This window comes from Triticum urartu, chromosome 2A (genome assembly GCF_056163025.1).
Source record: "Triticum urartu cultivar PI428250 chromosome 2A, HENAU_Tu73, whole genome shotgun sequence".
Lineage (NCBI taxonomy): Eukaryota > Viridiplantae > Streptophyta > Magnoliopsida > Poales > Poaceae > Triticum > Triticum urartu.
Window position 1 is genome coordinate 417230675 of NC_141874.1, and position 72089 is coordinate 417302763.

At 46.2% G+C, this 72089-nt stretch overlaps 2 protein-coding genes across 2 annotated transcripts; one reads left to right on the top strand and one right to left on the bottom strand.

The window, feature by feature from the left end:
• The first annotated feature begins 16221 nt into the window (after positions 1–16221).
• On the top strand, positions 16222–18732 carry LOC125541600 (laccase-14-like). Its single transcript, XM_048704964.2, has 2 exons — positions 16222–16405; positions 16561–18732. The coding sequence occupies exons 1-2, from the start codon at positions 16250–16252 to the stop codon at positions 18154–18156; spliced, it is 1752 nt and encodes a 583-aa protein (XP_048560921.2). The 5' UTR covers positions 16222–16249; the 3' UTR covers positions 18157–18732.
• Positions 18733–22832: 4100 nt separating this feature from the next.
• LOC125537594 (myosin-M heavy protein) lies at positions 22833–25976 on the bottom strand. Its single transcript, XM_048700916.2, has 6 exons — positions 25293–25976; positions 24455–24664; positions 23751–24372; positions 23549–23652; positions 23390–23449; positions 22833–23304 (listed from the first exon to the last, which is right to left on the bottom strand). Exons 1-6 carry the CDS (start codon positions 25762–25764, stop codon positions 23282–23284), a joined length of 1491 nt encoding a protein of 496 aa, XP_048556873.1. The 5' UTR covers positions 25765–25976; the 3' UTR covers positions 22833–23281.
• Positions 25977–72089: the final 46113 nt, after the last annotated feature.

Sequence of the window (72089 nt, forward strand, 5' to 3'; positions counted from 1 at the left end):
TATAACTGTGAACTTTACCAGACTGGTGCTGAGGAAACGACTCTTCACCTTTTTCCAAGATTGCTTTTTTGCTTTGAGCTGTTGGAACCCCATTATTGTGCACAAAAACAGAGGGGTCTCATTCATGATGAGACATGTTGGAAATATGCCCTAGAGGTAATAATAAATTGGTTATTTCCTTGTTCATGATAATCGTTTATTATCCATGCTATAATTGTATTGATAGGAAACTCAGATACATGTGTGGATACATAGACAACACCATGTCCCTAGTAAGCCTCTAGTTGACTAGCTCGTTGATCAATTGATGGTTACGGTTTCCTGACCATGGACATTAGATGTCGTTGATAACGGGATCACATCATTAGGAGAATCATGTGATGGACAAGACCCAATCCTAAGCCTAGCACAAAGATCGTGTAGTTCGTATGCTAAAGCTTTTCTAATGTCAAGTATCATTTCCTTAGACCATGAGATTGTGCAACTCTCGGATACCGTAGGAATGCTTTGGGTGTGCCAAACGTCAGAACGTAACTGGGTGGCTATAAAGGTACACTACGGGTATCTCTGAAAGTGTCTGTTGGGTTGGCACGAACCGAGACTGGGATTTGTCACTCCGTGTGACGAAGAGGTATCTCTGGGCCCACTCGGTAGGACATCATCATATGCGCAATGTGACCAAGGAGTTGATCACGAGATGATGTATTACGGAACGAGTAAAGAGACTTGCCGGTAACGAGATTGAACAAGGTATCGGATACCGACGATCGAACCTTGGGCAAGTACAATACCGCTAGACAAAGGGAATAGAATACAGGATCGATTGAATCCTCGACATCGTGGTTCATCCGATGAGATCATCGTGGAACATGTGGGATCCAACATGGGTATCCAGATCCCGTTGTTGGTTATTGGCCGGAGAGGTGTCTCGGTCATGTCTGCATGGTTCCCGAACCCGTAGGGTCTACACACTTAAGGTTCGATGACGCTAGGGTTATAGGGAATAGATATACGTGGTTACCGAATGTTGTTCGGAGTCCCGGATGAGATCCCGGACATCATGAGGAGTTCCGGAATGGTCCAGAGGTAAATATTTATATATGGGAAGTCCTATTTTGGTCACCGAAAAAGTTTCGGGTGCTATCGGTAACGTACCGGGACCACCGGGAGGGTCCTGGGGGTCCACCAGGTGGGGCTACCTGCCCCAGAGGGCTGCGTGGGCCAAGTGTGAGAGGGGACCATCCCCAGGTGGGCTGGTGCGCCCCCCCCCCCCACCAGGGCCCAAGGCGAAAAGAGAAGGAAAAAGGGGGAAACCCTAGGCTCAGATGGGCCTAAGGCCCACCTAGTGGTGCGCCCCCCCCCTCTCCCCCCCCTTGGCCGCCCCCCTAGATGGGATCTAGGGCTGGCCGCCACCCCTAGGGGTGGAAACCTAGGTGGGGGCGCAGCCCCTCCCTTTCCCCTATATATAGTGGGGTTTTGGGCTGCCATACATACGAGAACATCTACTTCTTGGCGTAGCCCTACCCCTCTCCCTCCTCGTCTCTTGCGGTGCTTGGCGAAGCCCTGCTGGAGTACCACGCTCCTCCACCACCACCACGTCGTCGTGCTGCTGCTGGACGGAGTCTTCCCCAACCTCTCCCTCTCTCCTTGCTGGATCAAGGCATGGGAGACGTCACCGGGCTGCATGTGTGTTGAACGCAGAGGTGTCGTCCGTTCGGCACTAGGATCATCGGTGATTTGGATCACGGCGAGTACGACTCCATCAACCACGTTCACTTGAACGCTTCTGCTTAGCGATCTACAAGGGTATGTAGATGCACTCTCCTTCCCTCCTTGCTAGATTACTCCATAGAATGATCTTGGTGTTGCGTAGAAAATTTTGAATTTCTGCTACGTTCCCCAACAGTGGCATCATGCACTAGGTCTATGCGTAGTTTCTATGCACGAGTAGAACACAAGTTGTTGTGGGCGTTGATTTTGTTCAATATGCTTACCGTTACTTGTCCAATCTTGTTTCGACGGTATTGTGGGATGAAGCGGCCCGGACCGACCTTACACGTACACTTACGTGAGACAGGTTCCACCGACTGACATGCACTTGTTGCATAAGGTGGCTAGCGGGTTCCAGTCTCTCCCACTTTAGTCGGATCGGATTCGATGAAAAAGGTCCTTATGAAGGGTAAATAGCAATTGACATATCACGTTGTGGTTTTTGCGTAGGTAAGAAACGTTCTTGCTAGAAACCCATAGCAGCCACATAAAACATGCAAACAACAATTAGAGGATGTCTAACTTGTTTTTGCAGGGTATGTTATGTGATGTGATATGGCCAAAAGAATGTGATGAATGATATGTGATGTATGAGATTGATCATGTTCTTGTAATAGGAATCACGACTTGCATGTCGATGAGTATGACAACCGGCAGGAGCCATAGGAGTTGTCTTAATTTATTGTATGACCTGCGTGTCAATGAACAACGCCATGTAATTACTTTACTTTAGTGCTAAACCGTTAGCCGTAGTAGTAGAAGTAATAGTTGGCGAGACAACTTCATGGAGACATGATGATGGAGATCATGATGATGGAGATCATGGTGTCATGCCGGTGACGATGATGATCATGGAGCCCCGAAGATGGAGATCAAAAGGAGCAAAATGATATTGGCCATATCATGTCACTTTTTGATTGCATGTGATGTTTATCATGTTTTTGCATATTATTTGCTTAGAACGACGGTAGTAAATAAGATGATCCCTCATTAAAATTTCAAGAAAGTGTTCCCCCTAACTGTGCACCGTTGCGAAAGTTCATCGTTTCGAAGCACCACATGATGATCGGGTGTGATAGATTCTAACGTTCACATACAACGGGTGTAAGACAGATTTACACATGCGAAACACTTAGGTTGACTTGACGAGCCTAGCATGTACAAACATGGCCTTGGAACACGAAGGACCGAAAGGTCGAACATGAGTCGTATAGAAGATGCGATCAACATGAGATGTTCACTGATGATGACTAGTCTGTCTCACGTGATGATCGGACACGACCTAGTTGATTCGGATCATGTATCACTTAGATGACTAGAGGGATGTCTATCTGAGTGGGAGTTCATGAAATAATCAGATGAACTCAATTATCATGAACATAGTCAAAAGGACTTTGCAAATTATGTCATAGCTTACGCTTTAGTTCTACTGTTTTAGATGTGTTCCTAGAGAAAATTTAGTTGAAAGTTAATAGTAGCAATTATGCGGACTGGGTCTGTATACTGAGGATTGTCCTCATTGCTGCGCAGAAGGATTATGTCCTTAATGCACTGCTCAGTGAGCTGAACCTCGAACGTCAGTTGTAGATGTTGCGAACATCTGACATACACGTTTTGATGACTACATGATAGTTCAGTGCGCAATGGTTTAGAATTGAGGCACCAAAGACGTTTTTTGAAACATCACATATGAGATGTTCCAAGGACTGAAATTGGGATTTCAGGCTAGTGCCCACGTCAAGAGGTATGAGACCTTTGACAAGTTTCTTAAGCCTGCAAACTAAGGAGAAAAGCTCAACCGTTGAGCATGTGCTCAGATTGTATGAGTACAACAATCGCTTGAATCGAGTGGGAGTTAATCTTCCAGATGAGATAGTGATGGTTCTCCAAAGTCACTGTCACCAAGATACTGGAGCTTCGTGATGAACTATAACATATCAGGGATAGATATGATCCTTGAGCTATTCGCGACACCGCGAAAGTAGAAATCAAAAGGGAGCATCAATTGTTGATGGTTAGTAAAACCACTAGTTTCGAGAAGGGCAAGGGCAAGAAAGGGATACTTCATGAAACAACAAATCAGTTGCTGCTCTAGTGAAGAAACCCAAAGTTGAACCCAAGCCCGAGACTAAGTGCTTCTGTAATAAGGGGAACGGTCACTGAAGCAGAACCACCCTAGATACTTGGTAGATGAGAAGGCTGACAAGGTTGACAGAAGTATGTATTGGACATATATTAAATGTGTACTTTACTAGTACTCCTAGTAGCACCAGGGTATTAGATACCGGTTCGGTTGCTAAGTGTTAGTAACTCGAAATAAAAGGCTACAGAATAAACGGAGACTAGCCAAAGGTGAGACGACGATAGGTGTTGGAAGAGTTTCCAAGGTTGATGTGATCAAACATCGCACGCTCTGTCTACCATCGGGGTTGGTGTTAAACCTAAATAATTGTTATTTGGTGTTTGCGTTGAGCATGGACATGATTAGATTATGTTCATCGCAATACGGTTATTCATTTAAGGAGAATAATGGTTACTCTGTTTATTTGAATAATACCTTCAATGGTCTTACACCTAAAATGAATGGTTTATTGAATCCCGATCGTAGTGATACACATGTTCATGCCAAAAGATATAAGATAGTAATGATAGTACCACATACTTGTGGCACTGCAATTTTAGTCACAATGGTATAAAACGCATGAAGAAGCTCCATGTTGATGGATCTTTGGACTCGCTTGATTTTGAATCACTTGAGACATGCAAATCATACTACATGAGCAAGATGACTGAAAGGCCTCATTTTCAGTAAGATGGAACAAGAAAGCAACTTGTTGGAAGTAATACATCTTGATGTGTGTAGTCCAATGAGTGCTAAGGCATGTAGTGGATATCGTTATATTCTTACTTCACAGATGATTTGAGCAGATGCTGAGTATATTTACTTGATGAATCACGAGTCTGAATTATTGAAAGGTTCAAGTAATTTCAGGGTGAAGTTGAAGATCGTCGTGACAAGAGGATAAAATATCTATGATATGATCATAGAGATGAATATCTGAATTACGAGTTTGGCACAGAATTAAGACATTGTGGAAATTGTTTCACAACTAATACAGCCTGGAACACCATAGTGTGATGGTGTGTCCGAACATCATAACTGCACCCTATTGGATATGATGCATACCATGATGTCTCTTATCGAATTACCACGATAGTTTATGGGTTAGGCATTAGAGACAACCACATTCACTTTAAATAGGGCACCACGTAATTCCGATGAGATGACACTGTATGAACTATGATTTAGAGAAACCTAAGCTGTCATTTCTTAAAAGTTTGGGGCTGCGACGCTTATGTGAAAAAGTTTCAGGCTGATAAGCTCGAACCCAAAGCGGATAAATGCATCTTCATAGGACACCCAAAACAGTTGGGTATACCTCCTGTCTCAGATCCGAAAGCAATAGGGATTGTTTCTCGAATTGGGTCCTTTCTCGAGGAAAAGTTTCTCTCAAAAGAATTGAGTGGGAGGAAGATAGAACTTGATAAGGTTGTTGAACCTTTACTTCAACCAGAGAGTAGCGCGGCACAGGAAAAATGTTTCTATGGCACCTGCCTCAGTTGAAGAGAAAGCTAATGATGATGATCATGGAACTTCAGATCAAGTTACTATCGAACCTCATGGGTTGACAAGGGTGTGTACAAACTTCTAAGTGGTAACCCTGTCTTAAAGGTCACGTTGTTGGACAATGATGAACCTATGAGCTATGGAGAAGCGATGGTGGGCCCGGATTCCGAAAATTGGCTCGAGGCCATAAAATTCGAGAGAGGATCCATGTATGAAAACAAAGTGTAGACTTTGGAAGAACTACTTGATGGTCGTAAGGCTGTTAGGTACATGTGGATTTTAAGAAGAAGACGGACGTGGACGGTAATGTCATCGTCTATGAAGCTCGACTTGTGGCGAAGAGTTTTTCACAAGTTCAAGCAGTTGACTATGATGAGATTTTCTCACCCGTAGCGATGCTTAAGTCCGTCGGAATCATGTTAGCATAAGCTGCAATCTGGCAGATGGATGTCAAAACAAGTTTCCTTACCAGTTTTCGTAAGGAAAGGTTGTATGTGATACAATCAGAAAGGTTTTGTCGATCCTAAGGATGCTAAAAGGTATGCTAGCTCCAGCAATCCTTCCATGGACTAGAGCAAGCATCTTGGAGTCGGAATATATACTTTGATGGAGTAATCAAAGTTTATGGGTTTATACAAAGTTTGTTAGAAACTTGTATTTACAATAAAGTGAGTGGGAGCACTACAACATTTCTGATAAGTATATGTGGATGACATATTGTTGATCCGAAATGATGTAGAATTTCTGGAAAGCATATAGGGTTATTTGAAAGGTGTTTTTCAATGGAAAACCTGGATTAAGCTACTTGAACATTGAGCATCAAGATCTATAAGGATAGATAAAAACCGCTTAATGGTACTTTCAAATGAGCACATACCTTGACATGATCTTGAAGGTGTTCAAGATGGATCAGCCAAAGAAGGAGTTCTTGCCTGAGTTGTAAGGTATGAAGTTAAGACTTAAAGCTCGACCACGGCAGAAGAAAGAGGAAGGACGAAGGTCGTCCCCTATGCTTTTGTCATAGGCTCTATACGGTATGCCATGCTGAGTACCGCACCTGATGTGTGCCTTGCCACATGTCTGGCAAGAGGGTACAAAGGTGATCTAGGAGTAGATCACCAGATAGCGGTCAAAATTATCCTTAGAGGAATAAGGATATGTTTCTCGGTTATGGAGGTGATAAAGAGTTCGACGTAAAGAGTTACGTCGATGCAAGCTTAACACCTATCCGGATAGCTCTGAGTAGAGATACCGGATACGTATAATGGAGCAACAATTTAGAATAGCTCCAAGTAGAACCGTTATTTGAAATGGCTCCAAATATAGCGTAGAGATTTGCAAAGTACATACGGATCTGAATGTGACAGACCCGTAGACTACAACGTCTCTCACAAGTAACATGATCAAACCCAGAACTCATTGAGTGTTAATCACATAGTGATGTGAACTAGATTATTGAACTCTAGTAAACTCTTTGGATGTTGGTCACATGGCGATGTGACCTGTGAATGTTAATCACATGCCGATGTGAACTAGATTATTGACTCTAGTGCAAGTGGGAGACTGTTGGAAATATGCCCTAGAGGCAATAATAAATTGGTTATTTCCTTGTTCATGATAATCATTTATTATCCATGCTATAATTGTATTGATAGGAAACTCAGATACATGTGTGGATACATAGACAACACCATGTCCCTAGTAAGCCTCTAGTTGACTAGCTCGTTGATCAATTGATGGTTACGGTTTCCTGACCATGGACATTGGATGTCGTTGATAACGGGATCACATCATTAGGAGAATCATGTGATGGACAAGACCCAATCCTAAGCCTAGCACAAAGATCGTGTAGTTCGTATGCTAAAGCTTTTCTAATGTCAAGTATCATTTCCTTAGACCATGAGATTGTGCAACTCCCGGATACCGTAGGAATGCTTTGGGTGTGCCAAATGTCACAACGTAACTGGGTGGCTATAAAGGTACACTACGGGTATCTCCGAAAGTGTCTGTTGGGTTGGCACGAACCAAGACTGGGATTTGTCACTCCGTGTGATGGAGAGGTATCTCTGGGCCCACTCGGTAGGACATCATCATATGCGCAATGTGACCAGGGAGTTGATCATGAGATGATGTGTTACCGAACGAGTAAAGAGACTTGCCGGTAATGAGATTGAACAAGGTATCGGATACCGACGATCGAATCTCGGGCAAGTACAATACCGCTAGACAAAGGGAATTGAATACGGGATTGATTGAATCCTCGACATCGTGGTTCATCCGATGAGATCATCATGGAACATGTGGGAGCCAACATGGGTATCCAGATCCCGCTGTTGGTTATTGGCCGGAGAGGTGTCTCGGTCATGTCTGCATGGTTCCCGAACCCGTAGGGTCTACACACTTAAGGTTCGATGACGCTAGGGTTATAGGGAATAGATATACGTGGTTACCGAATGTTGTTCGGAGTCCCGGATGAGATCCTGGACATCAGGAGGAGTTCCGGAATGGTCCGGAGGTAAAGATTTATATATGGGAAGTCCTGTTTTGGTCACCGGAAAAGTTTCGGGTGCTATCGGTAACGTACCGGGACCACCGGGAGGGTCCCAGGGGTCCGCCAGGTGGGGCTACCTGCCCCAGAGGGCTGCGTGGTCCAAGTGTGAGAGGGGACCATCCCCAGGTGGGCTGGTGCGCCCCCCCACCAGGGCCCAAGGCAAAGAGAGAAGGAAAAAGGGGGAAACCCTAGGCTCAGATGGGCCTAAGGCCCACCTAGTGGTGCGCCCCCCCCCCCCTCTCTCCCCCCTTGGCCGCCCCCCTAGATGGGATCTAGGGCTGGCCGCCACCCCTAGGGGTGGAAACCTAGGTGGGGGCGCAGCCCCTCCCTTTCCCCTATATATAGTGGGGTTTTGGGCTGCCATACATACGAGAACATCTCCTTTTTGGCGCAGCCCTACCCCTCTCCCTCCTCATCTCTTGCAGTGCTTGGCGAAGCCCTGCTGGAGTACCACGCTCCTCTACCACCACCACGCCGTCGTGCTGCTGCTGGACGGAGTCTTCCCCAACCTCTCCCTCTCTCCTTGCTGGATCAAGGCATGGGAGACGTCACCGGGCTGCATGTGTGTTGAACGCGGAGGTGCCGTCCGTTCGGCACTAGGATCATCGGTGATTTGGATCACGGCGAGTATGACTCCATCAACCCCGTTCACTTGAACGCTTCCGCTTAGCGATCTACAAGGGTATGTAGATGCACTCTCCTTCCCTCGTTGCTAGATTACTCCATAGATTGATCTTGGTGTTGCGTAGAAATTTTTTAATTTCTGCTACGTTCCCCAACAAGACAATGGTTCTAACACAAGTTCTACCGCCCACAATTGCTCTTGAGATTTCCATCACAGGCTGCTAGCACATTTGGATGCAAAGAAATGGCGAAATTTTCAAGGCTCAGCCACCCTCTGTTAACTCTTGGAGAAGATTTCTCAAGACTGGTCTATTGTTACTTAGGCACGGGATCAAGAATAAATTTGAAGGCAATCTTTGCAGCTGGATTGATCAGTTCTTGAACTAGCTTATCATGTTTACAGTGGGATTCACTAGGTGGAAAGTGCAAAGTCGCCTGGAAGACGGTGACCACACCGGAGGCCAAAGGCGGACTTGGCATCCATGACATGTCGGCGTTCGCTCGGGCTTTGCGCCTCCGTTGGCTATGGCTGACCTGGGCAGTCCCAACCAGGCCTTGGGTTGGCACCGACACCCCGTGCGACGCTGCGGACCGCTCCCTCTTTGAGGCATCAACGGTGGTGACCATTGGGGACGGGAAGACGGCCTCTTTCTGGTCTTGCCCGTGGCTGGGCGGCCGCCCGCTCGAGCAAGTTTTCCCTACGGTCTTTGCATGCTCGAGATGCAAGAGCAGGACGGTCAGCGAGGCGCTGGAGGAAGACAGATGGGTTCTTGATCTTAGGCATGGGGATTTCGACGGACTACTACCACAGATAGTGCAGCTGGTGAGAGCTATAAGGCAGGAAGATATCACAATTCAGGCAGGAAGGGTGGACAGCATTCGATGGATGTTATGCAGCTCCGGCCAGTACACTGCAAAGACGGCCTACAATGCCCAGTTCGACAGCGCCAGGCCATGCGAGTTCCGAGCAATGATCTGGAAGGTATGGGCACCGGGCAAGATCAAAATGTTCCTCTGGCTTCTTCACCTGGATTGTCTATGATGCAACGACAGGCTGCAAAGAAGAGGATGGGAGAATGCCTACTTCTGCCAGCTCTGCCAGCGAAACCTAGAAACGTCGGTGCACCTTTTCTGGGAATGCCCGGACTCTCTGTTGGGGAACGTAGTATTTCAAAAAATATCCTATGATCACGCAAGATCTATCTAGGAGAATCATAGAAATGAGCGGGGAGAGTGTGTCCACGTACCTTCGTAGACCGAAAGCAGAAGCATTTAGTAACGCGGTTAATGTAGTCGAACGTCTCCGTGATCCAACTGATCCAAGTACCGGACGCACGGCACCTCCATGATCTACACACGTTCAGCTCGGTGACGACCCTCAAACTCTTGATCCAGTTGAGGCCGAGGGAGAGTTTCTTCAGCACGATGGTGTGGTGACAGTGATGATGATGTTACCGGTGCAGGGCTTCACCTAAGCACTACGACGATATGACCGACGTGTTAACTATGGAGGGGGCCCGCACACGGCTAGGAACAATTGATGTGTGTTCTAGTGGTGCCCTCCCCACGTATATAAAGGAGGGAGAGGGAGGGAGACAGCCTAGGGCGCGCCCAAGTAGGAGGAATCCTACTTGGCCCCTAGTCCAATTCGGCCCCCCTTACCATATTTGGACAAGGGGGAAAGGAAGGAGGGGGAGGGGAAGGAAGTAGGAGTCCTACTTCATAATTTCCTTTTCCTCCTCTCCTTTTCCTTTCTCCCCACGTGGCTGGCCCTATAGGGGGCGCACCAGCCCCTTGTGGGCTGGTGTGTTCCCTTACTTGGCCCATTAAGCCCATATCTTTGCCGGGGTTTGCCCGGAACCCCTTCCGGTGACCCGGTATCACCCGGAACACTTCCAGTGTCCGAATATAGCCTTCCAATATATGAATCTTTACCTCTCGACCATTTCGAGACTCCTTGACATGTCCGTGATCTCATCCGGGACTCCGAACAAACTTCGGTACGTCAAATCACATAACTCATAATACAAATCGTCATCGAACGTTAAGCGTGCGGACCCTACGGGTTCGAGAACTATGTAGACATGACCAAGACACATCTCTGGTAAATAACCAATAGTGGAACCTAGATGCTCATATTGGCTCCTACATATTCTACGAAGATCTTTATCGGTCAAACTGCATAACAACATACGTTGTTCCCTTTGTCATCGGTATGTTACTTGCCCGAGATTCGATAGTCGGTATCATCATACCTAGTTCAATCACGTTACCGGCAAGTCTCTTTACTCGTTACTTAATGCATCATCCCGCAACTAACTCATTAGTCACATTGCTTGCAAGGCTTATAGTGATGAGCATTATCGAGAGGGCCCAGAGATACCTCTCTGGTACACGGAGTGAAAAATCCTAATCTCGATCTATGCCAACTCAACAAACACCATCGGAGACACCTGTAGAGCATCTTTATAATCACCCAGTTATGTTGTGACGTTTGATAGAACGCAAGGTGTTCCTCCGGTATTCGGGAGTTGCATAATCTCATAGTCAGAGGAACATGTATAAGTCATGATGAAAGCAATAGCAATAAAACTAAATGATCATTTATGCTAAGCTAACGAATGGGTCATGTCCATCACATCATTCTCTAATGATGTGATCCCATTCATCAAATGACAACACATGTCTATGGTTAGGAAACTTAACCATCTTTGATTAACGAGCTAGTCAAGTAGAGGCATACTAGGGACACTCTGTTTGTCTATGTATTCACACATGTACTAAGTTTCCGGTTAATACAATTCTAGCATGAATAATAAACATTTATCATGATATAAGGAAATATAAATAACAACTTTATTATTGCCTCTAGGGCATATTTCCTTCAGTTTCCCACTTGCACTAGAGTCAATAATCTAGTTCACATCGCCATGTGATTTAACACCAATAGTTCACATCATCATGTGATTTAACACTCTATAGTTCACATCGCTATGTGACCAATACCCAAAAGTTTTATTAGAGTCAATAATCTAGTTCACATCGCCATGTGATTAACACCCAAAGAGTACTAAGGTGTGATCATGTTTTTCTTGTGAGAGAAGTTTAGTCAATGGGTCTGCCACATTCAGATATGTATGTATTTTGCAAATTTCTATGTCTACAATGCTCTGCACGGAGCTACTCTAGCTAATTGCTCCCACTTTCAATATGTATCTAGATCGAGACTTAGAGTCATCCAGATCGGTGTCAAAGCTTGCATCAACATAACTCTTTACGATGAACTCTTTGTCACCTCCATAACCGAGAAACATTTCCTTATTCCACTAAGGATAATTTTGACCGTTGTCCAGCGATCAACTCCTGGATCACTATTGTACCCTCTTGCCAAACTCATGGTGAGGTACATAATAGGTCTGGTACACATCATAGCATACTTTATAGAACCTATGACTGAGGCATAGGGAATGACTTTTCATTCTCTTTCTATTTTCTGTCATGGTCGGGTTTTGAGTCTTTACTCAACTTCATACCTTGCAACATAGGCAAGAACTCCTTCTTTGATTGTTCCATTTTGAACTACTTCAAAAACTTGTCAAGGTATGTACTCATTGAAAAAAATTTATCAAGCATCTTGATCTATCTCTATAGATCTTGATGCTCAATATGTAAGCAGCTTCATCGAGGTCTTTCTTTGAAAAACTCCTTTCAAATACTCCTTTATGCTTTCTAGAAAATTCTACATTATTTCTAATCAAGAATATGTCATTCACATATACTTATCAGAAAGGTTGTAGTACTTTCTTGTAAATACAGGCTTCACCACAAGTTTGTATAAAACTATATGCTTTGATCAACTTATCAAAGCATAAATTCCAACTCCGAGATGCTTGCACCAATCCATAGATGGATCGCTGGAGCTTGCACATTTTGTTAGCACCTTTAGGATTGACAAAACCTTCTGGTTGCATCATATACAATTCTTCTTTAAGATATCCATTAAGGAATGCAGTTTTGACATCCATTTGCTAACATGATTCGGACAGACTTTAAGCATCGATACGAGTGAGAAAATCTCATCATACTCAACATCTTGAACTTGTAAAAACCCTTTTTGACAAGTCGATCTTTGTAGATAGTAACACTACTATCAGCGTCCATCTTCCTGTTGAAGATCCATTTATTCTCAATGGCTCGCCGATCATCGGGCAAGTCAATCAAAGTCCATACTTTGTTCTCATACATGGATCCCATCTCAAATTTCATGGCCTCAAGCCATTTCGCGGAATCTGGGCTCATCATCGCTTCCTCATAGTTTGTAGGTTCATCATGGTCTAGTAACATGGCTTCCAAAACAGGATTACCGTACCACTCTGGTGCGTAACGTACTCTGGTTGACCTACGAGGTTCGGTAGTAACTTGATCTGAAGTTTCATGATCATCATCATTAACTTCCTCACTAATTGGTGTAGGCATCACTGGAACTGATTTCTATGATGAACCATTTTCCAATCCGGGAGAAGTTACAACTACCTCATCAAGTTCTACTTTCCTCACACTCACTTCTTTCGAGAGAAACTCCTTCTCTAGAAAGGATCCATTCTTAGCAACAGATAACTTGCCTTCGGATCTATGATAGAAGGTGTACCCAACAGTTTCCTTTGGGTATCCTATGAAGACGCATTTCTCCGATTTGGGTTCGAGCTTATCAGGTTGAAACTTTTTCACATAAGCATCGCAATCCCAAACTTTAAGAGATGACAGCTTAGGTTTCTTGCCAAACCACAATTCATATGGTGTCGTCTCAACGGATTTAGATGGTGCCCTATTTAACGTGAATGCAGTTGTCTCAAATGCATAACCCCAAAACAATAGTAGTAATTCGGTAAGAGACATCATAGATCGCACCATATCTAATAAAGTACGGTTATGACGTTCGGACACACCATTATGCTGTGGTGTTCTAGGTGGCATGAGTTTGTGAAACTATTCCACATTGTTTTAATTGAAGGCCAAACTCATAACTCAAATATTCGCCTCTGCGATCAGATCATAGAAACTTTATTTTCTTGTTACGATGATTCTCTACTTCACTCTGAAATTCTTTGAACTTTTCAAATGTTTCAGACTTGTGTTTCATCAAGTAGATATACCCATATCTTCTCAAATCATCTATGAAGGTCATAAATAATGATACCCGCCGCGAGCCTTAACATTCATCGAACCGCATACATCGGTATGTATTATTTTCGATAAGTTAGTGGCTCGCTCCATTGTTCCGGAGAATGGAGTTTTAGTCATCTTGCCCATGAGGCATGGTTCGCAAGCATCAAGCGGTTCATAATCAAGTGATTCCAAAAACCCATCAGCATGGAGTTTCTTCATGCGCTTTACACCAATATGACCTAAACGGCAGTGCCACAAATATGTTGCACTATCATTATCAACTCTACATCTTTTGGCATCAATATTATGAATATGTGTATCACTACGATCAAGATTCAATAAACCATTTATTTTGAGTGTATGACCATAGAAGGTTTTATTCATGTAAATAGAACAACAATTATTCTTTGACTTAAATGAATAATTGTATTGCAATAAACATGATCCAATCATATTCATGCTCAACGCAAACACCAAATAACATTTATTTTGGTCCAACACTAATCTCGGAGGTAGAGGGAGTGTGCGATGGTGATCTTATCAACCTTGGAATCATTTTCAACACACATCGTCACTTCGCCCATAACTAGTCTTTGTTCATTTTGCAACTCCTGTTTTGAGTTACTAATCATAGCAACTGAACCGGTATCAAATACCCTGGGGTTACTATGAACACTAGTAAAGTACACATCAATAACATGTATATCAAATATACCTTTCACTTTGTCATCCTTCTTATCCACCAAGTATTTGGGGTAGTTCCGCTTCCAGTGACCATTCCCTTTGCAGTAGAAGCACTCAGTTTCAGGCTTAGGTTTAGCTTTGGGTTTCTTCATGGGAGTGGCAACTTGCTTGTCATTCTTTCTTGAAGTTCCCTTTCTTTTCCTTTGCCCCTTTTCTTCAAATTAGTGGTCTTGTTAACCATCAACACTTGATGCTCTTTCATGATTTCTACTTTTCGCCGATTTTAGCATCGCGAAGAGCTCGGGAATCGTTTTCGTCATCCCTTGCATATTATAGTTCATCACGAAGTTCCGGTAACTTGGTGATAGTGACTAGAGAACTCTATCAATCACTATCTTATCTGGAAGATTAACTCCCACTTGATTCAACCGATTGTAGTACTCAGACATTCTGAGCACATGCTCACTGGTTGAGCTACTCTCCTCCATCTTGTAGGCAAAGTACTTGTCAGAGGTCTCATACCTCTCAGAGGTCTCATAACATGTATAAGTCATGATGAAAGCAATAGCAATAAAACTAAACGGTCATTTATGCTAAGCTAACGGATGGGTCATGTCCATCACATCATTCTCTAATGATGTGATCCCGTTCATCAAATGACAACACATGTCTATGGTTAGGAAACTTAATCATCTTTGACTAACGAGCTAGTCAAGTAGAGGCATACTAGGGACACTCTGTTTGTCTATGTATTCACACATGTACTAAGTTTCCGGTTAATACAATTCTAGCATGAATAATAAACATTTATCATGATATAAGGAAATATAAATAACAACTTTATTATTGCTTCTAGGGCATATTTCCTTCACTCTCTTCAAGTTTGGAGCGGTGCAGCCGGCTGGGGAGGTTGTGATGCTCTCGACCACGTCTCCTGGCCGCCAGCTGACACCACCACGAAAAGAATCCAGAAGATCATCAGCTCCACCCCTCCCATCAACAGAAAAGACATCAAATCGATGGTGACTCTTATCAACTGGCACATCTGGCTGGAGCGAAACGAATGCGTCTTCAGAAGCAAACAGGCATGTGTCAAGGACATCACTGATGCATGCAAAAGGGATCTTGAGCTCTGGAGGCTAGCAGGAGCCAAATGCATTGAGAGCCCCTTCGGGGACGGAACGTGAGATATCGGCTTATGAGTAGGGTAGGGTAGCCAGCCCAAAATCTGACTACATGTACCTCTGAACAATGATCACTTGATCACCTTTTTTGTAACCTCTCCTTCTGCTAAATCAATGAAAACCAGTAAGAGTTGGATGTTTCAAAAAAAAAACTAGGGCTCGCGTTGGATAGCCGCTAGTAGTTTGTGTTCTTTTAACGATTGTTCAACGGTTTTTGGTTCAAAAAATCCCAACATGCAGGGATATCACATGATAAAACCATCTTATTACAAAGACACCTCTAGGTACCTGTGATCACACACACTTGTACGTGTACCTTCAACGCTAGCTCGTGTACATTATAAGTATATAACATGGCATGAATGGATGGGTGCCTTTAAGCAAAGGTGCGTATTACTAGGTAGGGTGTCTAGCGATCGTTGCCCGTGCCTTCTCATAGTAGCTCGAATCGCCCATCGAGGTCTATCCAGCTCCGAGATGCCCGTGCCACACGTAGTCTTCGTGCATCCGTCCCAGAAGCAGACCACCCACCTGCAGTCCGCAGCGTCTTTCTTTCCGAATGGATAGCATTGCGTGCAACTCTAGCCGAAAATCATCCATCTTACTGTACCCCGGCGGGCCTTCCCTTATATATTGCCTGAGATGCGTCCAACAGCCCTACGACCTTCCTTCTGCACTGCACTGCATTGCATTGGTGTGATCCATCGAGAAATGTTTTGGCTTGCATATGCTCTCGTTTTTCTCGGATGCCTTGGCCTGCCTCCGGCTGATGCTGCCGTTGTGGAGCACACATTCTCTGTACGTGACTACTACTAATCTCTTTACATGCATGCTATTGCTATCCATTCCCCTGCGGTTCAACCTGCGTGCACATTTCTGCGGTGCACTGCTGATCGACAGCTATTTCATAACGTTGACGGCATCGATGGGATCGTTGCAATGCATATGCGCAGGTGGGCAACCTGACGATCGATCGGCTGGGGCAGCGTCAGGTAATCACGGCGGTGAACGGGCAGTTCCCGGGGCCCATGCTGGAGGCTCGCGACGGCGACGCCGTCGTGGTGCACGTCGTCAACTACTCCCCCTACAACATCACCATCCACTGGCATGGCGTCCTCCAGCGTCTCTCCGGCTGGGCCGACGGCCCCAGCATGGTGTCGCAGTGCCCCATCCGCCCCGGCGGCGCCACCTACACCTACCGCTTCAACGTCACCGGCCAGGAAGGCACGCTCTGGTGGCACGCCCACGTCTCCTTCCTCCGCGCCACAGTCTACGGCGCGCTCCTCATCCGTCCCGAACCCGACAGACCCCACTACCCCTTCCCCGCCCCCTACGGCGAGGCCACTCTCCTACTCGGCGAGTGGTGGAACGCCAGCGTCGTCGACATCGAGAGGCAAGCCATGCTCACCGGCGGCCCGCCCAACAACTCCGTCGCGCTCACCATCAACGGCATGCCCAGTGGCTACGAGCTGGCCGTGCGGCACGGCGAGACCTACTTGCTCCGCCTTGTCAACGCTGCGCTCAGTTACCAGCTCTTCTTCAAGGTCGCGGGCCACGCTTTCACGGTCGTCGCCGCGGACGCCTGCTACACCGACCCTTACAACACGGACGTCATCGTGCTCGCTCCGGGCCAGACGGTGGACGCTCTCATGCACGCCAACGCCTCCCCGGGCCGCTACTGCATGGCCGCCCAGGTGTACCAGAGCGTGGCCAATGCCACCTACACCACCACCACCACGGGGCTCCTCCGGTACGAGCACGGTGCAGAAGCAGCTGGTATGAGTACGATCATGATGCCGAGCATGCCGGAGTTCAAAGACAGCGCAACGGCGCAGGCCTTCTACGGCAGCCTGACCGGCCTGCTGCGAGACGGCAAACCGACGGTTCCCCTGCACGTGGACACGCGGATGCTGGTCACCTACGGGCTGGGCATCGCGCCGTGCATGCCAACACAGACGCTGTGCAACCGGACGCGCGGCTCCGTAGCGGCCAGCATGAACAACGTGTCGTTCCAGCTCCCCAAGGCCATGTCTCTGCTGGAGGCGCGCATGAGGGGCAACGCCGACGGGGTGTACACCCGCGACTTCCCCGACAGGCCGCCGGTGATGTTCGACTTCACCAACGGCTCCATGAGCAGCAACAGGAGCGTGATGCTGACGTCCAAGGGCACCAGGGTGAAGAGGCTGCGCTTCAACACGACGGTGGAGGTGGTGCTGCAGAACACGGCCATCCTGGGGTCGGAGAACCACCCGCTGCACCTGCACGGCTTCAACTTCTACGTGCTCGCGCAGGGCGCCGGCAACTTCAACGCGCGCACCGCCGTGCGCTCCTACAACCTCGTCAACCCACAGCAGCGCAACACCGTCGCCGTGCCGGCCGGTGGGTGGGCGGTCATCCGCTTCACGGCCGACAACCCAGGTGTATGGGTCATGCACTGCCACTTGGACGCTCATTTGCCTTTCGGGCTAGCCATGGCGTTCGAGGTGGATGACGGCCCGACCCCGGACACCGTTCTTCCTCCGCCGCCGCCGGACTACCCCCAGTGTTAGAAGATTGACCATTCATGTCTAGCCAACACCAGATTCTCCTTCACACTGCTGTTTATTATCCTCATGGGGCTGTTTGAAACGGGTGTAAAATTAGTGTAGTCACCAGTATTTGGTTCAAAGTCAAGCTAAATACAGGTGGCCATGCTAATTCTACAACCATTCCAAGCGGGGCACAACATTTCCTGCTGATTTCCAAGGTAACGTATTTATAGTTAAGACCGAATAAATGGAGAGAAAAATTATGAATATGATCTACAAATACCTAATCCTAATATTTGTTTAAGATAGTAGGAGTAGTACTCAGGGTTTGATTACATATGTCAAAACAATATAGCACTTTTAAGGGGGTGTTTGGAATCTCTCCCGTCAGCTAACTCCGCTCCGCGCGAGGAGCGCGGTCTGAGCCGCTCCCAGCAATAGTGCTGGCGCTCCGTCCTCTCTGGGAGCTGCTGTGGCGGAGCGGAGTGTATCCGAACAGGGCTTAAATATCCAAAATAGCTATATGTAAGTTGACTGAAGTTGCAATTTGGACAAGTCAATTTTGTGGGAGAAGGAACAGTTGGAGGAGAAAGAAAGCTGAAGGAAGAAGAACTTACCCAAAATAAATTTTCAGGCAACTTAAATATCAGGTTTTGTTGAGTATGGTGATTCTAGTCTTATTCTCAAGACGGAAGCAATCCAAGGCTAAGGCAGTGCCAACCTATATAACAAAGTAATGTCTTACACACACAAAATAAAAAATCATGAAAGGTACTCCCTCCATCCCACAATATAAGATCGTTTTTCAAGGGACGGAAGGAGTAGTGATCAAGCAACCCAAAGCAAGACGGAAAGAGGATTAGAGGCTCGGTTTCACCAGACGAGAATGGTATGGGCGTCCCATTTCTCCCATAAGCTGCAGATTGGAAAGCAAACGTCGACTCCAAGCATAAGCTGGCATTCGAACTAGAAGAAGCAGGGCAAACGGCCGAAGGTAGGAGCAGAGCCCAGAGGTAAAGGAGCAGCAAGCCAACAGATTCAGGTTGAGATAGGCAGAGGGGGTAGATGGAATGTGAAGTGTCTCAATGTCAGCTTAACTAAAAGTGTCGATCGCCATAAAATTTACACTTGATGTACAAAAGAAATAAGTACAATGTTTGTGCCACCCCATGGAAAATTCAGTAAAGTAACTAGTACCGCATTACACAAAATTTCTAGCTCAGATTACATGGATAAAATCATGGACTCATGTAACTCTAATTCGTCTGGGGATGAAACGCAACACCAGTAGCAACGATGATGATGAATCATGATACACTATAGGTTTCGTTTTAATTTGTATCTTCACCAATACAATATGAACTACTTAAAGCTAATAGAAGAAATAAGACAGCAAAAGGGACGGAAACATAAACTTGAAAACTTAAATTATAATTAATAACTCAGCACAATTTTATTTTATTTGTGATTTGCCAACATCAAGCACTAGCCATGGCCCTTCAAATGAGTACACGGCAACGATCCATGAAACAAATTAGACAGGATGTGACAAGTGATACCCATCAATCATCTAATTTTCATAATACATGTGTGTAAAAACACAAACCGTGGCAAATGAGGTAACAAGGAGACTAAAGAGCAAATACAGACATAACAAGATTGTGCCCGCAAAAGGTATGTCATACACAATAGTGGACATACAAAGCAAACAAGGAACCTATGGTCATACAGATTGATCACTACATATGTTAAGCATGGGCATAATGTTCCCAAGCACCACTAGGTTGTGTTAATAACTCTGAAACATCTCAGCTAATACATCACGGGGCATATATTTCAACTGAACAGAATACCACATTTGGAACAGGATTTGAAAGTTTATGGCCACTTGAGTAGCTTCAGACATATAGTTTCTGGATGGAAAGAAACATTTGTAAATGGTTATGATGGAAAAGGCAAAAGAACTTATTTCGCACCATTGGAATGAAAGGGATGATACCGAGAAATCAAAAGGGACCATCCTTCTTTACGACTCACTTCCATTGGCACCTAATATGCACTGACAGGCACCAACGGCATCATCGATCTACATTCATGTGTCATGGTGGGGTGGTAATGGTAGTAATCTACTCATATAAGCATTATAGGGATAACCTGTATCATAGTACTCTGTTCGCCCACAGAGCCAAGAAAAGGTACTCTACTTCTGGTAATTGGGTCAAGGCCCTTCATTGATAGCTTAGTTCTTCTCATTTGTACGTTTCTTTGTTTTTTCTAGGTCAGCTATATCAGCTTCTTATAACTCCATTTATTTTTATTTTTGTATCATAACATTTTAAATTTTATAAAAACATAAAAGTAGGGAGAAGCCCCCCTGGTTCTCTAAAAAAAATACTGTATCATAGTAGATACTAACTCCGTCTCAAAATGTAAGGCATTTTTGTAGACTAGTTTAGCCTACAAAAACATCTTACATTTTGAGATGGAGATGGTAGTATTTTGCACACTGTCTCTGCACGAGGGATCTACTAGTATTCCTTCTCTCAGAGTCATAATCTCATGTGATGTTGAAAGAAATCTGGTTGTTTCACCCTCATGGTGGGTGGTGTAACGCCCCGGCCACAGCCACCGGTCCTGGCCGTTACGCCTTGCAGGATGTAGACTGGCCCCAGAGACCAACACTAGTCTTTTCTACGCACTTTGTTCTCACCCATGCGCACCCGGGATCAACTTCCATGTCTATCACCCATCCTCAAATTGCTCCAAGCCAAGCACGCTTAACTTTGGAGTTCTTTGCGAATGAGCTCCCACAAAAGAAGGAATTCCTTGTTGATATGAGTAGTGTCTATCATTTCTATTAAGCTAGGCTCTCACAGGTGGCCTAAAAAGGCTTTGAGCTAATAGAAAATACACAGGAGCTCCTGGGTGCTCCACACCCCTATACGAATATTAATCATAAAAAATACCCAAAAAAACTGAAATTTGGGGACATGAAACGTGGGTTCTCAATCTACTCCCGTGTAAAATTTCGTGAAAAAAATACCAGGAAATGTATCCGTGGCAAAGGAAATATTGTCCGAACAAAAATCCATCCAAACAGTTTCTTTCTATACATAGAAATTTTTTGTCTTTTTTGCCACGAATACGTTTCCTGGTATTTTTCACGAAATTTCACACGGAAGTAGATCAGGACCCCAGGTTTGATATCCCAAAATCTCAGATTTTTTTCAACTTTCTCGGTATTTTTTTGAATTTAATGTTCGTATAGGGGTGTGGAGCACATGGGTGCTACAAATCCGCTTCCTTGAGCTAATGCACTAGTAGGATCAAACATGCTAAAGTATATGTTGGGTGACATGGGTGGGGTAGGAGGCAGCATAAATGTCTGGTAAAAGGGGATGCAAAGCTTTTAGAGATGTGCACTCTTGATGGATCAAATGAGTGTACCATGAATCCTTCACTTCAAATCATACTGTTTATTCTGCTTCAATGTGTCCACAAAATTAAATGTACACGATGAAAGTAGCAAAGCAGAGCAGAGAGTTCCTTGTCCTGGAAGATTCTACTCCCCACCAAATATTTTCTGCCTCGGTGGGAATTCAGGAAGCAAGAAACAGTAGTAATGGATCCTATCAGCGACCGAAGATTTTTGTTGTGATACAACCGTACAAAGCTTTAAAAAATCTTAAGACCACTGCAAATGTGTTGTTGACAGGACAAAACATGAAATCTACATCTAAAACAGTTCAATGTAGAAAGATCAGTCAAATAATTAAGAACATGTGAAAAAAAAAAAGTGTGTTGACGGGATGAAGTAGCCAAAACAAGAGTGAAAACAGAAAGCCATTATGTAGTTACATATTTCCTTATATTTTGGCACTCAAATATTTCAAAAAAAACGTTGGGCTTCATATTTTCACAGTAAGCACTATCACCAGCAGTTGGACATGATAAACACATGCCCAAGTGCCCACCGGAGGGAGAGAATCTATAACTACCTTCCATCTCAATTCTCTGATGACAAAGGTTCCAGACTCCACTCCTTTCTACATAAGTGGCTCAAGAATGAATCCAAAGGGATTGCATTGATCTGTTCTTCCTCAGCGATAAGAAAGGATCATGCGATCCTTTAGGATGTCTACTCAAGCCATTTTCTCAAAGGCATATTCTGCTGTTTGCTCTCAAGACATTCTGGAGCTGGCTCGGAGATGGTACCACTGGTATTTTTGCAATGTTTATCTTCTCTATTCACTTTAACAGACAACGTTATGTAGGATCTTCATATTATCAAAATATCAATCATGTATGATATTCTGATATAACAAATCCATACGTGTCTCTCCCCACCCAATATGCTTTTCATCTGGACGCCTGTTTTCTACTTTTAAGCTTGTTGGTTGAAAATTCTCATCTTAGAACTGTATCTCCCTCTCTTACTCTCAGCTGGAAGCCACAAGTATCTATGAAGCCAGTAATTTGAACCCCAACAGGAACATCAGAGGGAACCATCCACATAAGGAGAGAGTGCGGAAACCATAGAAATTTACATGATGCAAGAGATGGGCAGGAACAAAGTAGGCAAACAAATTTATCAAATCTGTGTAATGACATCACAACAAGTGTGTATGTATTAGTCTTCCAAAGTAGTAATAACCCGTATATTTAGCAACTTTTTTTATAGGACCAGCCAGCACAAATACCTACGATTCTGCACACTTCTATATTGGCTCAAGAACATCACATCTGCATTAGTAAGGACTGATGCATCAGTAGTGCACTTTATGCTCTAATTCACTCAAGCAAAGAACATTTTAGGAGCACCAAAAGCTTGATGCAAACCATGGAAAATACCATCATAGGTTTAATATAGCAAACTTCTGACCCGATAACATTAATGTCAAGAGAAACACTTACAATTCAATATCAGCTATACATGAAGGCAGTTAAATACTAAATGCAAAAAGGAACAAAACAGCACAAGCTTGCCATCAGAAAGCCATGTGTAATGCTGAAAGAACTCCTCAGTGCGGCGCAGTTGGTCGAAACAGCATGTAGCAACAAATTAGGTAGCCATCTAGATCATCTCAGTTAGTGGTCGTATCCAGAGGACATCTGCTCTTTGTGATGTTCAGTTCTATTCACCAAGCTAAGAAGCTGAGCGGCCCTTAACTGCAAACAAATACAGCTAGCATATTAGATAACTTTAAAACCTGTTGTACATGAGAAGCATGATAGGTAGAGGTTATAGGCATACCAGGGCTAACAATCTTTATCCTCTTAGTAATAGCTCTGACAGAAGTAACAGATGTAGCTCCTGCACAAACAGGTATGCATGGAAGATTTGTTACAAAAAAGTGATGATAGGATGAACAAAATCAAGACAGTGCAGCATCTTATTAGAGCTTTCTCTAACCTTGTGAATTGATGTCTTCAGTGGGATCTGCTGACATTGGCTTCATTGGATCTGGAAAAGCTGGATCGGCAGTCATGTTGTTACTCTTCACAGTGGGCTGTAGTCTGTAATCATTCAATTTACACAACAGAACCATCTTAGCATTTATAGAATCACCAAGGACAAAAAACCAAAGGCATCCAATAAGAACACAGTAGCATACCTTTGAACTTCAGCATTTGTGGAAGGATTCTCACATTGAAGGCCTTCATTGTCAAGATCGAAGTCAAGCAATAGTTCCGAAAATGAGAAGTCGCCTTCAAAGAGATCAAAGTTTGTGAAATCAATGTCAAAGTCATCTTGCTTCTCTCCATTATAGGTAGAGCTAGAGGGCTTGTCAGAAACATGTTCAGCTGGAACTGGCCTTGCATCTGAACTGTCAAAATCTAACCTCCCTTTCACATGTTCCCTTTTTGAAGATCTCTGGGTGCTTGATTTTAAGGGGGAGCTGACATGGCAACTCCTCTCGACAGAATAATAGGTGCCCCCTTTCATAGGACTGACTATTAGTCTCTTGGAAGAAACTATAGAGTATTGAGAGGAAGCAATCTCCTGTTGGGCATGAGCATTTGAAACCACAGATGATGGCCTTTGTGATTGACAAGAAGCAAGTTCATTTCCCATGGGATAGCTTAGTTGAGCTGTACAAGGAGAACTGACTTGAGACTGGAGTGGGGTGAATAAGCTTTTTGCAACGGATGAGGCTTGGGCCGGCAGTTTTGCAACCACTGAATGTTCAGCTGAACTTGGCTGTGCAGTTTGCAGTTGAGAGGCTGCACTTGTACCTGGCATTAGGACAGTAAGTCAATAACTGGTGATGCTGCAGGAAATGACTGTCAAGTTATGCTAGTATTTTTTTAGATGTACCTTTTGGGTTCAAGCTTGTGGACGGTCCAGCACATATTCTCTTGGAGGCTGAAGTAGTTTTTGCAGCAGGCTTGGCTGCCTTTCTTTTTTTTGTAGGCAAAGAACTGGCTGCTGGGGTGGACATGTTGTTGGCATTTGAAGAATTCTGAACAACAAGCGAGGAGGATGACTGTGTGTAGTGTATCATAGGCGTAGCATATCCAGAGGAGCCTGCAACAATAACAGAAAAGGGACCTTGTTAATTACAAGATGAATAATAGGACCAGCCACCAGGTGATAAACTGAAATCTAATGCACAATGTATGGATGGCAAAAGCTATGCATAATAGGACATGACTAGGCTGCATGTGGAAGGCAGTTGGAGGAGAAATACTGCATTTGCCAGTTTTTCAAATGGAAATACAATGTGTTTGCCTAGTCATATTTGGGAGGAGATTATTGGCATCTGTATTTTCTCAACTTTCTATTAGTGTAAATGATACACTACACACATATTCAGGAAAAAAATTACTAATGCACACAGTCCAATTCTAAAAACTGTAACCAATTGACAAGCCATCTACTATCCATGTACCTGCTGTGCTTGTGACCCAAAATATATCTAACAGTGCAGTTCAGAAACTAAACAAAAATTTAGGCAAGAATTACAACTTATGACAGTACACACTTTCCAAACCATAGGTTTGCAAGTCAAAGGGCAGTTCAAAATTCTCCCCTAAAAGATAAATCAGATGCAAGCAAACAAGGGGTTGGAATCTAGTAGAAAAATAACAATCGCATAGACTAGCACGCATAACGTCGAACAAGTGGGGTGCACGGAGTGAAAGAGCGAAGGTACCTGTAGGAGGCGGGGGAATGGCCACCATGGGTGGGTGCGGGGGAGAAGAGGTGGTGGGGCCGACGAAGAAGGGCGGGACGAGCGGCGGCGAGGAGGGCGGCGCCGCGAGATGAGCGGATGAGCCGGAATGGTAGTAGGTGGAGACGAGGGTCTGCATGGCCTGCATGGCGGAGTCGACGGCGAGGCGTGACTCCTTGAGGGAGATGTAGTCGTGGAGGATGTCGGCGAGAGGGAGGAGGCCCTTGGGAGGGACTATGTTGTTGCTGGTCTTGGCGAAGAGGTGGGAGGCGTCGGAGCGGAAGGCGGCGAGGGAGGCCGAGAAGCCATTGTCGGCGAGGTAGCGCTCGACGAGGAAGGCGACCTGCAGGGGCGTCACCTTCGTCTTGCCCCTGGCCTTGTCGGCGTCGGAGGAGGAGTTGGGGCTGGCGTTGGGGTTGGGGTTGGGAGGAGAGCTCGGCTTCGGCGGCGCCATGGCTAGCAACGGCCGGTACCCTAGAATCCTAGATCTCGATCTCTCCGGTTTCGATCGTCTTTCTATCTCTCTCTCCCTCTGTGGGCGTCTCGGCGGTTTTTGTTGGTGAATTTGGAGGAGGGAGGGAGGGAAAACGAATGGAATTGGAGTGAGAGCGTGGAGGGAAAGGAAACGGGTGAAGCAATGGCGGGCGGGCAAGCTGGCGCGCGCCAACGAATTGAAGTCCGGAATCGATTGCGTTTTCTTCCTTTTCTGGCGCGAACGGGGAGACGACGCTGCCGGCTCCCGTCGGTTGGGCCGACAAATAGGAATCTCTATATCCTCCTAGCCCGCAAGGATTAGGGCTCCTTTGATTCAAAGGAATTGTATTGAATTTTTGGAGGATTTAAACCCTTAAGAATTTTTCCTGTGATGTTCGTTTGATTCGTAGGATTGACATTCTTAGAAATTTTTTCATAGGATCCATTTGTACTACATTTTAGAAGATAATTTCCATCCACTCAAACCTTTTTTAGAATTCCTTTGTTTTTCCCGCGCTATCAAACATTTTTTCAAATCCTGTAGGATACTATAGGACATGCCATTCTATTCTGCATTTTTCCTATTCTTTCATTTTGACAATCCTGCGAATCAAAGAGACCCTAATTAGTTGCTATAAAGCTTAGTACTCCTACATGGGCCAGCCCATGTAGGTTTTTCTATGACATTTTATCTGGGTTTTTTTTTTTCTCGTTCCTTCATTTTCGTTTTTATTTACTTTATGGTTTCACTTTCTTGGGGGTGTACAGTCAACATTTTGCAAAACTGTATGAAATGAATCTACTCCCTCCGTCCCACGATATAAGACGTAGCTTGCAAAAGGGTCTTATATAGTGGGACGGAGGTAGTGATTGTATATGAACTTTTTTGGAGAAAAAAAATCAATTTTTAGAGAACAATAAAAAATCAAACGGCCCCCGCAAACAAAATCAAATGTGTGAACACTTTCTGAAATAAATGAACGTCTTTTTCGTACACATGAACATATCTACAGTACCTATGAGTATTTCTCTTTTTAGGATATATATTTGTTACTCCCTCCTTTTCAAAATAGATGACTCAACTTTGTACTAACTTCATACAAAGTTAGTATAAAGTTGGGTCATCTATTTAAGTTAGTATAAAGTTGGGTCATCTATTTTGAAACGAAAGGAGTACTTTATAGTGAAGACCAAATATTTCTATTAAATCAAAACATTTAAGAAAAATTGTGAAGTGTATTGGGCCGGCCCATGTAGCGACATTTTTCAGGAGTTTTCTGTATCGCTTTTTAATCTAACGGCTACGCAGGCGTGCGTGAGATATAAGGAAAACGCTATCCTTCAACCAGCTGATGCACGCACAACGCCCGCCGCCTGCGTAGCCGTCAGATTGATCTTGATCAAGCGCTCGGGTTGGCCACAAGTCCGGTGCAGCCAGTTTTTTTTGCAACTAGCGTATTGTTTCAGAATGTTTTTGCAATGAAGGTCTTGTTTCACAAAAAAAAATCAATAGCGAAGTTTTTTTTCAGTAACAGGGTCTAGTTTCAGAAGGTTTCTGCAACAAATGTCTTGTTTCAGAAACAAGAAAAATGGTTCGATGATGAATATTTTTTCTTCTACAACAAGAGTCTTGTTTCAGAAATATAGCCCCGGTTGCAGAAAGTACCGGAGGAGCGCCCGGTGTTAGAGCGTACGAGGCCAAGCATCGCAACATGACGCATGTTTCAGAAACATAGCTTCGCTTGTAGAAATCGCGAGAGGAGTGTCTGGCATGAGAACTCGTCGTCGTCGTCATCATGCTGAAGTAGAGGCAGCTACTCGGGGTGCTTGGTTGGAGGAGGCGCGACAACTCCGGCGGCCAGCAGCGCTCCATGGGTGAGGCGCTCAGGCCATGGCGGGGCAGCGGTGTCGTCTCAGTGGACCTTGTTGCAAAGCCCTGAGCTCAACAAGCTAGTTGTTGCAAAGGTCCTCAGTTGGCTGGGGCGGTAGTCCGAGGCGGCCGATCTAATCTGTTTATCATCCGGCGGACACGTAGCACTGTCCACTTGTATAAAAGTGTATAAATATGGATCTAGTTGTATATGGAGTTTTCTGGAAAACTGTTTTTAACATGAACATGAATTTTTTTTCAAATATGTTAATTTTTAAAAATAAATAAACCACTATTTTTGATATGTTAATATTTTATAAATAAGGCGAAAAATCAAACTTCTGAATTTTTTCATTTTTAAGATATATTTTTGCAGCTTTTTAGGGAAGAACAGATATTTTAATTAAATCAGAACTTTAAAGAAAATTTGTGAAATTTATTAGGCTAGCCAATAAAGCAACTCATGTCTGTGTGTGTTATAGGAGCTATTACACACGGCCACTGCTATACTCCGCTTATATCTAGGGGATTTGATGCGGGTATAGATGGACCGTCGTGTTGCCTTTCACATACACGTTTTTGTCGAAAATATAAATAGTAAGAAAATACACGTCGTTGCCCATTATCATTTCTATGTACTTTTATTATCATTTTATAATTTTTTTAGACTAACATATTAACTTAGTGTCCAGTGTCAGTTATGTTTTCTGCTTGTTTTTTGTTTCGCGGGAAATCGATATCTACGAAGGTCAAAATATATTGTTGATTTAACATGATTTTTTGGGCAATAAGAAACATTGGAAGCTTCGAGAGACGTCAAGAGGGTCCGTCAACATGGGCTTGTGGTGCGGCCAGGGAGAGTGATCGCACCACCTGGGCTTGTGTGACCCATGAACCCGCCTTGATCTATTACCACCGCCATAAATTTCTATAAGATGGAGAAACCATCCATCGTACCTCCAGAGACTTTTATCGTCGTCGCAAGCCTCTGTTTCAAGGAGATCCCATCTATAGCCCTATTCCGAGGCTTGCCGGAGGGGAAAGCCATTGGAGGGGCCATCTTCATCAACCTTGTTGTCTCCATGATGATATGTGAGTAGTTCCTTTCGGACCTATGGATCCATAGTAGTAGCTAGATGGTTCTCTCTCTCTCTCTCTTTCTCTCTCTCTCTTTTTGATCTTCAATACATTCTCGTTGATCGAGATCAATCCGATGTAATTTTGGGGTGTGTTTGTTAGGATCCGATGAGTTATGGATTTATGATCAGATTGTTCGTTGAATATCATTGAATCTTTTGAAGTTTCTTTGCTATATAGTTAAGTTAGTATGTATGCTTTCCGATCTATTTGTCTTCTCTCGCCAAGATTGATGAACAGTTCTCTAGAGGGACTGGTGCAAAGTAGTGGGTTCAATCTTGCGGTATTCTATTTTTCCAGTAATATGATGGGGACAAGACGTATATTTGTATTTTTGCCACTAAAGGTAAAACGACAGGGATTTATCTTCTTGCTGTATTTCTTTGTTTATATCATGTCATCTTGCTTATTGCGTTGCTCTATGTAACACCCCTGGTAAATGAGCTACAATAACCCTTTGTGATTAAGCTAATTATTTTGCTAAACAGTGCTTAATCACCTTTGATTCCATATCTCATTTCATCATTTCACTTTGAATTCAAATTCAAATAATAAGTGAAATATAGAAATTCACAAACTTGAAAACTAAAATGTTCATCCTATGGAAAATAATACAAAATTAATTATAGTGGTGAACCAACATTTTTATAAAGTGTTTAAATGCCCTAAAATAAATAAAACATGGGCTAAAACAATAATTTAATTGCTTTTTAAATTATAAAAATACTAAACTGGTTTATTTAAATGCTAAACTTAATGTGGAAGTGGCCTAATTTATTATGCTATTTTAGGTGCAAGCTTTATATTTTATAAAACTAAAATACTTTCTTTTAAGAAGAAAATCAGAAAAGATTTTTTTAAAAAAAATAGAAAAAAGGAAAGACCCCGCCCCCCACTTTGCCATAGGCCTTACCCCACCATCCGGCCCAACCCAACGGCCCCCACCCCCGGTCGTCTCCTCCCCCATGTTCCCCCGACCCGAACCGCTACAGGCGCTCGTCCCCGTCGGACCTGCCTCACCGGCGACGCCCGCGCGAGAATAAGGGTGCCACCCCCCATCTCCTCGAGCCTCACTCCCTCGCTCATCTCCTTCCCCCACGTGCTCCACTCCTCTAGATCCACCGCAACCGACGCGCCGCCATGGCCGACCTCACCTACGCGCCTGCAATCACCCCCGCGCCCTAAGGAGGTGTCCACGAGCTTCCCCATCGCTCGCCTCGTCGTCCTCGATCGCCGGTCCGAGGTCGGAGACCCCACATCGCCCTCGATGCCGTCTTCCACCTTCAAACGTCGAGCTCGCCGCCGCCGTCTTGCTCCACCAAGCCCCCCCCCCCCGAGCCCACTCGTGCACATCTGCAGGACCGCGGTGAGCACATGGATCTTCCCTCACCCGCTAGCTCAAATCCGCGTCTGTAGCTCGCCCCGATGCTATGGTCGAACGCGTTGCTGCCGACGTCCTCGTCGCCGTGGCCACACTCGCTGTCAGGCTCAACCGAGCACGGCATCATGCTCAGCATGCTCCCAGCAGCCCAGTGTCGGTGTCAAAACCGGCGGATCTTAGGTAGGGGGTCCCGAACTGTGCGTCTAGGCCGGATGGTAACAGGAGGCAGGGGACACGAAGTTTTACCCAAGTTCGGGCCCTCTCGATGGAGGTAAAACCCTACGTCCTGCTTGATTAATATTGACGATATGGGTAGTAGAAGAGTTGATCTACCACGAGATCAGAGAGGCTAAACCCTAGAAGCTAGCCTATGGTATGATTGCTGATGTGTATGTTGTCCTACGGGCTAAAACCCTCCGGTTTATATAGACACCGGAGAGGGTTAGGGTTACATAAAGTCGGTTACAATGGTAGGAGATCTGAACATCCGTATCTTCAAGCTTGCCTTCCACGCCAAGGAAAGTCCCTTCCGGACACGGGACGGAGTCTTCAATCTTGTATCTTCATAGTCCAGGAGTCCGGCGGAAGGTATAGTTCGGCTATCCGAACACCCCCTAATCCAGGACTCCCTCAGTAGCCCCTGAACCAGGCTTCAATGACGACGAGTCCGGCGCGCAAATTGTCTTCGGCATTGCAAGGCGGGTTCCTCCTCCAAGTACTTCATAGAAGATCTTAAACACAAAGATAGTGTCCGGCTCTGCAAAACAAGTTTCCACATACTGCCATAGAGAGAATAATATTTACACAAATCTAATCTGCTGACGTATTCCATGGTGCGACACACCACGGCCAAGCCTTTATCCGAGTTGTTTAATTACCCACCTCAGCGTGTTATGCGAGGTGGTTTCCTTGGCACGTCCTGTTAAAGCAGAGATCGTGTCCCCTTATTACGGGATTCTCATCAACACGGGCGTGGGTAACCCAACCGTTTCTAGGACTCCTAGATCATAGGCAAGTCCAAACGGACACGGGGAGGGCGCTTGATATCCACCCTCTTTATAAAGGGACAAAGCTTTTACCTTTTCCCTCCCGTGCTCAATTGAATCCTTCCCCCGCCTCAAGCTCAATCGCCCAAAGCTCAGGTCAGGTGCTCCGAACCTTTAGTCATGTCCGGATCCAACCTTTAAGGCCGATGGATGCCCTCCTCCGTCACGGAAGAAGACATTAAAAAGTTGAGGGAGGCCAGGTATCTAACCACCGAGATGTCGCATCGGCTGCCTCCCCGGGGGCAGGCCGTCCCCTCTCCCAAACCCAACGAGAGCGTCGTGTTCGTCTCCCACTTCCTCCGAGGTCTAGGTTTTGCACTGGATCCTTTCGTCAGGGGCTTGATGTTTTATTACGGGCTAGATTTCCATGATCTAGCTCCGGACTCCTTCCTGCATATCATGACTTTTGTTGTCGTATGCGAGGCCTTCCTCCGGGTTACCCCCCCCCCTTTGGCTTATGGCTCAAGACCTTTAAAGTAAAGCCGAAGATGATCGAAGGGCAACATGCAGAGTGTGGAGGCGCCTCAATACGCAAGATGACGGGAGCTCCGTGGCCCAAAGGTTCCATCCCAGAGGTGTCTGCATTGTGGCAATAGGAGTGGTTCTACATCACGACTCCTAGAAGTGCCAAGTGGGCGGCCGCCCCCATTTTTTGCTCGGGTCCTCCACCACGACTGATGTCATGGATCAGCAGAGGACTGAGCTGGGGTCCAGCCAAGGACGTGCCTTTACTGCAGAGCCGCATTCGAGATCTCTTCAATGAAGATCTCAGTTTGGTTGCGGTAATACAAGTTATGCTGGTTCGTCAAGTCTAGCCTTGCAAACGTCGGCCCCTTCGCTTGTGGGAGTTCAATCCCGAGGGTCTGCGTGCCATTCAAAATTTTCTCGGCCTGATGCACGAGGATATGTATAAGTCATTCTTCGGACCTCAAGTAGAGTGTCCGGAAATCACCGAGGACGTGGGCCTGAGTAGTAACCGCGCCGCCGAACAGGTAAGGAATCTTCCGGCCGAACATATTATCTTCCCTTTGTTACGAAGTTATTTCTGAGAGTTTGCTTTTTCGACCAGGACTGGTTAACAAAGGTGAAGTTGATTCGGTGTTCGGCCCCCTCCCTGAGGGTTTGGAGAATTCGGTATTGGAAAAGATGCTCCAGACCGCTCCTTGCCCAGATCCCTTGAAGGAAGATACTGTGGAGGATAATGCGGGCAGACGCAGGCCCCCAACGCTGCCTATTCTAACCGAGGGAGCGAGCGTCTCCGTGAAGGAAGACGACCGGAAGAGGAAAAGGACTGCGCCCGGGAATTCGGAAGCCGAAGCTTCCAAACGGGAGAAGAAATCTCCCACCGAGGGCCCTACCTTAGGGGGCGCTGCTGCCGCATAAAGTCCGCGGGGGGATCAATTCTCCCGGGAGTCGTAAGTGACCCGAAAACTTTAATAGTACAGATATGCCATCCTTTTCTTCTGAGAAAATAACCACCGCATATATTTGTGCAGTTCGGGCCTTAGCCCCTCTCAAATGAGCTCGTCTTCGGGGGATCTTCTTCCAGAGATGATGGAGAGCGAGACGCCTCCTCCGGACTCCTTCGCTCCGGAAGCGGGCGACCCTGAAGTGTCGTCGCGGAGGGCCTCTCCGAGTCCGGTGAGGCCAGAAGGTAATCCTATTGATCCCCGAGGCTCCCAGTGTCCGGCTCCCGAAGAGAGCAGACAAAAGAGTCCGGTGCCGTCTAGTGTGCGATCGGACGTTCTGAGGGAGTTGGTGGGGCGAGCGGCCATCTCAGATGATCACCGTGTGCTGATGAATACGATGATGGAGAGGATATCGTCCGCCGAAAGCGGATTGCATGAAGCTTTTATGAGTCTACTGACAGGCTTTGAGGTACGTAAAAGGAATGTGTAATAGTCCTGCACATGCTAGGTGTGCCCTGTGTAGATAGTAGCCCCTGAGACTCTGGTTGTCATCGGAAACGATGACAAACGGAGGATCATATTCCCAGGTAATAACCATGCTGCCTTTATGTGCAGGAGATGGAAGCTCCGGTGGCCAGCCGGACTAGCCAGTTTGCCCGTTTAGAACGGTAGTTGGATGCGGCAGATGCCGACATCGAGCTTGTTAACAAAAGGCTTGACGAGGGCGCAGGGTAAGTATCCTTGTCTGGTAAACGCCACATAGGAAGAGTATGATGCCAGTGTTTTTAACATGTTATGACTGCAGATGGAGCTGCCACTGTTGAAGCCTTGCGGGCGGAACTTGCCCGAGCCAAGGAACAAGCAAGATTGGGTAATGCGGCTGCTTTGAAGGCGGCCAAAGAGTTGCGAGCCGAGAAGGCCGCACATGGTGAGAGCCGGGAGAAGATGGCCAATATGGCCGTAGAATTAAAAGCCGCTGTAGACCGTTGCCGGGCTCTTGAGAAGGAAAACCAGGCAAAGGCATCGGACCTTGAGAAGGCTGCTGCAACGGGAAAAGACCTCCGCTCTGCTATGAGGGCAAAGAAGGAGGAGCTGCGGGAAGCCGGGGATATTGTAGCTGGGAAGTCCTTTATGCTGCAAAGGAAGTACGGAGATCCACGGTATGCCCCTCTGGATCGGCTGTGGAGTTCGGAGGATGCGTATATGGATTTGGCGGTGAGCGCTGCCGATGCGGCCAAGTACTTCCAGAGTCAGACGAACCGTGAAGTAGACCAGCTGTTCTGGAGGCAATTCCATTCTCCCGAGCGTCCGCTTTCGTTGACGGGCCAAGTAGCCGAATGGGCCGAACTAAATAGGTTGTCCAGACTCTCCATGAGGTCTGTTGTGGATCAGCTATGGCCGGGAAGGTCAAAGCCGAGTAGCTATTTCAGCTTGGTGCAGCAGGTCCTCGATGTAGTGCCGCGCATAAATGCGATGAAGAGGTCGGCGTGCATAGAAGGCGCACGGATGGCCTTTGCCCGTGCTAAAGCATACTGGGCAGAGATGGATGCTACCACTATTGCAGCGCAGGATTCGGCCATAGGTCGAAAGGCTGCTGAGCACTACTTTGAGGAAGTTCTTGAGGGTGCTCGTTTGATAGAGACCCAGTGCTCAAAAAATATTATGTTTGAGTGACATGTAATCTCACTGTAAGTGAAATGCTTTTATAAATTTTTATAAGGCTACTTTTATACTTTTGCCTGAAAGTAATCTGATGCCTCATGGGCGGCCGTTTATGTATACATGTGTATAACCTGAAAGATTGCGGTTGTCGGCTTCAACCCCCACGCATATAATGCGGAGGTGTTCGCAAAAACACGCGTTCACACTTAACCCAACGTCTTGGTCCTATTAAGGAGGTGATAGCGGAGCGAGCGAGGCAACCGGACTATAATGCTTTAACACTTTCACTTAGCCATAGGAGTTTGACAGTGGGGCTACTAGATAGCCCCTGGTGGCTCCGCACTCTCCCGATCCCGGGGTGCGTATATGCCTGGCCGGAAAGCGGCCCTTCGTTAAGGCGGAGGAATTCTAACATTCCCATGGGTCATCGAGTGGTTGACCAGTCTCACGCTAGATCATGACAGTCAGTTTTCGGCTTTCTCTACTGAGGTGCTCGTCCGGATGAACCAGGGCACAATCGCAGTAGTTCTCCTGGTGCTACCTTAGCCGGTAAAGCGGAACGTAAGGCACCAAAACAAAGGAGCCGGGCAAACCCAACATTTGACCAAAGACAATGATTCGGAGCTGATGCATATAGGGCCAAACTCGCGACGCCGAACACTCCCTAAGGTATTCGGTCTTTGTGGTATAAACCGGGCCTAAAGAATGGCCTTTGTAAGAAGCCCCTTGTGTCCAGGTACGTGCATTGTTCTGGCGTGGCCACATGCCAAGACGCCAGCATCCTTCTCAACGGTGGATATGTATCAACAAGAGACAGTAAAAAAGGTTTACGCAGGGTCTTAATCTAAAAAGAATCCTTGGGGCGGGTCCCTGCTGCACGTCTGCACCTGTGTCTCCGTTGTGCCGTATCCTGGACGGGTGTAGCATGATGATCATCTGTAAAAGAGAGGAATTTAGGTAAAAAAGTTGTCGTGCAAAAGGATAGTTTTCTAAAGAAACCATGTATAGTTCAAGATAAGAAGAAATTGCCACTTGTTTGCGCGCGTTGAGCCCCTTGTATTGAAAAATAAGGGTGTGACCGTTTATTCAGTATAAGTAGTGGCGCAGGACTCGATTAGTTGTGTCTGAGGTCTTGACGACCTATTGGATGCTTTTACTGGTCCGGGCGCCTTTAGTGTGCGGCTGCCAAGGCAGCCTCACTCTCTTCGGCGCGCAGAGATTGCTTGATATTTCCATGCACTGAAATGATGCCACGTGACCGGGCATCTTGAGTGTTAGGGAGGCATAGTGTGGTATTTCATTAAAGCGAGCGAAAGCTTCGCGTTCGAGAGGTGCTTGATAGCCACTTTTAAATGGAGCGATGTGGAAAGTTAAATGCTCGCGACGGAAGTTATCGGGGGAGCCGAATATAACTTGTAGTAGGAGGGAGCCCGTACAGCGGGCCCCTGGGCCTGGCGTTACTCCTTTAAAGGTAGTATTGCTATGGCGAATTTGTGTTGGGTCTAACCCCATCCCGCGGATTGTATCCTGATATATTAGGTTTAGGCTACTGCCGCCATCCATCAAGACTCGTGTGAAGTGGTATCCGCCAATTACTGGGTCTAATACCAGGGCAGCCCATCCTGCGTGCCGGATACTTGATGCGTAATCGCGATGGTCAAAGGTGATCGGTTGAGACGACCAGTGGCGGGACTTCGCGGTGACAGGCACTTGGGTATATTTTTTTGGGAGTGCCGCATTGTTTTTTCTCTTGATCACGTGTAACACGTTTACTGTTTTGACTTCGGGTGGAAATTTCTTTTGTTCCCCCTTGTCTTGCTTGGGAGGTTCGTCCTCGTCTTCACTTGGTGTATCCTCCCCCTTGTGTACGGTGTTGAGCTTGCCGGACTGCTTGAAGACCCAACATTCTCTGTGGGTATGATTAGCAGGTTTGCCAGGGGTACTATGGATCTGACATACTTGGTCCAGGATTTTGTTGAGGCTGGACAGTTCATCCCTGGTGCCTTTGGAGGGCGGCTTTTGGTTTGGCCGAGGGACTTTGAATCCGGCATTTACTGTCGTGCCCTTCGTGCTGTCTTCTTTATTCCGGCGTTTGTTATTGCTGTTGCGTCGTGATTTCCCGTTTCCATCTCTAACTTCAGATGTAATGGGGTCACTGGTGCTGCATCTGGCTAGCCAGCTGTCCTCACCCGCGCAAAAGCGGGTCATGAGGTTTGTTAATGCGGCCATCGTTCTCGGCTTGTTTTGGCCGAGGTGTCTGGCGAGCCATTCGTCGCGGACGCTGTGCTTGAAAGCCGCTAAGGCTTCGGCGTTCGGACAGTCGACAATCTGGTTCTTTTTAGTAAGAAACCTATTCCAAAGCTTTCGGGCTGACTCTCCGGGCTGTTGAGTTATATGACTCAGGTCGTCCGCATCCGGAGGTCGGACATAAGTCCCTTGAAAATTTGCCTGAAAGGCGTCTTCGAGCTCTTCCCAGCTTCCGATGGAGCTTTCGGGGAGGCCTTTGAGCCAGTGATGAGCTGGCCCTTTGAGTTTGAGAGGTAAGTACTTGATGGCGTGGAGGTCATCCCCTCGAGCCATATGTATATGAAGGATATAGTCCTCAATCCAGACCCCAGGGTCTGTTGTTCCGTCGTATGCCTCTATGTTTACGGGCTTGAATCCCTCTGGAAATTCATGGTCCAGCACCTCATCGGTGAAGCATAGGGGGTGTGTGGCACCCCTGTAGCTGGGTGTGCCGCGTTGTTCGGATGTTTGTTGTGTTGCATTGTATGCTGGGGCGCGCTTGCGTGGTCCATAGATGGATCTTGTTGCACCGTCCTTTGGGTGCGAGCCCTCGCATGGGTCGCGTGTTGTATTGTGAGCGGCGTTGAATGCCGTTCTGTGGTGGTAGAGGGGTCGTCTATCCGGCCAGGTGGCTGCTTTGATATTTGGTTGTGGGGGGTCTGAGGCCTCCTCATCGAATTCGGGTAGCAACTTCCGCTTTGGGTAGCTCTTGGAGGGGCGATTGTCGCCGTACCTTGCTACAGTGTTGAGTATTTTGCTCCATCTGAATTGGAGCATGTTTTGCGCGGCCTTGAGCCTCCGCTTCTGTTTTTTGAGGCTCCTTGCGGTGGCAACGAGCCTTTTACGGGCATTCTGCTGCTCCGAGTGCCTGTCCGGCGTTATGTCATCTGGACCATTATCATTGATAGGATTTGTTTGTTCGGTTTGATTATCCGGATTGCCGTTGTCTGGCAGCGGTTCGCCTTGCTCCAGTGCTGGATCAGTGTGATCGCTATTTCTGTCGAGGCGGGATTTGGGGCGGCGCTTGCGTCGCCGCTTTGACTGCTTTTCGAGGGAACAATCCTTCGGTGCGTCCTTCCGCTCCTCGCCGTCATCTTTGGGTGCGTCCACCATGTATACGTCATATGACAAGGTGGCGTTCCAGGGCTCGATAGGTGCTGATTCTTCATTGTCTCCTTCATCAGCGTCCATACCGTCAATGTCGTCGGAGTTGAAGTCGAGCATGCCGGTTAAATCGTCGATAGTGGCTACCAAGTGGGTGGTGGGTGGGCTTTGAATTTCTTCATCGTCTGAATCCCAACCTTGCTGGCCCTAGTCTAGCCAGGGCTCTCCTGATAAAGAGAGAGATTTCAGTGACTTCAGGATATCGCCGAAAAGGCGAGTGCTGAAAGACATCCGCGGCCGTGAACTCCATGATCGGCGCCCAATCGAATTCGCTCGGCAGGGGCGCGGAGAGTTCGGAGTCCGGAGAAGAATCCGGCTCCATGGAGTCACGAGTCTTGCAGAGTACGGGGCTGGTGTTCGGCTCAAGCGCCATTGGGATCGCAGCCCCCGAGGTGGCGTCCAACCGCCCATCCTCGATCGGCGCGGTCGGCTCCGAACTAGGGGTCGAAGCCGATGCGGGTGCGGTCTCTAGGGCAATGTTTGGCGGCAGAGCTATATCATGCTCGTCGTGACAGTGCGGCGCGCTCGGTAGTGGTTCGAATCCGTCGAAGATCAATTCCCCGCGGATGTCGGCCGTGTAGTTTAAACTTCCGAATCTGACCTGACGGCCAGGGGCGTAGCTTTCGATCTGCTCTAGATGGCCAAGTGAATCGGCCCGCAGTGCAAAGCCGCCAGAGACGAAGATCTGTCCGGGGAGGAAGGTTTTACCCTGGACTGCATCACCATTGATGATCGTAGGAGCCATCGGGCCTGACGGCGACAGCATAGAGGAACTCTCAATGAAAGCACCAATGTCGGTGTCAAAACCGGTGGATCTCGGGTAGGGGGTCCCGAACTGTGCGTCTAGGCCGGATGGTAACAGGAGGCAGGGGACACGAAGTTTTACCCAGGTTCGGGCCCTCTCGATGGAGGTAAAACCCTACGTCCTGCTTGATTAATATTGACGATATGGGTAGTACAAGAGTTGATCTACCACGAGATCAGAGAGGCTAAACCCTAGAAGCTAGCCTATGGTATGATTGTTGATGTGTATGTTGTCCTACGGGCTAAAACCCTCCGGTTTATATAGACACCGGAGAGGGTTAGGGTTACATAAAGTCGGTTACAATGGTAGGAGATCTGAACATCCGTATCTTCAAGCTTGCCTTCCACGCTAAGGAAAGTCCCTTCCAGACACGGGACGGAGACTTCAATCTTGTATCTTCATAGTCCAGGAGTCCGGCGGAAGGTATAGTTCGGCTATCCGAACACCCCCTAATCCAGGACTCCCTCACCCAGCGTCGTTGTCCGCTTGTTGTGTCGTGGCCCGCATTGCCGAATCCGCCATCGCTCGAACTACGGCCCCGCCTCCACCCATAGCCGGCGGCCTTTCCAGCCATCCCTCGGCAAGCCACCACCACCACGCGACACACCTCGTCACGGACGTTCGAACGGACCCAACCGAGCTTGGAACCGCGCCCCTAGCCAAAACCCGCGGCCTCCCGTGGCCCTTCGCCGTGTTTTTTGGCACCGGCGGCTGGACACCGACCGCGCCGACGTGGCACCATGATGTCGCTTGAACTACGTTGATATTTCCCCAAAGAGGAAGGGATGATGTAGCATAGCTATTGTAAGTATTTCCCTCAGTTATGAAACCAAGGTATCAATCTAGTAGGAGAACCAAGCAACACTATGTAAACGGTACCTACACACAAAGAACAAATACATGCAACCCGACGTGTTGAAGGGTTGTCAATCCCTTTCGGGTAACGGTGCCAAAAATGGTGAGATTTGAAGGAAATATGCCCCGGAGGCAATAATAAAGTTGTTATTTATATTTCCTTATATCATGATAAATGTTTATTATTCATGCTAGAATTGTATTAACCGGGAACTTAGTACATTTGTGAATACATAGACAAACAGAATGTCACTAGTATGCCTCTACTTGACTAGCTCGTTGAATCAATGATGGTTATGTTTCCTAACCATAGACATGGGTTGTCATTTGATTAACAGGATCACATCATTAGAGAATGATGTGATTGACTTGACCCATCCATTATCTTAGCACGATGCTCGTTTAGTTTGTTGCTATTGCTTTCTCCATAACTTATACATGTTCCTATGACTATGAGATCATGCAACTCCCGAATACCGGAGGAACACCTTGTGTGCTACCAAACATCACAACATAACTGGGTGATTATAACGGTGCTCTATAGGTGTCTCCGATGGTGTTTGCTGAGTTGGAATATATCGAGATTAGGATTTGTCACTTCGATTGTCGGAGAGGTATCTCTGGGCCCTCTCGGTAATGCACATCAATATAAGCCTTGCAAGCAATGTGACTAATGAGTTAGTTGCGGGATTATGCATTACGGAACGAGTAAAGAGACTTGCCAGTAACGAGATTGAACTAGGTATTGAGATACCGATGATCGAATCTCGGGCAAGTAACATACCGATGACAAAGGGAACAACGTATATGTTATGCGGTTTGACCGATAAAAGATCTTCGTAGAATATGTGGGAGCCAATATGAACATCCAGGTTCCGCTATTGGTTATTGACCGGAGACATGTCTCGGTCATGTCTACATAGTTCTCGAACCCGTAGGGTCCGCACGCTTAACGTTCGGTGACGATCGGTATTATGAGTTTATGTGTGTTTATGTACCGAAGGTAGTTTGGAGTCCCGGATTTGATCACGGACATGACGAGGAGTCTCGAAATGGTCGAGATGTAAAGATCAATATATTGGAAGCCTATGTTTGGACATCGGAATGGTTCCACATGAGTTCGGGCATTTTTCGGAGTACCGGGAGGTTACCGGAACCCCCCGGGGAGTATATGGGCCTTATTGGGCCTTAGTGGAATAGAGGAGAGGAAGGGAAAAGGTGGGAGGCGCGCCCCCTAGCCCAATCCGAATTGGGTGTAGACCGGCCGGCCCCCTTTCCTTTCCCCTCTCCTCCCCTTCCTTCTCTCCTACTCCTACTACTTGGAAGGGGGAATCCTACTCCCAGTGGGAGTAGGACTCCCCTAGGGCGCGCCATAGAGGGCCGACCGTCCCCCCTCCTCCACTCATTTATATACGGGGGAGGGGGCACCCCATAGACACACAAGTTGATCATTGATCCTTTATCAGTGTGCGGTGCCCCCCTCCACCATAATCCACCTCAGTCATATCATCGCAGTGCTTAGGCGAAGCCCTGCGACGGTAGCATCATCATCACCGTCACCATGTCGTCGTGCTGACGAAGCTCTCCCTTGACACTCAGCTGGATCGAGAGTTCGTGGGACATCGCCGAGCTGAACGTGTGCAGATCGCGGAGGTGTCGTACTTTCGGTACTAGGATCGGTCGATCGTGAAGACGTACGACTACATCAACCGCGTTGCCATAACTCTTCCGCTTACGGTCTACGAGGGTACATAGACAACACTCTTCCCCTCTCTTTGTTATGCATCACCTTGGTCTTGCGTGTGCGTAGGGAGTTTTTTGAAATTACTGCGTTCCCCAACAAGGTTGACGGGATAAAAAATGTGATAGATTGGATAAATAGATCTCGATAAAACGCGAAATAAAATATGCAAATAAAAAGTGCAGCAAGGTATTTTTCAGTTTTTGGAAATATAGATCTGAAAATAAAAGTGGCAAATAAAAGATCGGAAAGCAAATATGAAGAAGAATAGACCTCGAGGCCGTAGATTTCACTAGTGGTTTCTCTCAAGGAAGATAGCATATGGTGGGTACACAAATTACTGTTGGACAATTGATAGAACTTCAAATAATTATGATGATATCCAGGCAATGATCATTTATATAGGCATCATGTCCAAGATTAGTAGACCGACTCTTGCCTGCATCTACTATTATTACTCCACACATTAACCGCTATCCAGCATGCATCTAATGTATTAAGTTCATGGAGAAACGGAGTAATGCAATAAGAACGATGGCATGATGTAGACAATATCTATTCATGTAGGAATAGACCCCATCTTGTTATCCTTAATGGCAACGATCAATACGTGTCTTGTTGCCCCTTATGTCACTAGGAATGAACACCGCATGACCAAACCCATCACAAAGCACCTCTTCCCATGGCAAGAAAAATTGATCTAGTCGGCCTAATTAAACCAAAGATTCGAAGAAGAAATACAAGGCTATAAGTAATCGTGCATATAAGAGATCAAAAGAAGACTCGAATAACTTCCATGGATAAAATAGATCTAATCATAAACTCAAAGTTCATCGGATCCCAACAAACACACCGCAAAAGGAGTTACATCAAATAGATATCCAAGAGACCATTGTATTAAGATTCAAGAGAGAGAGAGAGAGGGAGAGGGAGAGAGAGAGAGGAAGCCATCTAGATACTAACTACGGACCCATAGGTATACAATGAACTACTCACGTATCATCGGAGAGGCACCAATGAGGATGGTGTACCCCTCCGTGATGGTGTCTAGATTGGATCCGTGATTTCTGGAACTTGCGACGGCTGGAATTGTGTTTTGTCTACTCCCTAGGGTTTTTGAATTTCCGAGGTATTTATAGAGCAAAGAGGCGGTGCGGGAGGCGACCGAGGTGGGCACAACCCACTAGGGCACGCCTGGGCCCCCAGGCGCACCCAGGTGGGTTGTGCTCCCCTCTGAGCCTCCCTCTGGTACTTCTTTGGCCCAAAAGGTGTCTTCTGGTCTAGGAAAAATCTCCAAGAAGTCTCGCTGCATTTGGACTCCGTTTGGTATTGATTTTCTGCGAAGTAAAAAACAGCAACTGACACTGGGTACTATGTCAATAGGTTAGTCCCAAAAAATAATATAAAGTTACTATAAAATGATTGTAAAACATACAAGAATGATAATATAACAACATGGAACAAGCAAAATTATAGATACGTTGGACACGTATCACACCACATAGGGCCCGCCCCTAGGCCACTGACTAGTGGGTCCCAGGATCCCAGCTGACTGTGCTCCCGGTTAGTAGGCTGACTGGGCTGCGCCAATCACTGCTAGTGCCCCCCTAATTTATCTAATTAAGTTAATTAGTTTAATTTAATTAAACTAAATAGTCACTGACTAATGGGCCATATTAGTTAATTAACTAGTCTAGTTAAAATTAACCCTCTGTTAGTCCCACTGTCAATGACATGTGGGACCCAGCTGTCAGGTTTGACATGAATCAGCTGGGTTGACTGCTGACGCAATAGTTCTATTTTCAAATTAATTTAAATAATAATAATTTCAAAAATTGTTTAAATCTTTGAAAAATCATATAAAATAATCTATAAGTCAGATGAAAATAATTTGCATATGAAAGTTGCTCGGAAAAATATAACAAATCCAAATATGCTATTCGTTCATCTCTCACATGCCTATAGCATGATGAACATGGATCCTTCCCCTTAGATTTATCTGTCTGAAAATTGCCAAACACTGGGAAAACATTCCTAGATGTTTTCCCTCTTCGTCTGTATCCTCAGCACTGTGTTAGTTCACCCCTAGCACTGCATACTGCCATGTCATGCATCATGATGCACTTGTCTACTTTATATTTATTGTTTCTCCCCCCTCTTCTCTCTGGTAGACACTGAGACCGATGATGCTGTCGATATCGACTACACTCCTGATGATCAGCTCCTTTCCGCAGAGCTTCCAGGCAAGCAAACCCCCTTGATCAATCCGATATCGCCCATTTCCTTCTCTCTTATGCTTGCATTAGCATTTCTATTGCTTTTGTATGATCCTATTCTGATGCATAGCCTGCTTTTGTACCTTACCTGCTTATCCTAAATGCTTAGTATAGGTTGGTTAGTGATCCACCAGTGACCCCTCACCTTGTCCCTGTTGCCCCCGCTTTATGACCGATGACTTGATCAACGTCCAGGGCCCGACACAACACATCACACTGAACGAAATATGCCCTAGAGGCAATAATAAAGTTATTATTTATATTTCCTTATATCATGATAAATGTTTATTATTCATGCTAGAATTGTATTACCCAGAAACTTGATACATGTGTGAATACATAGACAAACAGAGTGTCCCTAGTATGCCTCTACTTGACTAGCTCGTTAATCAAATATGGTTAAGTTTCCTAGCCATAGACATGTGTTATCATTTGATGAACGGGATCACATCATTAGAGAATGATGTGATGGACAAGACCCATCCGTTAGCTTAGCACTATGATCGTTTAGTTTGTTGCTATTGCTTTCTTCATGACTTATACATGTTCCTATGACTATGAGATTATGCAACTCCCGAATACCGGAGGAACACTTAGTGTGCCATCAAACGTTACAACATAACTGGGTGATTATAAAGATGCTCTACATATGTCTCCGATGGTGTTTGTGGAGTTGGCATAGATCGAGATTAGGATTTGTCACTCCGATTGTCGGAGAGGTATCTCTGGGCCCTCTCGGTAATGCTCATCACTATAAGCCTTACAAGCAATGTGAGTAAAGAGTTCGTTATGGGATGATGCATTACGGAAGGAGTAAAGAGACTTGCCGGTAACGAGATTGAACTAGGTATGAGGATACCGACGATCGAATCTCGGGCAAGTAACATACCGATGACAAAGGGAACAACATATGTTGTTATGTGGTTTGACCGATAAAGATCTTCGTAGAATATGTAGGAACCAATATGAGCATCCGGGTTCCTCTATTGGTTATTGACTGGAGATGAGTCTCGATCATGTCTACATAGTTCTCGAACCCATAGGTTCCGCACGCTTAACGTGCGATGATGATCGGTATTATGAGTTTATGTGTTTTGATGTACCGAAGGTAGTTCAGAGTCCCGTATGTGATCACGGACATGACGAGGAGTCTCGAAATGGTCGAGACATGAAGATTAATATATTGGAAGGTTATGTTTGGACACCGGAAAGGTTTCAGATGAGTTCGGGCATATACCGGAGTACCGGGGGGTTACCGGAACCCCCCGGGGGGCTTAATGGGCCTACATGGGCTTTAGTGGAAGAGAGAGGAGGCGGCCAAGAGGTGGGGGCGCGCCCCCCAAGCCCAATCCGAATTGGGAGGGGGTCGGACCCCTTTCCTTCTTCTCCTCTTCCCCTTCCTTCCCCCTCCTATTAGGACTATGGAAGGGGGGAAACCTACTCCTAGCAGGAGTAGGAATCCCCCCTTGGGAAAACACCATGAGGGCCGGCCGGCCCCCTCCTCCCCTCCTTTATATACGGGGGAGGGGGGAACCCCATAGACACACAAGTTGACAATTGTTTTAGCCATGTGCGGTGCCCCCCTCCACAGATACACACCTCGGTCGTATCGTCGTAGTGCTTAGGCGAAGCCCTGCGCCGGTAACTTCATCATCACCGTTAACACGCCCTCGTGCTGAAGAAACTCTCCCTTGGACTCAACTGGATCAAGAGTACGAGGGACGTCACCGAGCTGAACGTGTGCAGATCGCGGAGGTGCCATGCGTTCGGTACTTGATCGGTTGGATCGCGAGGACGTTCGACTACATCAACCATGTTTCTTAACGCTTCCGCTTTCAGTCTATGAGGGTACATAGACACACTCTCCCCTCTCGTTGCTATGCATCTCCTAGATAGATCTTACGTGATCGTAGGAATTTTTTTGAAATACCGCGTTCCCCAACAGTGGCATCCGAGACAGGTCTATGCATAGATGTTATATGCACGAGTAGAACACAAAGGAGTTGTGGGCGTGGGTATATACATATTGCTTGCCATCACTAGTTGTTTCTTGATTCGGTGGTATTGTTGGATGAAGCGGCCCGGACTGACATTACATGACCGCGTTCATGAGACTGGTTCTACCGACGTGCTTTGCACACAGGTGGCTGGCGGGTGTTAGTTTCTCCAACTTTAGTTGAATCGGATTCAATGAACAGGGTTCTTTCTAAAGATCAAAAAGCAATCATTATACCATGTTGTGGTTTTGATGCGTAGGTAAGAACGGTTATTGCTAGAAGCCCGTAGCAGCCATGTAAAACTTGCAACAACAAAGTATAGGACGTCTAACTTGTTTCTGCAGGGCATGTTGTGATGTGATATGGTCAAGACGTGATGAGATATAAATTGTTGTATGAGATGGTCATATTTTGTTAAAGTTATCGGCAACTAGCAGGAGCCTTATGGTTGTCTCTTTATTGCATAAGATGCAAGCGCTATATAATTGCTTTACTTTATCGCTATGTGATAGCAATAGTTGCAAAAGCAATAGTTGGCGAGACAACCATGTGACGACACATTGATAGAGATCAAGATGATGGAGATCATGGTGTCAGGCCGGTGGCGATGGAGATCATGATGGTACTTTGGAGATGGAGATCAAAGGCACAAGATGATGATGGCCATATCATATCACTTATATTGATTGCATGTGATGTTTATCCTTTATGCATCTTATTTTTGCTTAGTACAACGGTAGCATTATAAGATGATCTGTCACTAAATTTCAAGGTATAAGTGTTCTCCCTGAGTATTCACCGTTGCTACACTCCGTCGTGCCGAGACACCATGTGATGATCGGGTGTGATAAGCTCTACGTTCACATACAACGGGTGCATGCCAGTTTTGCACAAACAGAATACTCGGGTTAAACTTGACGAGCCTAGCATATGCAGATATGGCCTCGGAACACTCAGACCAAAAGGTAGAGCGTGAATCATATAGTAGATATGATCAACATAGTGATGTTCACCATTGAAAACTACTCCATCTCACGTGATGATCGGACATGGTTTAGTTGATATGGATCACATGATCACTTAGATGATTAGAGGCATGTCTATCTAAGTGGGAGTTCTTAAGTAATATGATTAATTGGACTCTAATTTATCATGAACTTAGTCATGGTAGTTTTTGCATATCTATGTTGTAGATCAATAGCTCGCGTATAGCTCCCCTGTTTTATTTTTTGATATGTTCCTAGAGAAAAATAAGTTGAAAGATGATAGTAGCAATGATGCGGACTGGTTCATGATCTGAGGATTATCCTCATTGCTGCACGGAAGAATTATGTCCTTGATGCACCACTAGGTGACGGACCTATTGCAGGAGCAGATGCAGACGTTATGAACGTTTGGCAAGCTCAGTATGATGACTACTTGATAGTTTAGTGCGCCATGCTTTACGGCTTAGAACTGGGACTTCAAAAACCGTTTTGAATTCCACAGAGCATATAAGATGTTCCAAGAGCTGAAATTGGTATTTCAGACTCATGCCCGAGTCGATAGGTATGAGAGAATAGCTCAACTAGTGAGCATGTGCTCAGAATGTCTGAGTACTACAATCGCTTGAATCAAGTGGGAGTTAATCTTCCAGATAATATAGTGATTGACAGAGTTCTCTAGTCACTATCACCAAGTTATTGGAACTTCGTGATGAACTATAATGTGCAAGGGATGACGAAAACGATTCCCAAGCTCTTCGTGATGCTGAAATTGACAAAGGTAGAATTCAAGAAAGAGCATCAAGTGTTGATGGTTAACAATACCACTAGTTTCAAGGAAAGGGGGCAAAGGAAAAGAAAGGGAACTTCAAATAATGGCAAGCAAGTTGCCACTCCCGTGAAGAAACCCAAAGCTAGACCTAAGCCTGAAACTGAGTGCTTCTACTGCAAAGGGAATGGTCACTGGAAGCGGAACTACCCCAAATACTTGGCGGATAAGAGGGATGGCAAAGTGAACAAAGGTATATTTGATATACAGATTATTGACGTGTACTCTACTAGTGTTCATAATAGCCCCTAGATATATGGTAATGACTCAGTTGCTATGATTAGTAACTTGAAATGGGAGTTACAAAATGAACATAAACTAGTTGAGGGCAAGGTGACGATGTGTGTTGGAATTGATTCCAAGGTTGATAAGATCACCATCGCACACTCCCTTTACCTTCAGGGATTAGTGTTGAACCTAAAATAAATGTTATTTGGTGTTTGTGTTGAGCATAAATATGATTGGATCATGTTTATTGCAATACGATTATTCATTTAAGTCAAAGAATAATTGTTGTTCTATTTACATGAATAAAAACTTCTATGGTCATACACTCAATATAAATGGTTTATTGAATCTCGATCGTAGTGATACACATATTCATAATTTTGAAGCCAAAAGATGCAAAGTTAATAATGATAGTGCAACTTATATGTGGCATTGCCGTTTAGGTCATATTGGTGTAAAGTGCATGAAGAAACTCCATGTTGGTGGGCTTTTGGAATCACTTGCTTATGAATCATTTGATGCTTGCGAACCATGAGTCATGGGCAAGATGACTAAAACTCCGTTCTCTGGAACAATGGAGCAAAGCAACTGACTTATTGGAAATAATACATACTGATGTATGCGATCGGATGAATATTGAGGCTTGCGACAGGTATCGTTATTTTCTGACCTTCACAGATGATTTGAGCAGATATGGGTATATCTACTTGATGAAACATAAGTCTGAAACATTTGAAAATTTCAAAGAATTTTAGAGTGAAGTGGAAAATCATCGTAACAAGAAAATAAAGTTTCTACGATCTGATCGCGGAGACGAATATTTGAGTTACGAGTTTGGTCTTCATTTGAAACGATGTGGAATAGTTTCACAACTCACGCCACCTGGAACACGACAGTGCAATGGTGTGTCCGAACGTCATAACCGTACTTTATTAGGATATGGTGCGATCTATGATGTCTCTTACCGATTTATCACTATCGTTTTGGGGTTATGCATTAGAGACAGCTGCATTCACGTTAAATAGGGCACCATCTAAATCCATTGAGACGACATCATATGAACTGTGGTTTAGCAAGAAACCTAAGCTGTCGTTTCTTAAAGTTTGGGGCTATGATGCTTATGTGAAAAAGTTTCAACCTGATAAGCTCGAACCCAAATCGGAGAAATGCGTCTTCATAGGATACCCAAAGGAAACTGTTGGGTACACCTTCTATCACAGATCCGAAGGCAAGATATTCGTTGCTAAGAATGGATCCTTTCTAGAGAAGAAGTTTCTCTCGAAAGAAGTGAGTGAGAGGAATGTAGAACTTGATGAGGTAATTATACCTTCTCCCGAATTGGAAAGTAGTTCATCACAGAAACCAGGTCTAGTGATTCCTACGCCAATTAGTGAGGAAGCTAATGATGATGATCATGAAACTTCAGATCAAGTTACTACCAAACCTCATAGGTCAAGCAGACTATGGTCCGCACCAGAGTGGTACGATAATCCTTTATGGAAGTCATGTTACTAGACCATGACGAACCTATGAACTATCAGGAAGAGATGATGAGCCCAGATTCCGCAAAATGGCTTGAGGCCATGAAATCTGAGATGGGATCCATGTATGAGAACAAAGTGTGGACTTTGGTTGACTTGCCCAATGATCGACAAGGCATTGAGAATAAATGGATCTTCAAGAGGAAGACAGACGCTGATAGTAGTATTACTATATACAAAGCTCGAATTGTCGCAAAAGGTTTTCGACAAGTTCAAGATGTTGACTACGATGAGATTTTCTCACTTGTAGCGATGCTTAAGTCTGTCAAAATCATGTTAGCAATTGCCACATTTTATGAAATCTGGCAAATGGATGTCAAAACTGCATTCCTTAATGGATTTCTTAAAAAAGAGTTGTATATGATGCAACAAGAAGGTTTTTTCAATCCTAAAGGTGCTAACAAAGCATGCAAGCTCCAGCGATCCATCTATGGACTGGTGCAAGCATCTCGGAGTTGGAATATATGCTTTGATAAAGTGATCAAAGCATATGGTTTTATACAGATTTGCGGTGAAGCCTGTATTTACAAGAAAGTGAGTGGGAGCACTATAGCCTTTCTGATAAGTATATGTGAATGACATATTGTTGATCAGAAATGATGTAGAATTTTATGGAAAGCATAAAGGAGTGTTTGAAAGGAGTTTTTAAAAGAAAGACCTCGATGAAGCTACTTACATATTAAGCATCAAGATCTATAGAGATAGATCAAGACGCTTGATATATTTTTCAATGAGTACATACCTTGACAAGATTTTGAAGTAGTTCAAAATGGAATAGTCAAAGAAGGAATTCTTGCCTGTGTTGCAAGGTGTGAAGTTGAGTAAAGACTCAAAACCCGACCATGGCAGAAAATAGAAAGAGAATGAAAAGCCATTCCCTATGCCTCAGCTATAGGTTCTATAAAGTATGCTATGTTGTGTAGCAGACCTATTGTGTACTTCACCAAGAGTTTGGCAAGAGGGTACAATAGTGATCCAGGAGTGGATCATTGGACATCGGTCAAAATTATCCTTAGTGGAATAAGGATATGTTTCTCGGTTATGGATGTGACAAAAAGGTTCGTCGTAAAGAGTTACATCGATGCAAGTTTTGACACCGATCTGGATGACTCTCAGTCTCAATCTGGATACATATTGAAAGTGGGAGCAATTAGCTAGAGTAGCTCAATGTAGAGCATTATAGACATAGAAAATGTTGCAAAACACATACGGCTCTGAATGTGGCAGACTCGTTGACTAAATTTCTCTCACAAGCAAAACATGATGACTCTTCGGGTGTTAATCACATAGCGATGTGAACTAGATTATTGACTCTAGTAAAACCCTTTGGGTATTAGTCACATGGAGATGTGAACTAATCACATAAAGATGTGAACTATTGGTGTTAAATCACATGACAATGTGAACTAGATTATTGACTCTAGTGCAAGTGGGAGATGATATGTCTCCAACGTATCTATAATTTTTGATTGTTCCATGCTGTTGTATTATCAATTTTGGATGTTTATGGGCTTTACTAAACACTTTTATATTATTTTTGGGACTAACTATTAACCGGGGCCCCAGCCCAAATCGCTGTTTTCTTGCCTATTTCAGTGTTTCCAAGAAAAGGAATATCAAACGGAGTCCAAACGGAATAAAACCTTCAGGAGAGTTATTTTTGGAACGGAAGCAATCCAGAAGACTTGGAGTAGACGTCAGGGAAGCTTCGAGGTGGCCACGAGGCAGGGAGGCGCGCCTGCCCCCTGGGCATGCCCCCACCCTTGTGGGCCCCTCGTGGCTCCCCTGACCGACTTCTTTCGCCTATATATGTCCATATACCCTAAAAACATCGGAGAGCACAATAGATCGGGAGTTTCGCCGCCAGAAGCCTCCATAGCCACCGAAAACCAATCTAGACCCGTTCATGCACCCTGCCGGAGGGGGGATCCCTCTCCGGTGGCCATCTTCATCATCCCGACGCTCTCCATGACAAGGAGGGAGTAGTTCACCCTCGGGGCTGAGGGTATGTACCAGTAGCTATGTGTTTGATATCTCTCTCTCTCTCTATTGTTCTTGAGTTGGAACGATCTTGATGTATCGCAAACTTTGCTATTATGGTTGGATCTTGTGATGTTTATCCCCCTCTACTCTCTTGTAATGGATTGAGTTTTCCCTTTGAAGTTATCTTATTGGATTGAGTCTTTAAGGATTTGAGAACACTTGATGTATGTCTTGCATGTGCTTATCTGTGGTGACAATGGGATATCACATGATCCACTTGATGTATGTTTTGGGGATCAACTTGCGAGTTCCGTGACCTTGTGAACTTATTCATAGGGGTTGGCACACGTTTTCGTCTTGACTCTCCGGTAGAAACTTTGGGGCACTCTTTGAAGTTCTTTGTGTTGGTTGAATAGATGAATCTGAGATTGTGTGATGCATATCGTATAATCATACCCACGGATACTTGAGGTGACATTGGAGTATCTAGGTGACGTTAGGGTTTTGGTTGATTTGTGTCTTAAGGTGTTATTCTAGTACGAACTCTATGATAGATTGAACGGAAAGAATAGCTTCATGTTATTTTACTACGAACTCTTGAATAGATCGATCAGAAAGGATAACTTTGAGGTGGTTTCGTACCCTACCATAATCTCTTCGTTTGTTCTCCGCTATTAGTGACTTTGGAGTGACTCTTTGTTGCATGTTGAGGGATAGTTATATGATCCAATTATGTTATTATTGTTGAGAGAACTTGCACTAGTGAAAGTATGAACCCTAGGCCTTGTTTCCACGCATTGCAATACCGTTTGTGCTCACTTTTATCATTAGTTACCTTGCTGTTTTTATATTTTCAGATTACAAAAACCTTTATATACCATCCATGTTGCACTTGTATCACCATCTCTTCGCCGAACTAGTGCACCTATACAATTTACCATTGTATTGAGTGTGTTGGGGACACAAGACACTCTTTCTTATTTGGTTGCAGGGTTGTTTGAGAGAGACCATCTTCATCCTACTGATACGTCTCCAACGTATCTATAATTTTTGATTGCTCCATGCTATATTATCTACTGTTTTGGATGTTTATGGGCTTCATTATACACTTTTATATCATTTTTGGGACTAACCTATTAACCCAGAGCCCAGTGCCAGTTTCTGTTTTTACCTTGTTTTAGGGTTTCGAAGAAAAGGAAAACCAAACGGAGTCCAATTGACCTGAAACTTCACGGAACCCATTTTTGGAAGGAAAGAAGCCCAGAAGACTTGAAGTGCACGTAAGGGAAGCTTCGAGGAGGCCACGAGGTAGGGGGCGCGCCCACCCCACTAGGACGCGCCCTCCACCCTCGCGGGCCCCTCGTGGCCCCCCTGACGTACTTCTTCCGCCTATATATCTCCATATACCCTAAAAACATCGGGGAGCACAATAGATTGGGAGTTCCGCCAGAAGCCTCCGTAGCCACCGAAAACCAATCTAGACCCGTTCCGGCACCCTACCGGAGGGGGAAATCCCTCTCCGGTGGCCATCTTCATCATCCCGGTGCTATCCATGACGAGGAGGGAGTAGTTCTCCCTCGGGGCTGAGGGTATGTACCAGTAGCTATGTGTTTGATCTCTCTCGCTCTCGTGTTCTTGATTTGGCATGATCTTGATGTATCCTGAGCTTTGCTATTATAGTTGGATCTTATGTTTCTCCTCCCCCTCTACTCTCTTGTAATGGATTGAGTTTCCCCTTTGAAGTTATCTTATCGGATTGAGTCTTTAAAGATTTGAGAACACTTGATGTATGTCTTGCCATGCGTATCTGTGGTGACAATGGGATACCACGTGATTCACTTGATGTATGTTTTGGTGATCAACTTGTGGGTTCCACCCATGAACCTATGCATAGGGGTTGGCACACGTTTTCGTCGTGATTCTCTGGTAGAACTTTGGGGCACTCTTTGAGGTCCTTTGTGTTGGATGAATAGATGAATCTGAGATTATGTGATGCATATTGTATAATCATACCCACGGATACTTGAGGTGACATTGGAGTATCTAGGTGACATTAGGGTTTTGGTTGATTTGTGTCTTAAGGTGTTATTCTAGTACAAACTCTAGGGATGTTTGTGACACTTATAGGAATAGCCCAACGGATTGATTGGAAAGAATAACTTTGAGGTGGTTTCGTACCCTACCATAATCTCTTCGTTTGTTCTCCACTATTAGTGACTTTGGAGTGACTCTTTTTTGCATGTTGAGGGATAGTTATGTGATCCAATTATGTTATTATTGTTGAGGGAACTTGCACTAGCGAAAGTATGAACCCTAGGCCTTGTTTCAACGCATTACAATACCGTTTACGCTCACTTTTATCATTCGTTACCTTGCTGTTTTTATATTTTCTGATTACAAAAACATTTATCTACCATCCGTATACCACTTGTATCACCATCTCTTCGCCGAACTAGTGCACCTATACAATTTACCATTGTATTGGGTGTGTTGGGGAGACAAGAGACTCTTTTTTATTTGGTTGCAGGGTTGTTTGAGAGAGACCATCTTCATCCTACGCCTCCTTCGGATTGATAAACCTTAGGTCATCCACTTGAGGGAAATTTGCTACTGTCCTACAAACCTCTGCACTTGGAGGCCCAACAACGTCTACAAGAAGAAGGTTGTGTAGTAGACATCAAGCTCTTTTCTGGCGCCGTTGCCGGGGAGGTTAGCGCTTGAAGGTATATCTTTAGATCTTGCAATCGAGTCTTTTAGTTTCTTGTTTTATCACTAGTTTAGTTTATAAAAGAAAACTATAAAAAAATGTAATTGAGTTTGTCTCATACGCTTCACCTTTTTAATATCTTTCGTGAGTATGATGGAAAGGATAATTGTGCTCAAGTGCTAGAAGAAGAAATCTATGAAATGTTTGGCACTGAATATTTGAATGATGAGCATGATTGCAATGTTGTTAGTATGAATTCCTTGAATATCCATGATGCTAATGATATGAAAAGCCACAAGCTTGGGGAAGCTATGTTTGATGAAGATGATCTTTTTTGTCCCCCAAGTTTTGATGAGAAAATTTGTTATGATGAAAGCATGCCTCCTATTTATGATTATTATATTGATGAAAGTGGATTTGGAGAGGTCATGACTTTATTTTGTGATGAATCCACTATTTCGGAAGAGGTTCCAATTGATTATGAGAACAAAGTTGCTATCTATGATAATTATTGTGATGACTTGTATGCTATAAAGAATAATGATAACCATGAAACTTGTCATCATAATTTTAGTTTTCAATTGGATTATGCCTCACATGATAATTATTTTGTTGAATTTACTCCCACTATTCCTAATAAGAAGAATTTTGCTTATGTGGAGAGTAGTAAATTTTCTATGCTTGTAGATCATGAAAATAATGCTTTATGTGATGGTTATATTGTTAATTCATTCATGATGCTACTAAAAATTATTACGAGGGAGGAATATATGCTTGTAGGAATTGCAATAATATCAAGTTTCATCTCTATGTGCTTAAAATTTTGAAGTTTTGCTTACTTTACCTTCCTATGCAAGTTGATTCTTGTTCCCACAAGTTGTTTTCTCATAAAATACCGATGCATAGGAAGTGGGTTAGACTTAAATGTGCTAGTCATATTCTTCTTGATGCTCTCTTTATGTTTCAATTCTTATCCTTTATGTGAGCATCATTGAAATCATCATGCCTAGATAGGGGCATTAAACGATAGCGCTTGTTGGGAGGCAACCCAATTTTATTTTAGTTCCTTGCTTTTTGTTCCTGTTTAGTAATAAATAATTCATCCAGCCTCTGTTTAGATGTGGTTTTATGCTTTTGATTAGTGTTTGTGCCAAGTAGAACCTTTGGGAAGACTTGGGGAAAGTCTTGTTGATCATCTTGTAAAAAACAGAAACTTTAGCGCTCACGAGAATTGCTGCCATTTTTATTTGGAAAGTTCTATTGATTTAATTATTTTTGCAGATGATTAATAGACAAATTACTCAGGTCCAGCAATTTCTTTGAGAACTGTATGAGTTCCAGAAGTATACGTTTGATCCAGATTACTACAGACTGTTCTGTTTCTGACAGATTCTGTTTTTCATGTGTTGTTTACTTATTTTGATGAATCTATGGCTAGTAAAAGAGTTTACAAACCATAGAGAAGTTGGAATACAGTAGGTTTAACACCAATATAAATAAAGAATGAGTTAATTACAGTACCTTGAAGTGGTGATTTATTTTCTTATACTAACGGAGCTTACGAGTTTTCTGTTAAGTTTTGTGTTGTGAAGTTTTCAAGTTTTGGGTAAGGATTCGATGGACTATGGAATAAGGAGTGGCAAGAGCCTAAGATTGGGGATTCCCAAGGCACCCCAAGGTAATATTCAAGGACAACCAAGAGCCTAAGCTTGGGGATGCCCCAGAAGGCATCCCCTCTTTCGTCTTCGTTCATCGGTAACTTTACTTGGAGCTGTATTTTTATTCACCACATGATATGTGTTTTACTTGGAGAGTCAATTTATTTTGTTAGGGTTTGCTTGTTGTTATTTAGAACAATTTTTTTCATCTTTTATTTCAATAAAAGTGGCATTGATAGCCTTTACTATGCCTATTTTAGAAGTCCACATGTTGCTGTTTGAAAACAGAAAGTTTACCGCTGTTGCAATAATTCCCTAGAAAAGTAAGAATGTGATAAAATGTTGAAACCTTTTGCATATTAAGCTCTGATAAATTTAATACATTGGGAATTTTCTTTCATAATTTTTGGAGTTAGGTAAGTATGGATGTTGCTGCATTCTTTACAGACTGTCCTGTTTAGGCAGATTGCTGTTATGTTTGCATTGTTTGCATATGTTTGCTTCTCTAATGATTCTATTTGAGGATAGGACTATTAAATATGCAGAGGCATTTAGTATGCAATGTTGAATAATAATTTTAGTGATTTGCTACAGTAGAGTATGATAAGGTTTTGGCAATGGTTTATACTAACTTATCTCACGAGTCCTTGTTGAGTTTTGTGTGGATGAAGCTTTTGAGATTTAGGGAGACCGTGATATGAGAGGAATTAAGGAGACACAAAAGCTCAAGCTCGGGGATGCCCAAGGCACCCCAAGATAATATTTCAAGATGTCTCAAGCATCTAAGCTTGGGGATGCCCCGGAAGGCATCCCCTCTTTCGTCTTCATTCATCGGTAACTTTACTTGGAGCTATATTTTTATTTACCACATGATATGTGTTTTGCTTGGAGCGTCATTTTATTTTATTTAATTCTGCTTGCTGTTTGAATAAAATACCGAGATCTGAAATTATCAAATGTTAGAGAGTCTTCACATAGTTGCATAATTATTCAACTACTCATTGATCTTCACTTATATCTTTCGGAGTAGTTTGTTGTTTGCTCTAGTACTTCACTTATATCTTTTAGAGCATGGTGGTAGTTTTATTTTGAAGAAATAGATGAACTCTCATGCTTCACTTATATTATTTTGAGAGTCTTAATAGCATGGTAATTTGCTTAAAATCCTAAAATGCTAGGTATTCAAGATTAGTAAAATTTTCTTATGAGTGTTTTGAATACTAAGAGAAGTTTGATGCTTGATGATTGTTTTGAGATATGGAGGTAATAATATCAAAGTCGTGCTAGTTGAGTAGTTGTGAATTTGAGAAATACTTGTGTTGAAGTTTGCAAGTCCCGTAGCACGCACATATGGTAAACGTTGTGTAACAAATTTGAAACATGAGGTGTTATTTGATTGTCCTCCTTATGAGTGGCGGTCGGGGATGAGCGATGGTCTTTTCCTACCAATCTATCCCCCTAGGAGCATGCGCGTAGTGTCGTGGTTCTAAGTCTGACAGTAGAATGGGGGGTAGGAATGTAGAGGCAAGATCTTAGCTATGGAGGAGTTGTACACGGGAGTTTTACGAGTTCAGGACCTTCTCGGAGGAATTAACAGCCCTACGTCTCGGAGCCCAGAGGCGGTCGACTGGATTATATGCGTGTGTGTTACAGAAAGTGCGAACCCTTGTCCAAGAGGAGGGGGTGGCTTATATAGAGTGTGCCAAGACCCCAGCTCTCCTCCATTATACAGGGTTCAATGTACATTAAGAAGGAGACGTTACTGGTAACGCCTGCAATAAAGATACATAATGGCCATTAAAGCTATGACTTAATTCCCGACCGTTGCAGAGTGGAGAGGGATCTTCTGGTAGTCGAGTGATTATCTATACGGTCGAGTGTCTTTAGGATTGTCGAGTGGAACGTTACTTCATGGTCGAGTGGATGATGATTTTTCTTCGAATGCTCCTAGTTCCTTTAGGGATGTCCTTGGGGAGGGTATCTTGGACAGATCCATGACCCTACCCTAGGTACATAGCTTCATCATTAGCCCCCGAATGGATCAGGGTTTGAGTGAGGAAGGAGTTGAGAACATTTCCGACTCATTTTTCGTGCTATGAGTATATCTTGCTCTGGATCAATGAACTGAGGGGATGACACCAACTTCTTTTTCAGTCACCTTGGTCCATTCTTAGTTTTTGTCGAGTGAACTTTTACGGAAGAGTTCCGAATGATGATGCGAAGGATGTCTTCCGTCTGACAAGTTGTTCTGCTGTCTGCGGATTTCGCGGGATTCGAATTTTGGGAAGCGCGCCGGACGGGCGAGGTCGTGGTAATTGGGATGGATTAGGTAGGTCACCTCGATTCCCGTGCCACCTTTTTTGCCACGTATCGCGCGCGCGACTGTTGCGGGATTTGATAAGATCGTCCGGGCCTACAAGTCAGTCACTTGGAAGCGACCTTATAAAAGGCACCGGACCGGGCTTTTGAACAGTGTGTTCTCATTCTCTTTCTTCTCCCTCAGATTTCTCCGCTGCGCCCGCTTCCGCTCTCGGCGTCGTAGCCTCGCTCGAACTCGATCCGCCGCCATGGGAAAGGAGAAGACGGCGGCGTTGGAGCACGCGAAGAAGGCGACCGCGAAGGCGAAAGGAAAGAGGACCAGCCGGGGTGGATCCTCGCCAAGGTCCAGCCTGCCGTCGGGCTGGATCCAGGGTGATTGGATCCGCTCGACGATCAGCCAAGACAACCTCGACAACCTGGCTGAGGGGGGATTGATCCCCCACGAATCAGCACGGCTCCCGGGGAACGAGACCGAGCCGCGGCCGCTGGAGGGTGAGTGCGTTCTCCTCGCCACTCATGTCGACCGCGGGTTCTCTTTGCCTCCCCATCCTTTCTTTCGTGGTTTTTTGAACTTCTTTGGGGCTCAACTCCACCACTTCACTCCAAACACCATAGTGTATCTTGCTGCCTTTGTGTTCATGTGCGAAAATTTCTTGGGTTGTCGACCGCACTGGGGTCTCTTCAAGCACATATTCACCTGCCGCTCTTAGTCGGTCAAGAAGGCCAACCCGAGTGACGAGAGGACGCACGTGATCCAGATATGCGGTGGCCTTGGAATCCAAATGAGGAACAAGAGAACCTTCCCAGCTATGATCCTTCCCGACTCGGTCCAGGGCTGGCAGTCGACCTCGTTTTACTGTAAGGACCAGCCGACCCCGGGTCAGTTGACTGGACTTGCCCCCTTTTCCTTGGCTTGAGTGGAGAAGCCCTCCTCCTTGAGGGTGATCCCGAAAGAGAAGGCGCAGGTGAAGGCGTTGGTTGAGTGGGTCGTCCAACTTGTCCGCGACGGGGTGACTGGAATGGACCTGCTGGAGGTCTTTCTCAGTCGACGCATCCAACCACTCCAAGCCCATGACCATCCGATGTGGATGTACTCGGGACTCGAGGACTCCACTCAGATCCACTCGGAGGACGTTAGTGAAGACAAGGTGGAGAAATGGCTGAGAGGGATCACCAACAACAAAGATAATCCCCGGGGGTCTAGGAGGGTGATTCCACTCGACCATTCGCGCCAGCCGGAACAGGTATGATTCTGCATTATCAAGTATCTTCTCGATTCACTGTGTAACACCTTGTTGACGGTCGACTGTATTTCTTTCGTTCATTGTCTTTTCAGGCTCTCATTGATATGTACTCAATGCCCAATGGAGTGCAGGAGCAAGACGTCGAGGAAGGGGCGAGCGGGGGCGAGAGTGGCGAGTGGCACTCGGATGCAGAGGAGGACGAGGAGAGCAACGACTTGAGTGATGACGAAGAGGTCGACTCGCCTCCTCGCAGAGAGAGGAGGTCCAAGCACGCTCAAGACCCGGCGAGCACCCCGGTCCTGGCGGCCGCACCGACTGGGCATTCTTCGAAGCGCTCTCGGACATCTTCTCCAGCGCCGACTGAGAAGGTATCTAAACAGCTCAAGACTGTGCCGCCTCCTGCGCCCAAAGCATCGAAAGCCACCTCCTCTAAACCACCAAAGGCTTTGCCCAGAATCAAAGTGACCGTCCCCACCATCTCCGGGTAATCAGATGATGATGAAGATGTGGCCCATAGGCCCAGAAAGAACAAAAAGGTAGCAGCTGGCAAGACGTCTCAGCATGGACCGACGACAACACCGACCATCCGGCGGTCTGAAGACGAGGGCGGGGCCTCTGTAACTTTCGTTGTACCATTGTCGAGTGAGCGCCCTGCACCGTCGATTGTACCGGTGTTTCCTTCAGTCGTCCAACCTCATGCTTCGGAGCTCCAAGCTGCTGCACCTGGGTCGTCTACCCCCTTCTTCACCACCTACCATGTTCCGGAAAACCAGACGGACGCGGCTGCGGAAGCCATCCGTCAGGCTAACGTGATGATGGAGCGGATGAAGACGGTGCACGAGAATAGCCAGGCTGCTTACGACGCCAGCGCTGCTCTCCGAGCCAATGTCCAGGTAAGCAAACTTTCGACTGACCTTGTCTTATTAGGATATGCTACCTAAAATATTTTCTTCCATACAATCTCTTATTGTTTGCGTTGAAACTGTACACCCACTGGGTGTTTTGTTGTCTTTGGTATTTGCGCTCTTCCACTCGGCCTGGGCGAGTGGGATCTGAACCGTGGGGGCACGCTAAGTGCACCCACTGGGTGTAGTCCCCGAGACCGCGGTCGACTGCGGGCAGTCGACTAGGGTCTGAGTTCTTTTTTTCTTTCTTTTCTTCCACTCGACCCGGGCGGACCGGTCGAATGAGATCTGAACCAGTGGGGGCACGTCAAGTGCACCCACTGGGTGTAGTCCTCGAGACCGCGGTCGACTGCTGGCAGTTGGTCGGGGTCTGAATAGTTCTTTTCTCTTCTGTTTTTTATATACTCGATCCGGGCGGACTGGTCGAGTTGGGTCTGAATCAGTGGGGGCACGCCAAGTGCACCCGCTGGGTGTAGTCCCCGAGACTGCAGTCGACTGTGGGCAGTCGGCTGGGGTCTAAGTGAACTTTTAAGTTTTATTCACTCGGAAGTAAATAACCTTTGATCTTGTCAATTGACACGTCTTTTACCTCCTGCAGAAATCTTGTTCTCTCATTTCTAAGTTTGCCGAGTTTGAGGAGAAGCAGAGGCAACTCAACCTCGACTTGGAGTTAGCCCGACAAAAGTTGAAGAAAGCCGAAGATGAAGCTTCTGGTATGGAAGGTAGCTGCCTGTCGACTGTTCACGTTGATCGTCTTTTAATATATTTCTTTGATCTCTTGTTTGATTCGATTGCTTCTTTTGCAGAGAAAATGAGGTTGGCTCTGGAGAAGAAGGACTTGGACCTTGCAGCTGCACAGAAGGAAGCTCAAGACAAGACCGCCCTTGCAGACCAGAAGCTAGCTTCGGTCGGAGCATTGGAAGGGGAGGTGAACAAGCTGAAGTCCTGTCTCAATGAGTCTAACCGAGAAGTAAGTCGTCTGAAGAAGGATAAGATTGCCCTGAATGAGAAGCTGGAGTCTGCGGTCCGCAAGAGAAATGACACGGAAGCCTATCTGAGAACTCTTGCCAAGAAGCTCTATCTTATGCTGGAAGGTACTCCTTTTAATCCGACTGGTTTGCTGCTTGCAAGTTAATCCTGTCCAGTCGACTCACTAACTCTTTGACTACAAAATTCTGCCAAAACTTTGACGAGGAAACTAGAAGGATCGAGACTGGTCTAGACCCTATCGTTTCTCCGGTTTGCGACGAGACTGCCATGAACGTGCTTTGACTGGAATCCCGTGTCGCCAGCGTCACAAGTTACCTCGCACGTCTGAAGGTGGCAGTTTCACGAATCGACTCATCACTCTGGCCAGGGGCGACACTTTGTAGGATCGAAGTATGTCTAGAGGGGGGGTGATTAGACTACTTGACCAAATAAAAATTTAACCTTTTCCCAATTTTAGTTCTTGGCAGATTTTAGCTATTTTAGGACAAGTCAAGCAATCATCACACGATTCAAGCAAGCATGCAAAGAGTATATTGGCAGCGGAGAGTAAAGCATGCAACTTGCAAGAATGTAAAGGGAAGGGTTTGGAGAATTCAAACGCAATTGGAGACACGGATGTTTTTCCCATGGTTCGGATAGGTGGTGCTATCCTACATCCACGTTGATGGAGACTTCAACCCACAAAGGGTGACGGTTGCGAGAGTCCACGGAGGGCTCCACCCACAAAGGATAACGGTTGCGCGAGTCCACACAGGGCTCCACCCACGAAGGGTCCACGAAGAAGCAACCACCCACAAAGGGTCCACGAAGAAGCAACCTTGTCTATCCCACCATGGCCATCGCCCACACAGGACTTGCCTCACTAGCGGTAGATCTTCACAAAGTAGGCGATCTCCTTGCCCTTACAAACTCCTTGGTTCAACTCCACAATCTTGTCGGAGGCTCCCAAGTGACACCTAGCCAATCTAGGAGACACCACTCTCCAAGAAGTAACAAATGGTGTGTAGGTAATGAACTCCTTGCTCTTGTGCTTCAAATGATAGTCTCCCCAACACTCAACTCTCTCTCATAGGATTTGGATTTTGTGGAAAGAAGATTTGAGTGGAAAGCAACTTGGAGAGGCTAGAGATCAAGATTCATATGGTAGGAATGGAATTTCTTGGTCTCAACACATGAGTAGGTGGTTCTCTCTCAGAACATATGAATTGGAATGGTGTATGTGTTCTGATGGCTCTCTCTTTGAATGAAGAGGGGGTGGAGGGGTATATATAGCCTCCACACAAAATCCAACCGTTACACAGTTTTCCAATCCCGGTGGGACCGAATCACAAACTCGGTCGGACCGAAAATGTAAACCTAGTGACCGTTAGAGATTTTCGGTGGGACTGACATGCAACTCGGTAGGACCGATATGGTTAGGGTTTGGGCATAACGTAATCTCGGTGAGACCGATTACACAAACTCGGTGAGACCGAATTTGGTAATTAGCTAACCAGAGAGTTGGTCAGGCAAACTCGGTGGGACCGATTTGCTCTTTCGGTGAGACCGAAAAGTTACAAAGGGGAAACACTGAATTTACATTGCAATCTCGGTGGGACCGATTCGCTCTTTCGGTGGGACCGAAAAGTTACGAAAGGGAAACAGAGAGTTTGCAACCCCATCTCGGTGAGACCGAGATCCCTATCGGTAGAACCGAATTGCTAGGGTTTGGCAGTGGCTAATGACAAGTGAAACTCGGTGGCGCCGGATAGGAAGAATCGGTAGGACCGAGTTTGGCTTAGGGTTTAGGTCATATGTGGATATGGGAAAGTAGTTGAGGGTTTTGGAGCATATCACTAAGCACATGAAGCAAGAGGCTCATTAAGCAACACCTCATCCCTCCTTGATAGTATTGGCTTTTCCTAAAGACTCAATGTGATCTTGGATCACTAAAATATAAAATGAAGAGTCTTGAGCTTTTGAGCTTGAGCCAATCCTTTTTCCTTAGCATTTTGAGGGTTCCACTTTCACATCCATGCCATGCCAATCATTGAGCTTTCCTGAAATAATCATCTTGGAATAGCATTAGCTCAATGAGCTATATGTTGTTATGAATTACCAAAACCACCTAGGGATAGTTGCACTTTCACACTTCAAAATGACCTGGAATCTCTGATGGCTCGGCTCAACGAGATTCCTGGTCGAGTGCAAGAATGGAAGAAGTCCTCTTCCTGGTGTGGTGCTGACGTGGCGTTGTCCTTGGTAAGAGTCCACTACAAAGAAGCTCGTGAAGACAAGCTGGCGGTGATCAAGGTCGCCAACACCAAAAGGCATGACTTCCAGTCCTTTATGGAGACTTTCATCACTGCTGCCACTCGGATCGCAGATGGAATCGACTTGGACGAATTCGTCGAACCCGCCAGCCCTCCTCCTGCCGAGTGAACAAACCATGAGATTTAAACCTGTCTTAAATTTGCCTCGGAATGCTGAGTGGTTGCTGTAACCATTAAACTCCTTCGAGCTTGATGCTCGAATACTTTTGATTTATTGCTTGGAACTTTAGGATTTATCCGAACTGCTTTTGAATATGCTTGCGATTGCTTTTGGGATCTGCTTCGTTGTATTTGTGGCATAGCTCGGAGGAGAATGTTGCAGTCGACCTGCGCCTCGCCGTCCTTGCGGACAAGGATGGAGCATACGTTGTATTTGTGGCATAGCTCGGAGGAGAATGTTGCAGTCGACCTGCGGCTCGTCGCCTTTGCGAGTAGGTTTTTTTAACAAACTTAGGCGAGTACTGGACCGCGACTAAGCCCCCGAGTGAGAGGATTGCTCACCACTCAGTAGGATTTTTTTAACTTAGGCGAGCACTGGACTGCAGCTAAGCCCCCCGAGTGGGAGGATTGCTCACCACTTGGTAGGATTTTTTAAACTTAGGCGAGTACTGGACTGCAGCTAAGCCCCCGAGTGAGAGGATTGCTCGCCACTTGGTAGGATTTTTTAAACTTAGGCGAGTACTGGACTGCAGCTAAGCCCCCGAGTGGGAGGCTTGCTCACCACTCGGTAGGATTTTTTAAACTTAGGCAAGTACTGGACTGCAGCTAAGCCCCCGAGTGAGAGGATTGCTCACTACTCGGTAGGATTTTTTAAACTTAGGCGAGTACTGGACTGCAGCTAAGCCCCCGAGTGAGAGGATTGCTCACCACTCGGTGGGAGTTTTTAAACTCAGGCGAGTACTGGACTGCAGCTAAGCCCCCGAGTGAGAGGATTGCTCACCACTCGGTGGGATTTTTCAAATTTAGGCGAGTACTGGACTGCAGCTAAGCCCTCGAGTGAGAGGATTGCTCACCACTCGGTAGGATTTTTTAAACTTAGGCGAGCACTGGACTACAGCTAAGCCCCCTGAGTGGGAGGATTGCTCACCACTCGGTAGGATTTTTTAAACTTAGGCGAGTACTGGACTGCAGCTAAGCCCTCGAGTGAGAGGATTGCTCGCCACTCGGTAGGATTTTTTAAACTTAGGTGAGTACTGGATTGCAGCTAAGCCCCTGAGTGAGAGGATTGCTCACCACTCAGTAGGATTTTTTTAAACTTAGGCGAGTACTGGACTGCAGCTAAGCCCCTGAGTGAGAGGCTTGCTCACCACTCGGTAGGATTTTACAAACTTAGGCGAGTACTGGACTGCAGCTAAGCCCCCGAGTGAGAGGATTGCTCACCACTCGATGGGATTTTTTAAACTTAGGCGAGTACTGGACTGCAGCTAAGCCCCCGAGTGAGAGGATTGCTCACCACTCGGTGGGATTTTTTAAACTTAGGCGAGTACTGGACTGCAGCTAAGCCCCCGAGTGAGAGGATTGCTCACCACTCGGTAGGATTTTTTAAACTTAGGCGAGTACTGGACTATAGCTAAGCCCCCGAGTGAGAGGCTTGCTCACCACTCAATAGGATTTTACAAACTTAGGTGAGTACTGGTGTCGGAGTCAAAACCGGCGGATCTCGGGTAGGGGGTCCCGAACTGTGCGTCTAAGGCGAATGGCGACAGGAGGTAGGGAACACGATGTTTTACCCAGGTTCGGGCCCTCTTGATGGAGGTAAAACCCTACGTCCTGCTTGATTAATATTGATGATATGGGTAGTACAAGAGTAGATCAACCACGAGATCAGAGAGGCTAAACCCTAGAAGCTAGCCTATGGTATGATTGTCTGTTGTCCTACGGACTAAACCCCTCCGGTTTATATAGACACCGGAGAGGGCTAGGGTTACACAAGGTCGGTTACAAAGGAGGAGATATACATATCCGTATTGCCTAGCTTGTCTTCCACGCCAAGTAGAGTCCCATCCGGACACGAGACGAAGTCTTCAATCTTGTAGCTTCATAGTCCAACAGTCCGGCCAAAGGATATAGTCCGGCTGTCCGGAGACCCCCTAATCCAGGATTCCCTCAGTAGCCCCTGAACCAGGCTTCAATGACGATGAGTCCGGCGCGCAGTGTTGTCTTCGGCATTGCAAGGCGGGTTCTTCTCCAACTTTCAAGTGTTCGTAAGCAGTGTCCGGCTCCATAAATGTTGAACCTCTTGGCTTCTGTGCCCAATAAGGGCTATCTCCCACGCGTCGAATGAATACGAGGCGCCAGGGCATTTTTACATTCGCCCCCTAGCCAGATAAATAAATTGTCTATTAAAGGGATGGGGATTCTTAGATCCAATCCATATCATCCTCCCCCAGCGAGAATTCATCAGAGAGTGCTTCGGAAAGATCCATTCCAGCATGGCCGACCTCCGCAGCTCCTCCTCCCGCCCCCGTAGCCCTAAGCCCGGTGGTTGGGAGAGGTGTTCAGTCCCGCACAGTCGATTAGTCGAGCTGCAGACTAAGGGATTTCTCCCTCCGGCGTACATGGTGCCCGCTCGAGCCGGGCTCGCCACCTACAATGGCGGGGAGCAAGCGGAGAACTTTCCCTATCCCTCCATGGGGGAACGGGTTTGCCTTGTTCCTTACTTACTAAGGGGACTCAGATTTCCAATTCATCCGTTCCTCCGCGGGCTCCTGGAGTTCTACGGCCTCCAACTACACAATCTCACCCCTGCCTCCATCCTACACATCGCCGGCTATGTTGCTCTCTGCGAGTTGTTCCTGGGCTGCGAGGCTCATTTCGAGCTGTGGAAAAGGCTATTTTGCCTTGTCCCTCGCACACAGAGGGAATCACTTTATCAAGTGGGCAGAGCCGAAGTATGGCGCATCGCCGATACCGGATATTTGTCCGGTACCCCGAAGAAGCTGTCCGAAGATTGGCCTTCAAAATGGTTTTATATGGAGAACGTCCCCCTTCCGGACCCTGTTCGGCGGGGTCTACCCGAGTTCAACAATGCTCCTCTGAATAAGCACCGAAGTTGGCACCCACGTAGCCCCCAGGCGGAAGACAACGGAGAAGTCCTCTATATGATGAACCGGATCAAAGCACTAGCTCGATCCGGATTGACAATAATCGAAGTTATGTCGATTTGTATAATGCGGGGAGTGCAGCCACTCCAATATCATGGGCACCCCTTGTGGTGTTATAACGGGGCGGATGACGCCACCCGCTGCGGGCGTAAGGGTCCGGACAATGCTGCCGCTCTAGCGAAGATTTTGTCCAAACTGTTCAAGGGCGAGGAAGAGGAGTTCACCCGCATCAAGCCACGGGATGGATTCTCTATGTACAATCCTACAAGCTGGGTAAGTTATATTTCCCTGCTCCCATTTTCCCCGCATTCTTAGTCGTAAGTATTCACCTTGCCACCTTGCGGCAGGAACTGCGAAAAGCCATAAAGGAGGTCAGCAACCCTTCTCCACAACCAGAGGACCCTGACCGGGCCATCGATTCCGGACTCGAAGAAGATCTGGTTATCTCCGTGGAACTGATAGACCGACAGTTCTATCAGTTAAGCTGCGATGATGCCCCGGTGGACATTACGGCCGACTATCCCGGACTGCTCCCTGCATCGCAGGTAAGAAAAATCAAAAAGTCCCAACTCCAAAAGTAGGATCCCCTTTAGGCACTTCACCCACCATATACACATGGCATCTTTTACAGGGAAGGCATTCAGGACACCCTGCCGAACCCGCGACAACTCGCCAACAAGAGGTGCCGAGGCCGGGTAGGCCAAAAAGGAAGGCGGTCAGGACGGAGACACCGACGCAAAGGTATAGGAAAAACCCCACTCCGTGGTTGTCGTCTTTCTCAAAATGTAATGACGCCCGCGTTTCTTTAACAGAAAGAACGCTCGCCAGAATATGTCCGGCGATGCTGCCAATCAAGCTTCCACCAGTCGGGCGCCAGGACCGGACATAGAGGCGGAAGGCGATATGGGGCAGGCGCCGGATAATCCCCCGACAGAGGATGCAGATAGATTGTCCGCTACAAACTCAGAAGTGGAAAGCGCCATGAATCATAGGCGCCGCCGAGCCGTACTCCGTGACGCTTGTTTCTCACCAGAGGTGTTCGACGCCTTCAATTCTGGAGAGGCGTACCTCCGTGCTGCTCAAGATGGTCTAGCCAGAGCCACGGATCAGTATGTAAAGGATGTACGGGTGAGTAAATCTGACGATTTATATGTATCAGTAGCCCCTGAGACTTGAAACAGTTAGTAGAACTGATTTAAGGATCATCTATAATGTGCAGGTTCTTACAGAGAAGAATACTAGGCTGTCCCAGGAGCTGGAGGAATGCAAGACCCAACTGGGGTCCGCTCTTGCCGCATTGCAAGAACAGAAAAAGGCTCCCGCTGGTAACATTTACTTTAAAGAATGGTGGTTACCATATAGTGTGCGGCGTGTCTGCAGATCTAACAATTGATTTTGTAGATGAGTCCGGAGAAAGTCCGGGGGACCAGCATGTTATGCGACAGCTAGAAGCTGGCAAACGCGTGCTGAGTAAGGTTATGCTGGAGAAAAACAGTCTCCAAGATGCCAATGTTAAGCTGAGCGTTGAAGTAAAAGACATTCGGGGCCAGCTTGCGGACTCTGAGAAGGAGAATGAGCGGCTTCGGCGCGGCATGTCGTGGTTCTAAGTCTGACAGTAGTGTAGGGGGGGTAAGTATGGAGAGGCAAGATCTTAGCTATGGAGAAGTTGCAAGCACGCAAGGTTTATGAGTTCAGGCCCTTCTCGAAGGAGGTAATAGCCCTACGTCTCGGAGCCCGGAGGCGGTCGACTGGATTATGCGTGTATGAATTATAGGGGTGTGAACCCTTGTCTCGGAGGAGGGGGGTGGCTTATATAGAGTGCGTTAGGACCCCAGCCAGCCCACGTTACAAAGGGTTCAATGTATATTAAGGCAGGGCATTACTGGTAACGCTAGTAATAAAGTGCTATGATGACCATAAAAGCTACTTAATAACCGACCGTTAGCATGCGGAGTGCCTTTAGGTCTCCTGACTGTCGAGTGGCTTGGTCTTGGTCGAGTGGTTGCTTCTTGGTCGAGTATCTTCAAGTCTGTCGAGTGGAACACCTCCAAGTCGATTGAAAGATGATTTCTTCTGGAGATGTCCTTGGGTAGGTCAGTTTGGACAGGTCCATGCCCCTACCCTAGGTACATAGCTTCATCATTAGCCCCCGAATGGATCGAGGTTTGAGTGGGAAAGGGATTGAGCACTTCTCCGACTCATTTTTCATGCCATGAGCATTTCTTGTTTCGGATCAATGAACCTGAGCGATGGCAGCGACTTCCTTTCCAGTCGCCTTGATCCATTCTTAGGTTTTTGTCGAGTGAGTTTCTTTACTTGAAAGGCTCCGAGTGACGGTGCAGAGGAGATCTTTGGTCTGACAAGTTGTTCCGCTGCCCACAGATTTCGTGGGATCCGAATTTTGGGAAGCACGCGGGACGGGGGAGGCCGCAGAAATCGGATGGGATAGAGCAGAGCTGCCTCGATCTCCGCGCCACCTTTTTCGCCACGTATCGCGCGCGCGATTGTTACAGGATTTGATAGAACTGCCCGGGCCTACCAGTCAGCCACTCGGAAGCGGCCTCATATAAGGCGTTGGACCGGGGTCTCCCAAACAATGCGTCCCCATTATCTCTTCTCCTCTTCACGCTCCTCCGCTGCGCTCGCTCTCGCCCTCGCGCCACTGTTCCGTACGCGTCTCGCCGGCGACGATGGGGAAGGAGAAGACGACGGCTCTGGAGCGGGCAAAGAAGGCGACGGCGAGGTCGAAGGGGAAGGCGACCAGTCGGGGCGGATCCTCTTCGCGAACCGGCCTGCCGAAGGGCTGGATCTAGGGTGACTGGATCCACTCGAAGCTCACCCAAGAAGACCTCGACGACCTGGCCGAAGGAGGGCTGATCCCCTATGACTCGGCGCGGCTTCCGGGGAAGGAATCCGAGCCGCAACCCCGGGAGGGTGAGCGCGTTCTTCTTGCCACCCACGTCGACCGTGGATTTTCCTTGCCTCCTCACCCTTTCTTTCGAGGATTTCTGAACTTCTTTGGGGCACAACTCCACCATTTTACTCCCAACACAATCGTTTATCTCGCCGCTTTCATTTCTTTGTGTGAGAATTTCCTGGGTTGCCGGCCTCATTGGGGTCTTTTCAAGCATATTTTGACTTGTCGCTCCCAGACAGTGAAAAAGGCTAATCCGAGTGATGAGAGGACTCAAGTGGTCCAGATGTGTGGGGGTCTTGGTATCCAGATGAGAGGGAAAAGCTCCTTTCCGGCCATGATTCTTCCCGACTCAGTTCGCGGATGGCAGTCGACCTGGTTTTAATGTAAAGACCAGTCGATGCCAGGGTAGTCGACTGGCCTCCCTCCCTTTACCATGGACCGAGTGAGGAAACCATCCCCTTTGAAGGTGCTCCCGGAGGAGAAAGCGCAGGTGAGGGTGCTGGTCGAGCGAGTGGTCCAGCTTATCCGTGACGGGGTCACCGGTATGGATCTCTTGGAGGTCTTCCTTCAGCGGCGCATCCAGCCTCTCCAAGCCCGAGACCATCCGATGTGGATGTATTCGGGTCTTGAAGACTCCACTCGGATTCACCCAGAGGAGGTCGATGACGACATACTGGAGAAGTGGCTGTCGGGCATTACCGGAAACAAGGATAACCCCAGGGGAGCCAGGAGAGTTCCCCCATTCGACTAGTCTCATGCACCAGAGAAGGTCCGATTCTGAGTTTTTGCTTGTAGTCTGAATTCACTCGCGCAGCTGCCTATACTGCATCGACTGACTTTGTTCTCCCTGCTTTCTTTCAGGCCATTATTGAAATGTATTCAATGCCCAATGGAGAGCAAGAGCAAGCTCTGGAAGGCGAGGCGAGCGGTGGCGACAGTGGCGAGTGGACTTCCGACGGTGAAGGGGATGGAGGAAGCGACGACTCAAGCGATGGAGAAGAAGTCGAGTCGCCCCCTCGCAGGGAGAGGCGATCCAAGCTTGACCAAGAACGACCGAGCGCCCGTGAAAAGGCAACTGCTCAGGCTGGTCAGTCTTTGAAGCGTCCTCGGATCTCTTCACCAACCCCGACCGAGAAGGCGCCAAAGCACCCCAAAGTTGCAAAGCCGAAGACTCGGAAGGCGTTGCCGAAGATTAAGATTGATATCCCCGTCGCTTCCGCGTGAGTGTCTCTCTTTGTATTCACTCGACGCTCCGTGCTGTTTGTTTTTCTTGTTTTAACTAGATGAACTTTGGAACTGTCAGCGCTGCCACTTCCGGGACCTCATCTTACAGGGACGATGATGAGGTGATGGAGGATGCGGTCACTTATAATCTGGGTATGATTTCTGCCATACTGCCTTTGTTCGGTCGATTCAACTGCAATGTGCATCATTGGGTGATGTGATTTTGGCAATTGAACTTTGCACAGCTCCCAACATTATTGACCTCCCCGATGATGATGAAGAGCCCAAGAGGTCTTTGACGAGGAAGAATAGGCAAGCTCCTGCAAGCGAGGAGCTACAGTCGACGTCGAGGGCGGAACCAGTCGTTCAGGACACCGGCGACGCCAATCGGGGTTCTGATACCTTCGCCGTGCCACTGTCGAGTGCCTTGCCTTCTTCGTCGACTGCTTAGGCCCCTGTCGACCCACCTTCAGTTTTTGCGACCCACCATGTCCCAGAGACGAAGTGAATGCTGCCAGGGAAGCTATACGCCAGGCGGGCGTCATGATGGAGAATATGAAGATGGTGCAGGACGCCAGTCAGGCTGCCTACGACGCCAGATCGGCTCTCCAAAGCAACGTTCAGGTTAGTTGGTCGCCGCTTGTTCTGTTAGGATATGATATCTGAAGACTCTTTCCGAAAATCTTTGCGTTAGTACACCCACTGGGTGTGTTGATTGAACTTTGAATTAGTGGGGGCATGCTGAGTGCACCCACTGGGTGTAGTCCCCGAGACTACGGTGGACTGCGGGCAGTCGACTGTAGTCTTTGTATTTTGTCAAGTGTAAACTGAACTGATAGTTTGTCTCTTCCACTCGGTCTGGTCGAGTGGGGTCAGAACCGGTGGGGGCACGCCAAGTGCACCCACTGGGTGTAGTCCCCGAGACCGCGGTCGACTGCTGGCAGTCGACTGTGGTCTGAGTTCTTTCTCTTTTTTTTACTCTCTGCACTCGACTCCGACGGGCCGGTCGAGTGGGATTAGAACCGATGGGGGCACGCAAAGTGCACCCACCGGGTGTAGTCCCCGAGGCTATGGTGGACTGCGGGCAGTCGACTGTAGCCTTAGTACTTATTGACTTTGTTGTTTTTCGCTGTAAAAATAACTTCTCCCCTTTGATTTCAAAAATCTTCTGATCTTGGAGCTCGCTTTGTTGACTTGGAGAAACAACAGATCCAACTGAACCTTGACTTGGAGCTAGCCAAGACAGAGCTGCAAAGGGTCAAGGACGACGCCACTGGTAAAACGAATTTGTCGACTGGTCTGTCTTAGGCTTGAGTACCCTTCTGCTCTTTCTGAATCAGGCATCATTTCTTTGTAGAAAAACTGAGAGAAGCTCTGGCGAAGAAGGATCAGAATTTGGATGCTGCTCGAAAGGAGGCTGATGACAGAACCGCTCTAGCTGAACAGAAACTGGCTTCGGTCGGCCAGTTGGAAGAAGAGAATACCAGGCTGAAATCTGCTCTGAATGACGCCAACAAGGAGTGCTCGCGCTGGAAGAAGGAGAATCTCATCCTGGGCGAGAAGATGGAAAGCATTGCTCGCAGGAGGGACGATCTGGAGAGCTATCTGAGGAGCCTTGCCAAGAAGTTGTTCATCAAGCTTGAAGGTGCACATTTTGTTCCGACTGATTTTTTTATGTCGACTCAGTGTACGAAAATTGACTTATCCTTGGATCGTGAATGCAGAGTTTTGC

Excerpts from the sequence above, each read along its gene's own strand:
- LOC125541600 (XM_048704964.2), top strand. The coding sequence starts at position 16,250 with ATGCGTCCAACAGCCCTACGACCTTCCTTCTGCACTGCACTGCATTGC. Across the intron at positions 16,406-16,560 it reads TTGTGGAGCACACATTCTCT|GTGGGCAACCTGACGATCGA; the intron begins GTACGTGACTAC and ends GCATATGCGCAG.
- LOC125537594 (XM_048700916.2), bottom strand. The coding sequence starts at position 25,764 with ATGGCGCCGCCGAAGCCGAGCTCTCCTCCCAACCCCAACCCCAACGCC. Across the intron at positions 24,373-24,454 it reads CACAAGCTTGAACCCAAAAG|GTACAAGTGCAGCCTCTCAA; the intron begins GTACATCTAAAA and ends TCCTAATGCCAG. Across the intron at positions 23,305-23,389 it reads GATAAAGATTGTTAGCCCTG|TTAAGGGCCGCTCAGCTTCT; the intron begins GTATGCCTATAA and ends ATTTGTTTGCAG.